The 72,089-nt window shown below is 39.5% G+C and overlaps 2 protein-coding genes across 3 annotated transcripts; one reads left to right on the forward strand and one right to left on the reverse strand.

Moving 5' to 3' along the window:
* Positions 1-9,967: 9,967 nt before the first annotated feature.
* PPP1R3A (protein phosphatase 1 regulatory subunit 3A) lies at positions 9,968-36,438 on the reverse strand. Of its 2 annotated transcripts, XM_086472890.1 has the most exons (5): positions 35,645-36,438; positions 26,357-26,380; positions 14,966-15,042; positions 14,719-14,855; positions 9,968-12,508 (listed from the first exon to the last, which is right to left on the reverse strand). In XM_086472890.1, the coding sequence occupies exons 1-5, from the start codon at positions 36,436-36,438 to the stop codon at positions 9,968-9,970; spliced, it is 3,573 nt and encodes a 1,190-aa protein (XP_086329016.1). The 2 variants fall into 2 exon arrangements, with proteins under 2 accessions (XP_086329016.1, XP_009956373.1); XM_009958071.1 differs by lacking the exon at positions 26,357-26,380 and having other exon boundaries at positions 14,966-15,024.
* A 7,429-nt stretch (positions 36,439-43,867) lies between these two features.
* On the forward strand, positions 43,868-44,719 carry LOC147416388 (uncharacterized). Its single transcript, XM_086462144.1, has one exon. It carries the CDS (start codon positions 43,868-43,870, stop codon positions 44,717-44,719), a length of 852 nt encoding a protein of 283 aa, XP_086318270.1.
* The last annotated feature ends 27,370 nt before the right edge of the window (positions 44,720-72,089 follow it).

The following is a 72,089-nucleotide window of genomic DNA, read 5'->3' on the forward strand; positions in this document are numbered from 1 at the left end:
TGCACTGAGGCTCGATAACGTTAGCCTATATTCAATAAAGGTCTCAGGTGCTTAAAAGAAAAATTAGGTGGAGCTGAGTTGTGTAAAGCCAAAGTCGTAAACCAGTGGCCCATGATGGCTTTTCACTGTAAGGCACCGTCCATGGTATGCCCCAAGTTATGGTCTTCTGGTCAACCCCATCAGAAGACCTGACATATCACTGATGTTTCTTCCTCTCAGTGATCCTGAAGAAGGAAAGCAGATGTGCAGAGGAGTGTTGGGGAAACCCAGTCATCCCCAGCCAGGAGTTCAGAGCAGGAAGCTCTTTGGCAGTAAGACTCTCCAGGGTATTGGCATCTCTTCCCCACTATGTACACTTGGCCATGGCTTCTATTTAATTCCGGATTTATTTAGACTCACCATATGACTTTCTGTTCAAAAGAGAGGTGAGTCCACAGTCAGTGAGTTTCTGAGATGTCATTCTGAAATAGCTCATTTTCCATTGCATTGGACAGCGAGCACAGAAGACTTACTCAGGACTCTGGGTTGCAATCCCAGCTGGTGGGCACCTAAGCCCTCCACTGGGTCAAGATGTGTAGACTGTAAAGAAAACTTGCTTACAACAATATGACTGGTTTAAATGTCCCACAGAACAAATAAACATGAAATTTGTGATGCCTAGTGCATAGCAAAAAATGTAGCTTTGTATCCACACAATAGAAGATGGTTTAGCACTGGTTTATTTAAAATACAATTAATGAGACTACAGTTGTCATGATTCTAATTTATAATCAATATTTATTGAATGTGTAAGTTCTTGATTTCTGTAGAATTAAAAGGAAAGTACATGGCAAGTCATGCTGTTGTTGCTTTACGCAGTATCTGACAACACACTTTTGAAAAATCTCAGTTTCCTTCTCACTTGACACGTCTACACTAAAAGATGATGTACAGCTACAGGTGTAAGTCTGTCCAGATCAGCTTGTCTAAAAGGTCGCAGCTGTGGTTGCTAGTGTTGAGTTTCTTGCACTGTGCGCCTTGCAATGTTTGATAATTTCAAGATAATAATAGCTTATTTAAACATTTCCTTATACCAAATTACATGTCATGTAATGAATAAAACAGTGCATTACTGTTCATGCAGTTTACTGTGCACATTAGCATGAGTGGGTGTGCACGAAATGTGGAAACAGAGTCCCAGCAAAGCGGGCTGTTAGCAAGTCCTTGCTGCACAATCCAAACACTGCTTAAAGCAGCCTGCCCACCTCACCTGTAAAGCTAAAAAAGGCATTGCCTTTGCCCCCAGGAACCCATCCTTCATTAATTTGCTTTCTACTACTGATGATTTTGTTATTATTGATATACGAGGAGGGAAATGAAAAGGCTTATCTGTTTGTGTCCTTTCCTGGAATGTGGCATGTCTTAGAGAACAGTGATGTGTTGGCCACAAGCTCAACCTGAACTTAGAAGAAGATAATTCTCCTATTTCTGAATCTCTTGCCTACTATGGAACAATGCAGACACATGCTTGCTTGCTTTTTCTCTCTCTTTTCCAGCTCTCTCTTCCTGGCTTGTCAGCCTGACCTTGGTACCGGGGAAGATTATGGAGCGGTTCATCTTGAGTATGCTCACATGGCATGTACAGGACAACCAAGGACTCAAGCCCAGACAGCATGGGTTCATGAAAGGGCAGGTCCTGCTTAACCAACCTGATCTCCTTCTATAACCAAGTGACCTGCCTAGTTGATGAGGGAAAGGCTGTAGATGTCATCTACCTGGACTTTAGTAAAGCCTTTGACACCTCCCACAGCATTCTCCTAGGAAGGCTGGCAGCTCATGGCCTAGACAGGCACACTCTAAGCTGGGTAAAAAACTGGTTGGATGGCCGAGCACAAAGAGTGGTGGTGAATGAAGTTAAATCCAATTGGTGGCCGGTCACAAGTGGTGTCCCCCAGGGCTCAGTATTGGGACCAGTATGTTCAATGACTTTATCAATGATCTGGATGAGGGAATCAAGTGCTCCCTCGGTAAGTTTGCAAATGACACCAGGTTGGGCAGGAGTGTTGATCTGCTCAAGGGTAGGAAGGCTCTGCAGAGGGGTCTGGACAGGCTGGATTGATGGGCCAAGGTCAATTGTACGAGGTTTAATAAGGCCAAGTGCCGGGTCCTGCTCTTGGGTCACAACAACCTGAAGCAGATCTACAGGCTTGGGGATGAGTGGCTGGAAAGCTGCCCAGAGGAAAAGGACCTAGGGGTGCTGGTTGACAGCTGGCTGAACATGAGCCAGCAGTGTGCCCAGGTGGCCAAGGAGGCCAACAGCATCCTGGCCTGTATCAGAAATAGTGTGGCCAGCAGGAGTAGGGAGGTGATGGTGCCCCTGTACTCAGCACTGGTGAGACCACACCTCGAACACTGTGTTCGGTTTTGGGCCCCTCACTACAACAAAGACATTGAGGTGCTGGAAAGGGTACAGAGGTGGGCAATGAAGCCAGTGAAGGGTCTGGAGAACAGGTCTTATGAGGAGCCACTGAGGGAACTGGGGTTGTTTTGTCTGGAGAAGAGAAGGCTGAGGGGAGACCTTATCGCTCTCTACAACTACCTGAGAGGAGGTTGTAGTGAGGTGGGGTCAGTCTCTTCTCCCAAGGGACAAGTGATAGGACAAGAGGAAATGGCGTCAAGTTGTGCCAGAGGAGGTTTAGATTGGACATCAGGAAAAAATTCATTACTGAAAGAGTGGTCAAACATTGGAATAGGCTTCCCAGGGAAGTGGTGGAGTCACTGTCTCTGGAGGTGTTCAAAAAATGTACTGTTGTAGCACTTTGGGGAATGGTTTAGTGGGCAGGGTGGTGTCGGGTTGACAGTTGGACTTGATGATCTTAAAGGTCTTTTCCAAACTAATGATTCTATGAATCCTTTCTTCCCTCTGTTTTGTAAGTTTTATTAGTAATTCTGCTGTAATTCTACAAAAATACTGCATTATATAAAAGGATTAGACACTAAAATTACATCACAAAAGGGTTCTAGTTAGTATTTAGAAGGTACTTTTATTAGGCAAATGCTTTGTTGTGGATAAACCAGTAGGTTACCAATCATCATTTCTCTTTCACACATAACCTCTTATAAAAGCATGACTTCTGTCCCCCATAACATGAAATTATGATGGGTTCAAGTCAAGTGCCCCTGTGACTGCTAAATCATTTCCAATCGGTTTGCCTAATTCTGAGGATGATCAAGGCGTTGGTTAGTGTGTCTAGCTGCACCAAGCCATTCAACAGCCTAGATGATTCAAGGAGGTAAGGAACCTACACAAGAGGCCTCCTACCCTTGTCATCTATCAGTCATGGATCCTGGTTCATCCACAACACAGAGGGATGGACAGGCATGTAGGTTGTATGAAGAAATAAGGTGTTTCTGAGAAGCTTAATTGGGACTTGCCCCCAAACAGGTCAGTGTTGTTGCTTTTAAAGAGTTCAGGCTGATCCTAATTGTCCATGATTGCCCTGGGAGTAGAGTATTCCTCCCTAATAAAGGGGCCTTAATTAGTAAGCTGGCTCTTTCACTGTCTATCCCTTAGCAATTCTCATTCCCCCTTCAGAGACACTGGGGAATTATGGCAGTATGGCGTTGTCTTCTGTCCTCCCCTGGAGAAGGCTGTGCCAGGAGCATAAGCAGTTGACACACTCAGCCCCAGAAAGATCTCCCCGTGGAAAGGAGAAGAAATTTCCACATAAATACAACCAGTATAGTGGCTCACATGAATGTATGTGTCCTATGATCTCCCTGCCGTCACACATATGTGAGGCATGCTCATCCTCCTGCAGCCATGCGTAATAAAAAGAAATTAAAGAAACTCCTCGGTGGCTCTGAACTATACTGGATAACAAAGGGATTGCGGGAGCTTAACTATTTGTAGGTAGTTTTATATTTCTGCATTAATAACCACAGGCTGACATGCACTCTTCTCTTTTCCTGATGCATATGGCTTCATGTCACTGAGGACCGACCTGCATAAATGGCCACAAGGTAGGTTCATGGCTCCAGCTGGAGGCTGTCCCTCCATGGAGGGCTATAGCATCCTGAGAAGGAGCCTGTGTTTCTGGTCCTCAGAGCTATGGTCTAATCTTGAATCATCAAATATTAAGGTCAAGGGCAAGATATTCTCCACTAGAATTCCATTAAGTGGTAATTGATAAGTTACAAAAAGAAGTTAGCATATACTTTAATTTGTACTACTTTATATAGCTAATACTGTATTTGTGTTATCTGTCCAACCTACTCACAGCTTATTAAACTTTCACATCTCTAGAGAAGGCTGTTCAGAAACTTTCCAATTAGCCATTCTGTTTATTATTTCTTCTCCATTCACCCATGAAATCTAGTTCTCACCTTTCCACCCACTTGTCCTAATGCCACCCACACACATATGCAGACACATATCTTGTATGTACCACCAAGTCATACATACCTCACTCGCTAAATGACTCAGCTCACCTGGGTCATGCCTGCTCAGAATGCAGAAATTATCAGTTCCCTTCAACTTACCCACCCTGTTTCACAAACATTGTCCTCACTCAGCCATATGTAGTTTTCATCAAAAAAATCTTCCCTGATACCCAAAGAAGACCAGAGCTCTGGATTACCACCTCAACTCTGAATTCTCAGCAGCATCAAGACCTCCTAGATCAGCAAAGCATCCTGAGTCCCATCATTATCCATGTACCTCAATGGTCTCCTTCGCAGACAGTGCTCTCAGAAGAGCTACAAGTCTTAGAAAAGACTTCACAAAAGGACATGGTTGCCTGAAGTAGGACTGTGCTGAGATTTAAGCACCTAAATGGTCTAATAGAGAAATCCACAAATTTCACCTATCTTTAGACATTTTACCAGTTCAGTTCCTTCATCCAGTCTATGTAACTGAGCAGAGCAATCCTGGCTGTGCTTGATCAGGAAGGGCCTGACCGTAAAGTGCAGTTACAAGATCAAGCTCTTCAAAACACACAGTGGGCTCAACCACTGGAGATGTTACCCCTTTTCCTGTGATTCCCTCATGGCTAGAACAATTCTCCAGTCGTGGTTCATGAGGCACTGGTGTAGGCCTGGAAGAGCGACTTTATAGACTAAGGAAGAAGTTGACCTCACTGAGGAGATGTGAAGGTCTTGGTGCCAGTTTTGTATTTTATCTAACTAGAATTTCACATAGAATGCACAAGATGTTCTTGGAACAGGGATTATATCCAAACATCCCCTCTTAGATCAATGTTTCAATCTATGCTTTAAGGGGTTAAAATTTTCTTTTCTCCAGTACCAAAACTCTGGGATTGTTTTCTGCAAAATGTTCTGTTTCTGAAAGCAGCAGCTTACGTACCTCAGTGCACAAGAGGGCTGCAGGATATGAAACTTGATCTGGTAAAAAAACAAGTCCCTGTGACCCAGCATTAAGTATCTAATCCCTCTGACAGGGCAAGGGTATAAGACCCAACTCTGCCATCAGGGTTTGCTATTAGATAACTTTGACAGCTCCCTATTTAACACATAGTCTATTTTGATTCTCATTCATAGGTTCAATGACTAGAGAGCTTTGGTGTTTTATTCAGGGGTGTAGATACCACTAGGCACCTAAAATTTAGTATAGTGACTCTGAATATTACCATATTAACCTTAATTTAAGGATCTAGTTCATACTCTATCCTCCTTATTTTTCATTTCCAATATTAAATAGGCCTTTAAAGGCTGTAGTTTGTTTCTATGACCTATCTATTGTTCAGCCAAAAAGCAGCAAGCAATTAGCAACAACAAATATTTGGGGTATTAATTATGTAGCTTGTTCTCACTGTGTCCTAGCAAGGTATCTGGATACAGAACTTCATCTGACTCCTCTCCCCGCTGCCCTTAATATAGAATTAAGTAAATGCAACAGGTTATACACACCACAATATGAAAATCATTTGTTACATGTACAGTTCAGATAATAGCCATGGGACGTACCTCCTATGGTATGGGGTGTATATACCTTATATACCTGTTGTAATGCAAGCAAGCCTTTTTCTACTATATTATTTTTAATCTTTCTATTATATCAGACGAATCTTTCATGACCACGGGCCTGCCACATAGTATCATACCTTCCTTCTGTTGCACTGCCTGAAGAAATAACTAGAAACTACTAGTAATGAAAGTATTAACTAGAAATACGTTACTGAGGCCTAGTAGGCAAGCTAAATATGAATCACTGCAAAAACACAACACATCACCTGTTCCCTCAAATAAGTAAAAGCCAAATATTTTGCCATTGTTATAAAGGTGTTGCTTCCATACTACAAACAAAAGTAAGAGGATTTTTAAAAGGTAGCTTATCAAATGATAAATAAAAAAGATAAAATTACTTGCTTTGTTGTTTTAAGTACATAAGTACTTAAAAATTCAGGCACCTGTGTTCACAGATCAGTCTAGAGTCCTGTTTTGCAATCGTAAGGTACGATATGCTGACTAAATATCTTAAATGTAGAACATAAAATACAATTCCAAATCTGAGAAATGTTAACAGTATTCCACTTGTATATAGATGAAATATGCTTATTTTAACATTCAAATATTTACCCTAAATTCCAGCTCTGATGACTGTACATGTTGAAATGGCAGACCCAAATGTTTAACCTGTTGGGCACAGGAATACAGCTGTTCAAAGCTAGCTTTCTGTAGAGACTGAAGTAATTTAGCTAAATGTTAGCTGATATTTAGCAACTGGTTTAAATATATTATGGCACACACTAAAAACCCACTAATTTTTAATGAATGTCTCTATTAATAGATCCTCTCTATTTATCCCCTGCATTCTTTTTGCAGGTCATATTGACTCTCCTGGGCTCTCTGTAACATTTTTCTGCTGTCCTCCAGAGACATTCAATCCAATGACATTCTTCCACTCATAGTCCTGGGCCCATCAATTATCACTGACCCCTTTTCTTACTGTCCAATCAGTTGAGCTGAATTTTTGACAACCGACCAAATATTTTGGGTTGAAATAAATGAGAGAAACCACTTTCAACTTGTACATTACATGCAGAGGACCACCACTCAAAGGTTCCCCTGACTCCAGGATGTCATGGTTCCCAGGTAAAAGAGCAAAAGATTCCCCAAAATACACCAAATCCTTGGCGTCCCTAGGATTCAATTAAAAACACAACCAGGCTTTCCTACTTCCATGGTGGCTAAACTGCTCAGCTCTGATTGCAATAAGGCCTGTGTCCAAGATTATTAGTTATTTAGCTATCTCAGATGCTTAAGCATTTGGACTATGTCTGATTTAGATCTCTCTAAAAAATAGACATTACATGTCTCTTTTAGGACCAAAGCTCTGGGAGAAGAAAACTCTGCTGGGCCGTGAACTGCAAATAAAAGTCATTACCCTCAAACGGAAAGCAAAGTAGCTATTACTTTGAGCAGAGAACCACTTTCAGCTTAACTCAGTTGAGAATGTAGGAATGCACCTATGCACAGAGGTACTTCCAAACCTTGGGGACCAGAACCATCCTGACAACTAAAGTAGTCCGATGGTTAAAGTACATCCTGTTGGATGGAAGGCCCAGGTTTGGTGAAGCTGAAGATATTCAAATACGGATTCGAATCCTGTGGTTTAGTGAATAGAGCATTTACCTAACAGGACAGGAACTTGGGTTTTGGTCCTTGCTCTGAATTTTATGAATTTTGCTTTAAACAGTTTTAGGGTAAATTAGATTGAAGAAGGCTTTGAACTGGGAAATTAATCTAAAGAGTCTTCGTTCTGGCATGGTGGTTTTAACTATTAGACTAAAACATGTCTTATGTGCTTGTTCTCTCTTACCCCAGGACTCTAGTAGTTGACTGCACAGCGACAGTTTCAGGAGGACAGATGCAGAGTGTTTTCTTCACCTTTTCAGCCCTCTCAACTGAGGACGTTTATTCTGTCAGAATATATTAGACAATACTTGAGAGCTTCCACTGTACTGGAAAGCGAAGCAATACCTGATGCTTTTATCCCAGTGAGGCTGAAATTCTAAACCACTTAGACCAGGGGCTTATCACACTGCAGAGTGAACAACCAAAAGTAAGGGAATGTCATGCTTTTTTAAAAAGTGCCTTCAAACACCAGGAAAAGGCTAGATTCTTTCAGCATTTGTCATCTCCAGGTAAAGAAGGGTTTGCGATCATTATTTTGGACTTAGATTCAACCTCAATCCTGCTTTAAGTCTAAGCCTAAGCTTTTTATTGGATCTAACTCCTAATGCCTATTGAAATAATTTCTTAATGTTCTTAATGTTCTCAATGAACATTTTGCTGCTATATACCTTTGACACAGCCTTCTGTGTTGCTCCTTAATGCCTCTAGCCTATCACTGTAACTTGTTCATGGGTTGCTGCCAAAAGTTTCCAAAGTATCCAGCTGTCAGCACACACATCAGCAATAGATCACCCCCACACTTGCTCACCCCACTGAATGCACCACTCCCACAAATACTCCAAAATTTCACCCCGCTGAAGGACAGGAATGCTAAGGTGCCTCCTGTAGCAGAGTCTCCTAACATCCTGAAACATGTGACTAAGTTTTAAATGGACTTTAAAAGATGTATTTCAGAGCTAAGCTAACAACTAAATAACTTCACTATTATGTAGCTTCAGTCATATATTGCAACCAAGCCTTTCACAGTCAATGTGGCATTTCACAGTGGCAGTAAGGAGAGAGAAACAAACACAGCTTAAAACTAACTCTTTTTCCTTCTTAAATTCTAGGGCTCCAGTAACATTATGTAGACTCAGTGCTTCTTTTAAGATACTACCTATGATGGCACTTGTGAACATCATCTGGAAAATGGCTGAAGCACAACATAATCTGTCCATCTTTTTCTTTCTTTGGGCATGACTCTATATGGGAGACACACGATGTTGGAGCAGCAGAGCCGCTAGCATGCCCACCCCACAGGACTCCTGCTGCGTGGGGTCAATCTGGGCTCTCCTTAGGGCAGCTACCAGGCTTTTCTGCCTCACCCAAACCACACAAGCAGCCTCACTGAATGCCAGGGATATGCCCTGTGTTTTCTCTTGGTGTTTGATTAGCTCTAGGTAACAAGCCATGTTAAAAAGCAGTAAACCTAATTCAGACACGCTCAACATAGTTGTAGCACTCCTTTGTAAAATTTATTTAATGCTTTGTAGATATGCTTAAGCAACACTGATGGGTGAACAAATGTCATTCAAAGGCTTCATCTGGAATAACAGTTCAGTGAAATTCTTAGTCTTGTTACAGAGTACTCATTTACAAAACCCAAAAGCATTTGTGCACGTGAGCGAATGGTAAGAGGCCTGTGGCTGTGGCCTTCAACCTCTTCAGGGTGGAAACACACATCTACTCTGCTATGCAGTTACATCCCAAAAGTTACAAGATGTTACTGAAGTCAAAGCCTTTACATTTTTTGAACAGGGGTACCACTGGGGATCTAAGGCAAAACAATGAAATAAAAATTTGGAAAAAAATATTAACCTATCAATAGCAGATTATTAACTGCAATGTCAGTACCAAAATACTGACTTAGTTTTTGTATTGTTCCTTGTGCTGTTAAGTACTACACAAAATCTTAGAAAAAAACTCCCCCCAAAATATGAAGCTTTACTGCAAAAGAAATTAATGCAAGAAAACGATGGGGTTTAGTACTAAAGAGATACGAAGCATTGCTTCTTCATACCCTGCTAAGGAGCAACAGCTGTACTTAATTTTAACTTGACGTGCTTCAGAACTCCTATTTATATAGGTATTTAATGATCCAAATATAATGGTCCTATATAGTATAATTACTTATATGAAGGCTCAACTTCATATGTAATCTTTTAAAAAAGATGCTTCAGTGGAAAACTTGCTTTGGTTCTAACAATGAATAAGCTCTTTAACAGTGACAATCTTCGGAGGGGTTGGAGACTATTGACTATGGATCTTGAACACAGTTGACAATCAAACAATGTTATTCCTTCTTGACAGACTCCTTGTTTCTTCCTCCTTCACAGTACAGCCAATACAAGGAGAACAGGTAGAGTGCAAGACAAACCATCAAATCATAGTGGTAGAGTGTTGCAGCAAATAAAAGAAAGAAGAAGAAATAAAAGATTTTGCAAGCAATATGTTTCAAACCTGGAGACTCACCAGGTAGCTTAAGTGCTTCACTCTTCTGGTTAGAAATATCTGCAGAATCAGAAATGTGCTGGCTTTCCTTCTGTGAGTTATCAAGCCAGTTTAGTGTTTTCCCCTCAGTTATTAAATGGTGAGATTGAGAGCCTGTCCCTCCAACTTCTTTGGTAGGCTTACTAATTAAACCCTCTGGCATCGATGACTTCTCTTGTTTGAACCCTGTTTGTTGGAAACATTGACCTATATTCCTTTCTCTTCCTTCTCTAGAAATTGCTATGTCTGAAGTGGAAGGTACTCCTACTTTTTCAGCTTCAGGAGGGAGGCTTTTATTAATACGTGTCACTTCATTCGGTAGACTTAAATTGTACCCTGACTCAGCAGCAACCTTATCAATGACTTCGAATTCAAAGTGTCTATACAGATGCCCCATACCTCCTGCCACAGTGGACACTTCTGAAGATGCCTCCAAAGAGCTTTTATAATGGTAACTGGGCACAGTATTTGTACCAGAAGGTGGCATTTTTGTTTCAGCTTTAGCATGTAAATAGGAAAGTGTACCAACACGGCTTTCTTCCCTACAGAGCTCTGCTGCCTTCTCACTGTATAGATGCTTCTGGGTGCTTGGGGAACGTTTAGGTACTTCTGGATATAAATCCTGCTTCAAACCTTCTTCCTTTCCTGTAGCAGAAGCCTTTCCTGCTTCTACAGGTAAAATATTGCCAATGTCTGATTGTGCTTTGGCACACTTTTCCCTGATACTGCATATAGACATCGTTTCTTCTTGCAGCGTTTCATGTACACGTGCATTATAAATACCTAAAACTGATTCCTTTTCAAATTCAGTGTCATATAATACACCCACTGTGTTGAGTTGACAAAGAGCATAATGTGAACCATCATTTCTCCCTTCATGTGTATCAAACGCTGTTTCCTTTTCCTCTGTGGGCCTGTCACTTATTGCAGTCTCTTGAGGTAGCTTAGCAATTACTGCTTTTTCACTGGCAGACATTTTTTCTGGAGCACTTTCTGATGCTGTTTTAATTATATAAGCTGTACCTGCCTCTGCTTCCTCTGTAATACCCTGCTCAGAGACAGAAGACTTTTCACAACTCTCTGCCTCCTGGCAGGTAAACAACTCCTTTGTGGAAGCCGTGCTCTGAGGTCCTGTGTTCTCCCTAGCTCCCCACCGAACCTCACTACCTGTTTCTTGCCACCTCTGCTCCACGGGGCTTGCTTCGCCTTCCTTTCCTATCAGTCTTCCTTTATTTGTGCTGTCTGACTTTCCTCTGTCTTTTAACCTTGTGAATCCTCTGTGTTCCCAAGTGTCTCCAGCTCTTCTTTCATCCCCTGGAGAGGATGCTAGAGGATCTGCCTGTGCAGGCCTGGGTGCTTGCTTGTTGTCTTCAGCTGACGGAGGCGTTGTGTTCAACGCTTTGGCAGTGTGTTTTCTATGTGATTTGAAAGGCTTGGGTGCTTCCTCCTCGCCGATTAGTGCTAAGTCTGCTACTTCGATGACTTTCTTCTCCTTCCCTGCATCAGTGTTATAGTTCTTTCCTGACATTTCACCAACTCCTTTTTTTTGCGTATATTGGCTTTTCGTGGAATCTATTGAGACGTCAGCATGTGCAAAAGTGTCGGCGTATAAATCTCCTCTTAAATGTACCTGAACTTTGCTTTCAATCATCTTGATTTTTCCTTCACTTTTGTCAGCATCTGACAACAATGAATCCAGAGTTTGGTGAGACGTTTGCGGCGCCTGGTGCTCCGGAGCTGGATTAGCATTGCCATCCAGCGTACCTGCTATGCATGCATTTAATTGCATGGATTCATCATGCTCTGGAGAAATGGTTTCTGGTCTCGTTTCACAGGCCCCTTTCAAAGTATCAGCAGCATCCTCACTGATGAATAATCTCTCCATCATCTTACTTCCCAAGGCACTATCTGTTTCACCTTTTGAAATATCTGTGTGGCTCTCTCCTTGTCGACTTGAGACAGTAGCTGTAATATCAATAGACTCATTCTGCTTTGTCCCAGGAAAATATTTTTCCAATAAAAGGCTTTCACTGGTACCAGTACGTTCCAAAAACTGCTCACCACTGTTTACCAAGCCAGCAGCAACTTCCGTCCCTGATGGCTGACTATTATAATCTCTTAAGGAATACTTAACTTTATCTTTTAATTCTCCTCCTATCTCTTGTGAAGTGTTTTCAGATGAGGAACTGATAGGCATAGGGTGCAAGTCACTGCTGCTTTCTATACAGGCTAGCTTTTTCTCCAATCTTTCAGTGTCACTTGGAGAATTAACTGGTTCTGTTGTGTATAAATTCCTTTCATCTCTGGAAGAGGTACCTCTAGCTCCTGTGAAGTGCTGATTTAGCTGAAACAATAGAATAGAAAAGAATGATCAAAAAGTGCTTTGCAAAAATATGCCAAATGAAGGAGGCAGTATTTTGTTATGGAAAGTTTTGTTTTCAGTAACAAAGCTTTTATGGAAACGTGTTCCAAACCATTTGCAAAATTTGCATTGTATGTATTTTTTAACATAGGTAATGAGCTTTACGGTGGTGCTGAAATAAAACAGCATTCAGAACCCTCTCTCTTTATTCATGAGTTCAGTAAGCTGCTAGTGCATTTTATACAAATTAAATCTGAAGAGAATATTCCCTTAAAGGGAGGCTAATTCATTCTCTATACATTCGGTTCTAGGTTTGGCAAGAGAGAGGTGAGGGGTGAGGGGGGAGGATTGGCGCTTAAATGAGGGCATTGATACAGTACATCAAAGCCTGGTAATGTACAGTATTGTCCAGTAAAACAAAGACACATTTCACACTGACAAATACTGTAAGGATTATCTGTGCTTCATTTCTCTCAGGGACCATTTTACAGGCTTCAAACCAGACTGTTTTTAGACAATCTGGTAAGACATGGGTTGGAAATGAGATTAGCGAAGTAAAAAGCCAGGAACTAATCACTCTCCCTCCTAGCTCCCAAGTATCATATTGTATTATTCAGCTATGCCTGCTTGTCATTGCACTCTCTTCTCACTTTAGCATAGTCACACTGATAGCACTAGCTGATCAATTAGAGGCTAGCTTCTTGGGCACCCCTTTATGCATTTGCACTTGCTGTAGATACCCCCATTACAGTTTCTCTTATTAATATGTTTTCTGCAAAGCCTCTGCAAACTATTAATAGTAAAACGTCACTCAAAGAAAAGTGAAGGAGCTAATGTCTCTGCAAATTCTGTTTTAATGACCCTCTGCCAACCAGTGCTCAAGTGTATTTGAGTTCTTCGGTGATGCCAACTGTCAGGATTTAACAGTGAGATGCCTGTGTTTTTTTTCCCCTCCTCATAACTGACATTTGCATGATCTCAATAATTATATGCAAATCTTACGATTTCCCCTTCTTCTCACATAAGGCTCATGTTACTTGTCAACTGCACAGCTGTCTTGTGAGCCAATGCCTGTGCGTTTCAAAGATTTGGTTGTATTTCCATCTATTATAAGCCTTCATTGTTTAATTCATTAAAGAGCGCATAGTGCAAATTAACATCTAAATTATAGCTCCCCCTTCATTTATTGTATGGACAATCCTGGCAATTGATAAACAAACGGTTATATTTGATCCTGCTTTTTGTAACAGGGTGGACTGAGAACAACAAGGGATTTTAGAGGTCCTACTTTTTATGTTTTACCATTAAAAAAAAAGGAGACATTGACTTTCAGGCAGTGAAACGTCCCACAATAGGCAACAATTTTCAACTTTTTTTTGGCAAAAGACAAGAAAATTTATATTCAAATAAGAGGAATTTATTCTCTCTCTATCAATAAGAAAAAAAAGAGAATGGTTCTCATCTTCCTCTCCTGTCTGATTCAGCATTCACATTTTCACAGGTGATAGCTATTATAATCTATGATTATGAATCTATGCACCCAAATGATATGAGCTGAGAACAGACACTGAGAATAATAGATTGCTGTATGTGTCTCATTTATTGCCATTTTTTCTTTCATACTGAAAAATGCAAGCCAAACCACACACACACATGCACACACACAAATCCAAATTGAATGTTCACTGAGTGTGAAATTTATTATAAAAAATTTAATGTCAAATACTGATATAGAAAAATCTGCTAATATAAATGTATATATTTATTTTGCTTATATAGCATGTTACGCAGTTATCCTTTGAAAAACCCCAAAAGCAAACATACCATAAATATAAGAATTTTACCAAATACAGAGCATTTATTTAAGAATATTTCCATCCTAGAAAATAGGAGGGGAGATTTTTGAAATGCTACTCTTCTAATTCCTTCAAACTGTCATTTAGAGCCTCTGGTAAAGAAGTAAAAGGGAGAAGTCATCAATTTAAGACCAGAAAAAGTTGATGCACTATACTGAAATCAAAGCACCTTCTATTGTTGAATCAGTTAGAGATTCAACAAAAGTACAGACCAAGGCTTTACATTTGTAAATTAGTACATCAGTCAGCTCTGTTAAAAGGGGGCATTTCACCAGCTTTGAAGCGTAAATGGATTCAAATCATTTAATACTGTAGATATAATTGTATAACACTTACCAGCAACTCTAATTCTTTTTCATCATCTTCGTGATCACCCTGGTTGTATTCTGCATTTTTATCTTTTATATTTTCATTAGCTGGTTTGGTGTCTTTGTCTTCTGCTTGTGAATAAACAATCTCTGGGATGTTTGTGTCTGAAGAGTTAACAAAAACATACTTGAATAATTTCCATGAGGTTGTTTGTTACACTATTTTTTAATTAACATGTGCAGTAAGGAAGAACTAATTAAACCGGGTGTTGTACCTGAGGTCCTTGAATTATTCCATGTGTCATCGTCAGACGTTGCCAATATTTCTTCTTTGCTGTTAAACAAAAATAAACTTCCTGTGTTAGTCTGCAAGAATTATTGTTCTAATTCTTCTTAGACTCTGATATGAAGACCACTAGTTAATTACACAAAATTTTGAATGCTGTTCGAAATTCTGAAAATAACAGCTTTATAAAATGTACCTTTTTTTGAGTGACCTGATATTAAGTCTTGGTCAAAGAAAGAATTGGCCAAGAAAATGAAAATGTGTTGACCTTCAGATTACATTGCAAAGCTGATGGGTTTTCCCAGGCCTTTTCTGAGAAAGCAGCACAAAGGTGATTAGATGGGTCAGTGACAGGAGAGTGTAACTTTGGGGTCAGGCAAGGGTCTGGAAGGATATATGTGTTCAGGAGACCAGGCCTCTCTCTTGCTTATATTTTTCAAATATTTGTATGTATACAGAGGTGGCTGGAAAATGACATCTTTGTTACCTGAAATAAATCAAAAGATTCTCTTCGCGTGTATACAGCATAAATCCTGTTGCTAAGCTATGCCTGGCTGGCAGGAAGAATTCTGCTTCCCTGCAGCTGGTGCAATTTTTGCTGTTGCTTTGCTGGCTGTGAAAACAAAGGTCAGATCCAACACAACAAACACCTACAGAAAGATGCTGAGTGCCTGCAGTCCTCATCAATATCAATGCAAAGTGATAGCAGTTTGAATTGTGTGCTTATAGGGGTGTAACCTTTAGTGGAAAAGGAAAAAAAATGTAAAAAGAATGTCACTTACGTAAAATGTAAATTATTATATCGCTCCTAATGTCTTCTCTATGAGGAGCAATTTTTTTTCTGTGGGTCTTAATTTATGCGTTTTTCAACCAGTAGTCCACCTCTGTTACTGAAAATTACTTTCTAATTTTCAAATATTAATCTTTTCCCCTTCTATTTTCTCCTAGCGTCTTTCATTTTAATTGATATAACATTAACTCTGCCACCTAAATGCTTAATTCAGAAGGAGGATGCTAAATTTATACTCCCTTACAAGAACCTAGACATCAACTGTCACCAACTTTTTAAAATCCAGCTTTTACAAGGATTGCCAGACTAAAGCAGACAGATGATCCTGCCAGTCTGATCTCTGACACTGGCCGCCATCAGATACTTCAGGGAAAGATGTAAAGTTCTTGTAGGACAATACTTGCAGTAATTTGCACTGCCCTATTAAATTTCCTCTTGGCCTTTTGTTGTTAGAAGCTAGCCTTGAAGCACAAGATTTAACGCTCAACGGTTCTTTTTCACCATTAATTGCAATAATGCTGAATATTCTTGCTATCCATACGAACGTCGTGTCACTCTTGAATTCTGGCACATGCATAGCCTCCGCTCATTTCTCACTCTCCTACTCACACCAAGTTGTACTTTCCCCTGCCAGCAGTTGCTATAATCTGCATTTCATCCTGAAAAGGCTGACAGAGACAGGCCCTTATTTTCAGTAGATTTATGGGGGTTTTAAGGCAAATCATTACTGCTTATTATTTATACATCATTATTCTTTTTTTTTTTTACTGATCAAATGCTTGTCATAGTGTTATATCCTGTTCCCAGTTTTCTTCTGCCCTTTTGCATCTTTTTCATCCACCTCTTTCCATAAGCTTAGACATGGTGTAGCTTGGGGCTTAACCACGAGACAGATGCATTAAACCATTTAGGTTCTAACAGGGTGTATGCAGAAGTCCGGAATTAGGAGCCAAGACATGACTAACACATACACTGAGTCAGGCACCCTAAAATAATGATCCTAAAAACCACACGGGCACAGCAGGGAACCTACTACTGCTATAAAGCAGGGGAAAAAAGTGTCTCAAAGCTTTTCTTTGAATGTAGCTGGCTACCTGCAGCTTTCAGCCATGTGGATGCAACTCTGCGGAAGCAGGGATAGCGTCCTTTACTGTTAGAAGGGGCCCTGGTCTACTTCTTAAAGGAATGGACTTTGACATATTTTTTTTCTGTCAAGAAGCATTCCCAGTAGAAGGGGAGATATTGATGCCAATATCTAATGTAATAGTCTGTTGGCAGCCAGAGCTCACATTCAAGATGCAGTGGCACTTTCAGCTTTTATCACACCCTGATGAGATTAAAACTCACACTTCACACACATCCAAAAAGTACCCAAACTAACAGGACGCAGACTGTTTTAGTAGAAACTGGAGGGCAGATTTGCCTATCGCTTTTGAAGTTGGATGGACAGATGGGACCCTTACTTTTTAGCTTACTCTTCATTCCTTGGAGAAAAGAGAAACTGGATTCTGACTCCTGTTCCCTGTGTTCCCTGTGTTGGTTTTGGTTTTGATTACAAACATTTCAGTGTAAATATAGACACAGTCTTTGAATAAGGATGTTAAGGAGGAGTACCTATTTTCTGAACCTTTAAATTAACAAGTATAAAGTGCTTCAAGCTGGATGCTTATGGGCATGCGCCAGGATGGGGTTTATCTTATGTAGCCTTAGTTTTCTAAGCACCTGTGCTCTGGCAGTAGAGTACATCACCCGTATTATCAGCAGTGAGAGATTAACACTTCCAAAGGGAGATTCGTACCCTCTGTCATGGACATCACGAGTAAGATAGGATGACATATCCTTCGAAGGAGCTTCTCTGCCTCTGGAAGAGACTGACCATAAAGGGAATCTACAGTGAATGCCTTAGGCTGGAACCTTAAGTTTTAGATACCTGAAATTAGCTGAGTGAATCTCACCTTGTAACTAAATTCAAACTGGAACGTAGCTACTGAGTTTTAGTGGCCGGGGCTGTAATACACAGTGTTGTGAGCTGACCCCCTCAGTTCTACTGTTGTGATTAGAGTTGAATTTGTCCTTAAGTCTTGTTCTAGTAGCATCTGGACCTCTGGTCCACAAATTTATTTTCATAACTGCAACATAGGTAATGATAATGGAGCCTCACCGCCTGGATCCACACTGCAGGGCTTTTAACATGACTTCTTGCATGTTGCACTGAATTTTGTAAACGTTACTGGTTTATAGCCCATTATTTGTGCACACCTGTCCTGCAAATAGCTGAGTACAGGCAAAGTCAATGCAACGGCTATTTTCCTTATTTTACTTCTATATCAGAAATATCTGTCCTCACATGATTATTCTAGTGGGAAATCTAAAATTAACCTAAATTGAGGGTATTGATCTTGCGGTCTTTGAGGATCACAAAGAGGATAAAGCAACAATCATTTAACAGCACTACTTCAATATAAGATGTGAGATGAAGATGCTGAGACTACAGGTGCATACAACTACAGAACAATCTCAAACATGTATGTACACCCTAAAGACTGAAATACTTCCCAAAAGCCAACAAACTGCTTCATCAAACAGTGACAATTGGAAAGTATTTGTCTAGTTAGTAAGTTTTTGGACTTCTTTTCTCCATTTTTCTCTGAAAAGTTCCTAGCTCATAATCAGAATTCCATAAGCAGATTTTTAAATTATAATATTAATTAAGCTTTTGGTTTATAAATTAATTACCTCACTGTGTTGTGGAGGGTGGTCTAAATGTGCCTACACTGGGTAGTGAGAGACAGAAAATTTACGTTCCAATTTTCTGTTTGAAAAATTTTTATTTTTAAGTGATGCAGGCATTCTGACAACAATACGAGCTAGAAAAATTCATGATACCAGCTGATGCCGTTCCCTCCAACATAAGTACCTGTATACCTGTAGAAGCTCAGTTGCTTTTTCTCCTTCAGCTGAATGGGGCACATCTTCATAAAGTACATCAGGAACTTAAGAATTTCTACCAGCTTCAAAAAAAACCCTTATGCTTATATGATTCCTTCTTGATGGAATTATCATTCACTTGGACTGAGTGATAAAAAGAAAGCAGGCATGAAAACAGGTTATCACTATAATTTTGCATTCAGAAAGAACAAATGGGAAGTTCAGGGACTAGTTAGTAGGACTGAGAGGACTGTAAATTTGATGGACGTTATGCAAGGAGTTCAGAAGTCCCAAAGTTATGTGGAATTGCCATCCCAAACAGAGAAAAAAAATGTTAAACTTGAACCCAAAAGATGTGAGGAGTAGATAGACAATGTATAAGTGATGAGAAAAAAAAAAAAAAATTAGCCAATAAACAATATTTCTTTGACTTCAGAAAGGGTTGGGATAAAGTAAGCCATGATTTGGAATTAGTCTTTTTAAGTTAAATAGGGATTATTTAGAAGTGAGGTTTGATCAGATTTCAGATAATCTATGTATAACTCCATAATCAAAAGACTTCTCTTAAACTTTTCTACCACAGTACTAGTAGTAGGGTAGAATCTTATAGGAACACAGATCATATAGGTCATAAATGATAGGAACAGATATTTAGAAAATAATACTATTTCATCCAGTCTGGGAGCAGAACTTGGTGTTTAAATATGCTCCAATCAAGAGGAGCAGATAATCTCCAACCCAAAATACTGAGAGACCCAACAGAGGAAATCACACATTGGCTTAAAATCTTTGCTATTCAAATATATGAAATAGGTCCTGATACTACTGTAACAGTATCAGAAGAGTAGGAGAAGTAGTAGCTATATTTAGAAAAAGAAGTAGTGTCAGGTGTCTTCAAAAGTTTTCACAATAGATTTAGAACTAAACTTAAATGAGAGAATAAATACAGATAAATGGAAAACGGCATAAAAATGACAAACTCACCTGATAATATCTGTCTTTGATAAGATTACTATATTTCCCTTGTCTAAAAATCAGTTATCTAATCTATCTGGACTTTATTAAAGCATTTTTTGTGCAGCCACATGGGAAATTTATTAATTAAACTGGAGATGAGGGAGATGAATACAAAAGCTGGGCGGTGGGAGAAAGGCTTGGTGCCAAGCAGGGCCCCGTGAGCTGGGCTGCACGGAGCTGGCAGACATCGCCAGGGAATTGGAGAGGACTGGTCGTGTAATCAGACTTACTCAGTCATGTTATTACAGACCAAGGCACCAAAAGTCAAAGTTAAATTAAATCCATCACAGATAGGAGAGACATCACCAACACAAAGGAGGATTGAAAGAAATGTGTGGCCTGGAGGACCAGAAAAATAGATAAGGGATGAAATTCAAAATTATGAAGTGCCAGGTCGTACATTTAGGGACTAGACAGAGTTTCTGACACAAAATGAGGGCTCAGAAATTGGAAGAAACAGGCAAACAAGAAAAATCTCTGTTTCTTTTTTGGCAGAAAACATTTCCAAGCCTCTGGTGTGAGATGGTCATGGCGACAAGGCAAACAGAGTTCTGCAGTAATGTGTCAGAGGAGGTATTCCTAGTGATGAAAGATTTCAAAAAAATATTCATGTTGTGGCATCAGGCACTAGTAAGAACTCCTCTGGAACATTTGTATACAATGTTCAAGAAAGAGTAATTCAAACTGGAAAAGGTGCAGAAGAGGACTACAAGAAGACTGGCAGGATGAAAAAATCTATATTAATCAAGGAGGCAAATTGGGTATTTCTGTTTTTAGCCTGGCAGAATAAGTCTGAGAGGAGAAACAAATGCCCTCTCTTAATATAGCAAAGGGGTAAATACTGAGAACGCAGAAAAGATATTAAGCAGCAAGACTCTCTTAATTAATACCAAGACTTCACAAAAAAATTGTTGTGGAAACTTAAAAGAAGATCTGTAAGCATTAGAAAAGAATATCCTGTAATTTTTCAGTGCACGTACCAGGCACAAGAAACTGAGAAGGTCTCAGTATGGAAGTATGGATATATTTTTGTGAACAGGATTATGCAACACATTTCCCAAGGGATAAGACTTTACAGTCCCATAGTCCCAGTCCAGCCCTATTTCAAATGCTCCTATGCAGCTATATGCCCTGAGAGTTATGCTTTCAGGAGCACACATTTCAATGTGGAACAGCAGGTGCTTTGGTCTGGTCTGAAATAGGTTTGGGATCATAGCCAGGACCTACTAATCTCTTCATAATGGGTGAGATTATTATAGCTTGTCGTGGTTTTAACTCACAAACCAATATTTGGCAGAAGTTGTGTCTGCACGTTTGTGTAACTTGCAGCACTGTTCACTTTGTTCTCTGTTATATCCACTTATGCTAGATCTTAATACCTAAATCACAAGATATTTATTTCACAAAATGTGGGAAAAGGCTGAAATTCTTGGAGTATAGAATATCGAAAGATGAAAATGTACCTGTAAAACTCTTGAAATTAATGCAATCTGAACAATTTTATACTATCTCGTATTTAAAAGAAAATGTGGTAATATATTCTTTAGTCTGAAATTTAAAGAGGTATGGGAACGTTAAAGTATTTAAAGACTATATTTCTCAATATTTAGTAAAAACACCTAAGAGGGAAAAAGGTTTTCAATAGAATTTTATTTAAAAATCCAGACAGGATTAGGCTTTCACAGAATCTTTCATGCTTCTGTTTTTTACTTCAAGGTGGATTCAAAATCAAAGCCATCCTCTTTTACCCTGAAGTTGAGGTGAAGGTAAAATGTCCTCATGAAAGGAGCTGGCAAGATTGAAGTTGCTAACCAAACACTAATTCTGTTTTAATTTCAGGTCAGATTTCTAAACCTAAGAAAAGCCTAGTACAGCAGCAACCTTCAATACAACTAGTGCTTTTGGATCTAGTGCCAAAAACAGCCAGCCCTGCTGCAGAATGATGCCACTGGGATTTAGACAATATACGAGATCCTTGAAAAGAATTAGTTAAATGTGTCAGCAATGTTTTACTGAGAGGCAGAAGAGCAAAAAGTGAATTTGTGCAGGTAAGTGCTCAGGCATCAGCTGTCACTGGAGCCAAGCAGGAATCCTGCCCAGAACTCGAACCCCATGGAGCTGAGGAGAGGAGAAACACAAGCGGAGGGAAAGGCTGGCCATTTGGTTTGGTTATTTTTGTATCACTAGCAGCAGATGTGATGTCAAAAGGAAGTAGAGAATGGAATAGCTACATTTATTTAAGAAAGTCCAAGCAATAACAAAAATTATTTAAAAAATTTCGTGTGCACATTGGAAGCAGAAAGCCTGTAAAATGTTTGGAGGAGCTGGGTTAAAAGAACATTGATGAAAGACTGAATACAGGATTTTCCACGTGTAATTCTGAACTTCAGTAGTATCGTATACAATGTCATTCAAAACCCACGAATATAGAGTAAAAATAAATTTCTAAGGAAGAAGGAATTTTGGAAAGCAGTGGGGAAGACTATGTATGTATAAAGTTCCAAACAGAGCTTTAAAGTTCTATTAAATTGTTTGTAAGACACAGCAGAGTAAGAATTAACACATGTTTTTTACTAACATAACCATTCCTGAACAGTCAGCTTACTGGAAAATTTCATTTAAAATACTGCTTTATTTATACTGGTCTTAAAATACCAGTGAGTCAGGGGAGAAAATATCAACAAAACCAATTCATAGAGAGAAGAAAATGCGAGAAGGAGAAAAAAGCTGGTACAATAAAAAAAAAGTTAAAAACATAAGCTTGATTCTCCTCTAGTCATTGTGGTGAGACTACCACTGAAGAAACATCCCACCCACCCTCTGGGATCGAGATCCAAAGCATGTCCTGGCCTCTCTGTACGACAACTCACAAAAGGGGTTCGGGAGCTGCCAAGGATGTCGGTGTGTGATTCTCCAAAGTGCAAACTTGACTTCTCTTGCGATGGGGTCTCTGTAGTTAATTCTATTCTATCTCCCTCAATGAATATATGAACTAAATATATAACAAGTAAAGATAAACTCATTCCTTGCTTCCATAAGGCTCAGTCCAAAACTTAATATAGGGACAAGTCTCCTACTGATTTACACTGATGCCCGTGTTATCAGCTGTTGAAGTTATAGTCTTATAATACAGCCACTCCACAATTCCTTATCGCACATGGTTCCAGCACCCTATAAATATTAGTCTCAAGCCCTGGTGCTGCCAGAGAATTCACAGCCTAGTTCAAGAAGCGGAGGTACAACCTTGGCTTGAAGCCACCTTTGTGCTTCCTGGGGCCTTCCCTCACTGTGCCTCAGCACAAGCCAGGGTCTATAAGGTGGCATGGAGATGACGAGGAGGCTAAGGGTTATCTGTCTGTGCACTGGCATGAGAGGGCATGTATCTTATTTCTCTGGAGAATTTCTAACATGGGAGACTATGCTTGCTGGAAGTATGTCAAACAACCTCCTCACCAAGCAATGCTTGACCTCTTATTTCTGGGCGCTTGAAAACTGAGAGGCTACAAAATGTCTGCAGCAAAGCCGCATGCAGTGGGACCTCTTTATGTGCAACCACCTATGTGCTGTGGGAAGAAGCCATTAAGTAAGTGCATAGCTTCCCAGGAGCAGACAGGTGCCACGCACAGAGGCTCCAGTGCCCAGCAATGCCTGGCAGCCAGGCTGGTGGGCAGAAGGGTCTGGCCTCATCCAGAGGTCTACCCGCAAGTTGTACCTACCCAGCCTTTGAATGTCCTGCAGCTAAAGAAGAGAAAGAGCCTCAATAAAGCTTAGGAGCAAAATCATCATTATTGCAGGAATTGGTGCTTATTTCTGATTAGTTTACCTGCACATTTTGTCTAAACGAAGGCAGAATATTATTTTTATGAACGGTGTGCTCTCATTTGGAATTGACACTAATGAATGCAAGGCCCTTTCCCCCTCTTGTTTGTACCATCAAATTAATTAGCTCTATTGTGACATCAGTATTTTTCTCAAGCCGTTCAAGGCTTGAGCATTTTCTTTTCTTTTTCTAAAGGGCATCTTCTGTGCCCTTTATCTACCATAAGAATCATGCATCACTTGTATTTTTCACAACTAATGCTGTTTATTATAAAAACTGATTGTGATGTGAAGATTGTTATACTGTGTGGCAAATTGCCCAAACAATTACTGTAAATGCATGAGCCATAAACTGTACTGCCAAGGACACTGGTAGGTTAGCTCCTATAAAAGAAACAATTAGAGTCTGAGGTGAAAATAATAGAGATGAGATGACAGTTATTGAAAAGGCAGAACATCCAGTTTAATGTTGTAAATACAGGTTTGTGGATTACACTGATGGTTTTAAAGTGTTCATGGCTTATTGAATGGAACAGAATATTACATACTTTAGAATGGGGCCATAATTATTATTCCTTTTTAATTGTGATGTCTGATGCATTTGTGAGCAGTTGTTGAGAACATCCTCACATTATACTGATTCTAGTTCTAAATTATCATCCTGCTCCAAGGGTTTTTTTTTTTATTATTTTACTTTTTTAGCATTTTGTTGTTCAGGGTCTGTTCTGAGCAAAGTATTTTCTCTTGAGGAACTTAGAGTGCTTAGAGGGTTACAGCAATAATTATTTCAGTTTCAGCCTACACACTTCACTGCTTTAAATCATCATTAGAAGTTTCATCCCTCAGCAACTCCTGCTGAGACAGTCTTAAACTCCTAGAAACCATTAGATAAGAATAGCCTATCTTTATAACAATTTGTATATAAAGGTATTGATAAGAATTTGCTAGAAATTAAGAGAATACATTTTTTCTTAGGAATCATCTAAATACAGAATAAGGCTTTTTATGATTGCTAAAGAATTTCAATCATTCAAACCAGATTTGCAGCATATGAAGACTAGGGTGCACAAAGAAAGATGTGCACCCTACAAGAAGACATGTTGTGATAGACTATGGTAGATATGAAGAAAATACAGGAAAACTGACATTACTGCATGAGAAAATTAAACAGTCCTCTGCTCTTTAAGATAAGACATAGGGATAAAAATGAATGAAATAAAATTCAAGTATTAGACACCCAGGGGAGCACTAAACAACTGGACACAGAATTATGACTGTCCAAGAAGGCAGAGGGGCTGGGCACGTAAAACCAGAACTGGTGAGTCTGCCCAGGGTTTGCGAGGAGAAGATGAAGTGAGCTGCAGAGCAAAGACAGCAACCAGCAAAAGGCAGTGTCAGCGCTGCAGCATGTGTGAACTCTGAAGTACCAAATCCATTAGTAAGGGGGGAAAAAAAAAAAAGCAGTAAAGTGGCTTTGAAAGAAAGTTGAAAGAAAACTAAGTACTCAGCTGTACCACCTTTCAGGGAAATGCTCTAAGTCATTTTCAGGCTTTTACATGCTGTTAAGAGAAGCTGATCTTAATGCTAGGTAAGGGCATCACAGCTGTGTTGGAAACTGATGGCGCCAGGCTGAAGTTCAGGGAGGTGTTGGGGAGCAGAGCTCGGGAGGTGGCTGGGCTGTGGGCCTGGGCAGCTGGCTGTGTCCTCAGGCTGAAATAACTGCCTCCTAAGAAAACTTGAGGGAGTGTCCTAGGAACTGGACCTTAGGAAGCGCAGAAACCAACAGCTGCACGAACTACAGACAAACCAAACTGCAAAGAGCAGTGTGAGCGCAATGTGGAGCATTGCTGCTTGTGCTGACAACAAAGCAGAGGGTGACTGAAGTTCAGCGAGCACCATTCCTCAGTTTTGGACTCCTAACACACACACCTGAATTTCTACTTTCCAGCTGGCTTTACCTGAAAATATGGCCAATTCCTGCCTAAGAGCATTTCGCCTTAAATGATCCCTCCTTCTGGAGATGTCATGTTATGTGTGCCTGAACCACCATGTTGCGATTACATGTCATGTGTGGCAGTATCATTGCCTTCTGTTTATATGTTTAATTTTTTCAGGAGGTATTTAAAAAATAGAAGCATAAAAGAAAAATAATTTAATCAGTGCAGAAAGCAATAATTTAAATTACACTGTTAGATTCCAACTGATTGAGATCACACAGGAAAAGATTCAGAAATTAAAGCAAAAATTGCAAAGAAAAACAACAGCCATAAACAAACAGCTGTGTGAACATTAAGTAGAAATTACTAAATCATATTTTAAAATATTATGTCTTTACAAGTGATCTTATTAGAATGATACTGTACATAAAATCAGAGCCCTTATTACAAATCTAGGCAAGACTGATTTTGTTATATGACCTTCAACTACCAGCAGTGTTAGAGAAGGCTCAATCTAGTTCCTAGTAAATAGGTGTCACCAAACAAACAGGACTGACACTAATTAGCTCCCTTGTTGATAGTCAGGACACAGAGAACAGAGGCAGGGAGATGGAGTGACCCACTCATCATTACAGCAGTAGGTGAGGAAATTTGCACACTGGCATAGCCATGGAGGCTTTGACTGCAGCTACCAGTTTGAAACTACGCTGTGAACAGAAGACTGCATTGTCAGGAGAGTCAGTGTAGCAACCTTCACAAGCATTTTGCATGAAAATAGAGCCACAAAGAACCTCTACTTAAATGTTTGAACTCTGAGGAAGATAATATTAGTCTGTGGTACTTCCCCACCTTGAGGAAATACCCTTTAGTATTGGTCATCTCATCTGACACCACAAGAGAAGAAAAGGTAGGCCTGCAAAAAGACAATAAAGGACTGTCAGTAGCTTCTAAACAAGGAGAAATCGGAAAGGAAGTTTGGAAAGCGAAGTGGAAAAAGATGCTCAGAACAAGCTGTATATAGTATGATGATTAATAGTATCGTGGGGGACAATTGATCAAGAGAGCAGCTGTAAGGGAATTTGAGTGTTTTTTCTGAAAAGATAATTCCCAGTAGGGTTCAGGCAATGTTTGTAATAAACCTATTTTTATTAAGATTATTGGATTGGTGCTATCCAGGGGATTACATTTTCCAATTACTAATATTTTCATTTTTCAGTCTTAGTTTATGATTGAAGCAGGGACATAGGTGGCACAGAACAAAATGCATTGGCCTGGTTTGGGATGAGAATAATCATAGCCTCAAAGCAAACAGAGTCCCAAGAAATTAGTCTTTATTTTCTAGCTCATTAAAAAAGACCTTGAGTTTTAATGGCAAAACATTCATACAGTGGTGGGTTGTTTTTTGGTTTTTTTTTTAAATATAGATGTATATCTGTCCATTTGAAGATTTTAGTGCCATACAGCCTGAACCAGGAGCCCAACACCAATTTGGTGCCAGGCTTAAGCCTTTAATATAGTCCTGTCTATCTCCAAATCTCGTGACTATAGGTATGAAGACTGCAGAAAAGCCCATGCATAGTAAGTCAGTTATACCTCCAATTAAGCTACAGCAGTTATGAACAGGAAGATTGCAACATTTTTCACATCTATTTATAACTCTGTCATGATTGTTGTACCTTCTTGTAATATCCACATAACAATGTTGAAAAGAAACCAGTTCAGAAGTCTTGTTACACAGCTGGTTTATATGTGGGTTGGTCAGAACATCGTGTAAATCTTTTGACAGAATGGGCTAACTGCTTCAGAAACAGATAATTTCTTTAGGAAAGATTCCCCTGGACAGGGTTAGATCTATTAACAGCTCCATTGTGAATTAGTAATGCAGGATCTTACTATTGGGGTGCCAACCTCCAGGGCCTATCTCCAGGGCCAAGCTGTTGAAAGCGAGGGAAAGGTGAGTCAGGAGTCAAGTTTCCTGAGGGCTAGGCTTGGCCTAAGGTCAGAAGATATGCTCTTAGGTTTCTATTTTGTCTGGAAGTGGCATGTTCAAATATCAAAACGTTGTTGTAGAAAGGAGATGGGGGTAGAGCCCCTCTTTTCTTCCCTTGCTTCTTTCTCCCACTGTTTTAAAAGGTAGAAGGAGACAAAAGCAAGTGCCATCAACAAGTCTTCCATCTGTTTCAGGTTGCGTCTCAGGTTGTGTTTAGATACACTTGAGAGGAAAAAGACCTTAGCCTATGGGGCACCTGGTCTTTCCCTGGATCTCAGATCTTTTCCCTGGTATAGAAGGAGCAGTGACCAGAGGAGAGACATTTCCTAGAGGCTGACTGCAGTATGCTGAGGCACGTATACAAGAAAGTGACAGATGCCTTAGAGAGACTGTAGATAGATAGATGGCAGTCAGGTGAGACTGACACACAGAAACCACCCCTGGGGAGGAGAACAGAATGGGAGACCACAAGAAGCCTTAGCAAGTCATTCTTAAGAAAGGACAACTATGATCTAAATCTTGGAAAGAAATTGTAAATTCCATAAATGTTTCAAGCGGATAAAATTTTTCAGGTGTTACCATGACAAGAACAGACTTTTATGACCTTTTTTTCTCCACACCTTGTCTTACTACCACACAGCAAGAAGGCAGCTGTGTGATAGGTATCAATATTTCTGGAATATAACCTAAGAGATACTGGTGCAAATACACTAGGGTAAAACTAGAGACAGAAAGACTGACAACTCCCCAACCCTCTACTAGGACATGAAGTGAGCCAGGCTTGAACGCCTCATGCTTATCATCCAGCAGCCATAAACCTCATTGCAGGGACAATAATTATGCATCAAAGCAAAATGTAAGCGCAAATCCACTTGGTGCACCTAAGCACGAGGTAAGAAAAACCTGCCAGCTTTACCTAGTTCACATTCAATTATGTAGCTCAGTGCTCTTCTGTGCTCTTTAGGACTGCTATTAGTAACCAGCAGTAATAAATCTTTGGGCTTAGCGTCAGTGTGTCAGCTGGTTCCGCAGATCAGGAGGAGAGTGGAGAGACAGTCAGAAAACCAAGCCCCCCATTATGCTTTGGCATATCAACTAATATTTTCTTGTGTGTCACTGAAAGCCTAGGGATCAAATAGCCACTTCTAACGTGCTCCCACGGCATTTAAAAGGTCTCATCTCTTCCTTTGCCCTAAGGCAGGGGCTGCATTTGACTTGCAAAGTATTTGTTTGGACTATTTTTCCTACCCTTCATAACTGAGAAGATAATCCACATTTTACCTTAAAACCATGATGGACGATTGGTTCTCTGGACTTACACTGTAGCTGAATCAATTGCTTCAATTTCAGAGCTGCAGTGCTGTGACTGGATCATGGCTTAAAGTTCATAATCAGAATAAACAGCTCAAATGACACTGCTAGTGAATGCACTGATTAAATATGACTCCAGTGCTCTCAGTTAATGTTTCACTGACTTTAAACATCTTTTCAAGAGTAACATTTAGCCAAGTCAAAGTGAATGTAATGGAACAATTTTTTTTCCAACTGAACATTTACAAACTGCAATACCTGAAGAATGGACAGAAGACAGAGTATTTAAATAGTCATTAACAGCATGGTTCAATTTGCAAACCCACTATCTCCCTAAACAAGAGAGTCACTGAACAGTGGAATACAGGAGTTCATTTAGCAATATATTTCTATTTGTCCAAAGGTCCTTAATCAGTGATCTGAAAGAGCATAGAAATAAGCTCCGGTCCTCTAAATATTAACATTCAAGTATAGTTTTACATATGCAGAGTTCTACAAAGTTCAGTGAGACTCCTGATGTTCATTAAATTATTTATTGTGCCTATTGCAGGATCAAGCCAATTGCTGCATTAAAGAGTTCTAAGAGTCAGTTGTAATAGTTTTACAGCACTGGCATATTTAAATAAGCTGATGAAATTGTAGCAACTGCAAAAAGAAATCTTACAAGTGTAAAGCCAAGCAATGCATGTATAATTACCAATACTTACTTATCATATGGTTGAGAAATTATACTCAGATTACAAAGCATCCGTTTTATATGGTTTTATGCAAAGAAGTGAAAAAGCTTTATAGCAACCAATATTTCCCATACAAATTTCTGTTCTGTAATGTTGGTGAGAGCAGTTTGTAAGGTAGATCATGGAAATGACTGAGAAACCACTGATACTAATAAGATCCAGAGTAAATACTATGCTAAGATTGCCAGTAAAGCAACATGCTATTTTCATATGTTGTTACTTAAAAGTTAAGAAGCTTCTTTTAATATTTCCAGTGCAATAAATGGTTGGCACATGGGTAGCACAGTTCACAATCACCAAAAGCAAAAAGAACCCTAGTTTTTCAGTCTTCAGGTACTCTCCAATTAGGAGACCACAAGTATGGTTAGCAGGTGTCTATTTGCTCTGTGCATGCCATTCTCATCCATAACTTCCATCTATTTCTTCAGCATTTCTGTGATAGCATTCAAAGCCTTCTGCCATTAACTGTCTTTAGGGTCTTTAACATATTTCATAGTTCAAATAGTAAGTATGCCCAGATTTTGAAATACTATGATTAGACAGACAGAAAAAAGACCATTGAGTGTAGTCCCTGGCCAAGTAGGATTTGGTCAAGTACCATGTTTTTCAAGTGGTTTATCTTAGCTTATTTTAAATGACATTGGAGAGTAAGGTTGCAGCAGTTTCCTTAAAAGATAACTCTAGAGTCACTATTACGAAGCATTCCTAACACTCAGTCTCAGTTCCACAGCTTGCTTTTACCCCACTTGTCTGAAAAATATTTTAGATCACGTTAAATAACTACGCTGTGTCCCCGATAATCACAGTCTTCAAGTACCTGGAGAAGTCTTATTTTGGTGCTAGTGCTACCTACTTCTACAACTGGCAAAGACTGGCAATGACCAGGAGACAAGGGAAGGCCTGGGGATACTAGGTCAGATTGAACAGCAGAGGAGTGCTGCTTTTAGCTGGCTCTCTGTGAATGGATGACTTCTTTAGCAGCTGCTCTCCTGGTAAAAACAGTGACTGCAGTCAGTTCCTAATAATAGCAATAAACTTTAGTCAAATCCCATATCTGTATGCTGATCAAGGTGTAACTTGTGACTTGAGATGCCAGAAACAACCTTGAGATTAAATAGCAGTACACAAAGAAGACGTGTGTTTTAACACCTCTTCTGCTCTCCTTTTCCCTTTCTGATTATTATGTGCAATAATCAAAAGGACAAGGATTAAAAGGGAACATAATTTGAATGACATATTTTAAATGAACCATCTGGGAATAATACAGTTGTTCCTCATAGCAAACTACATGCAAAGCTATTTCCAAATATCTTCCTCAAAAGTCCTTGATTTTTTTAATCACATCACGGGTTTGTGCAAAAGGGCAAGAGGAGCTGATGCAGAATTGCATTTCTTGGAACAGCTTAGGCACTGGTCTGTCATCTGCCTGGGGAAGGCTGACAGCACAGTGCAGTCCTGCCAGGCTGGATCTTCAGCAGCTTACTTCCTTTGTCTTCCACCAGAAAGGGGATGAGAGAGTAGCTGAAGATGGGAGAGTACTCATGAACAGAAGAAATTTTCTCACTGCCCATTTCTTTAAGACCATTCAGTATTTATGCTGCTGAAGCTGGCATTGGTGGGCCACAGTCCCAGTGTGTTTAATCTCTTCCTTCTCATTGCTCATTGTACATAGAGCAACTCTTGTATGAAATCGCCCTATTTCATGTTCTGTTTTAAAGTGGCATCATGGAGGGAAGTGAATTGATAGACTACCACTCAAAGAAAGGTAGAATCTGGCAATCACGAAAGAAAGCACAGGACCAACATCAGTTCAGTGATACACTCGTGGGCTCAGAGAGCTAAGAGAGGGATAACGCTAACAGTTACGATAAAAATACTAGCCTCCTCCTTCCTTGTCAGAGGACAGGAGTCCAAATATGCATTTTACTCTTTTGTAAAACAATTTTCATGCTTATCAGTCATTTTCCTTGTGCTCTTGCTCCCATTGCTCTCTTGACAGATGGCAAACCAGGACCAAGGACAGAAATGGGGTGCAGCCTCATCAGTGACAGGGGAAATGGTTTGCAGGTCGTTATCACTGCGCCATGCAGCATGATCTACAGGAGTTTGCCTCATGCAACACAAAACCAGTCCCTGTCTGATCAGACCGATGCAGGAGCCTGGGGTCCACAACAAAATCTTGTGGTCCAAACCTGAGGACCAGGAGAAATTTGTGTTCAGTATCATTATCCATGTCCCAAAAGCACGAGAGTCAAACAGAGAAAAGAGTGGAGCTGATACAATTCATTTACATTTTTCTGAATGGTTAGATATATGTATATATGATAGAAATCAGGGCTATTTACTGACAGAAACTTTCTCTTTTCCAGTGACAGCCTTAAAATTTTAGGAGTTGATTTCTTTCCCCAACGTATGTTTACGAGTACATACATAAGTTAAATGCACACTTTCAGATAGACTAAGCCATAAATAAATTAATAAAAACATTATTCTTTCAAACTGTATTTTGTGCCTATAAAACACTTCAAGATTTTTGAAAAACACAAAAATTGTTAAAAATTATGTTGGAAAGAATTTCTGCTTGGAAAAACAGTTAGAAGCAAATACTTCATGAAACTTTAAGAGAAGACTATTTGTTCGTGCCTAGACATAGAAGCAAAACTAAATGAAACATGGAACGAACAGGCAGGATTTTAAGTCATCCGGTTCTGAATATCCAAATCAAGACAGTTTTCGGCTTAATTATTCCATGCAGTTTTGCTTTCCACTATCATTTTTTTCAGGTGCAACTTCTGAGGGTTAAGTCAATTTTTATTTTATTTCTTAATAATGGTGTCAGAAGCCACCCCATTGCCCTCATTCACACAACTCTGTCCTGGCTCATATTCTTAAGGGTAACATGATACAGTCATATTGTATTTCCTCAGTAACTTCCTCTGAAAGTGCATATTATTCCTTTCACTTAACTAACGCAACTAATCCTCACTAATGACATTTAATGAGCCACACAAGTATGCCCTAGAGTGGATCACACTCTCTGCTTAAGAAACATAATTCTTTAACAGTCCTATTTTTTAACTGCACATTTTAAGAGAAAGTATAAATATCTCAGAGCCAAAATTTTTTTTTAAAAAAAGTTATAACAGGTTTCTAAATTTGAAATAAGGGCCTAAATAAGTGTCCTGTTAAAATATCCTTCTATTCAGATTGCTATACAGAAATCTTTGATTTAAGGTGTCCAGCTTGTGGGCATGGATAGCAATATTCCTTCCCTGCATATTTATTGTGCAAACCATAGGTAAAATTGTTATTACTTCTGTGTATATCTGTTTGCATTGCTGGAGCTCCTAAGACAAGCTAGTTATGGGCCAGGACCCCCACTTTGCTGCATGTTCTATAAACATGCAGCACAGCATATATAAATGCTGCAGAGTTCATCATCTGAGCATAAAACAAGAGGTGAGAGAGAAACAGGCTGGTGGAGGAGACCAGAAAACAGGCAGCACTGTTCAACGTGACATGAAGGAGTCATAGCATATCAGCAGCCTCACTTTGCCAATTTTGGGGGGGTTTGTTTTTCTTGCGCTTTTTCCTATACATCAAAGCAAAGGAGTTTTAATGAGGGTCTGAAGGAGAATAATGAGGTACTTTTGCAGATGTCTGCAGGGTGTTTCTCCTCACTCAAAGGGGCAACATGTACAAAGACACTTTGAAAAACAAGTGAGCGGTGGAGGTTGGCATCTTAGCTTTTTCGAAACGAAAGCCCTGATGCTGACCTCATTTACACTGGTGAAAGCTGTAACTCCTGTGAAGTCAATGAAGTCCCTGTAGCATAAAATTGGTCCGGGATTACAATCTGCCAGAACTGTCTTTCAGAAGCCTTGGCGACCACTGAAACCATATTCCAAAAATACTTTCAGCTCATTTTTGCATTTATTGTAAGGTCTCTTTACATCCTTCTGCCACTAAGGAGGGTCATGAAAGCGCATATTAGTTAACTGTTTGCAAAAAATCTGTAACTGAACTTAATGTAAACAAGAATCTGACCACTTTGGTTTTAGTATTGCAGATACACATGTGTGTATGTGTATATATGAACAAATATGCACATATATGTATATATACATATGTATACACACAGACACACACATATATATATATTCCTCTGCAGCCAGATATGGAGGGAGACAACTTTACATTCTGATTAGACAAGGTAATTTTATGTTAAGCAGTAGACATGTTATCTCCTTTCCCATTTTTTAAAATACCTCTCTGTCTGACTTACTTATAATTAATTTAACATATACATGTAAAAGAGAATCCCCCAGAACCAATGCTTCTACAACTTGTGCTAAAACTAGGCATGTCGCAGGAGACTTCAGGGAATTAAACTCTTAGTAGTCATTCGACTTTAGATGCCAAATTGTATCTAATTTTTCAGGACAGTCCTGAAAGCATCTGGAAGCCCAGGGATCACTAAATTAAGACTCAGCTCTCTGTGTCCATCATCTGCTCCATGTGAGCTACCTGAACTCAGGCTGAAGGCATACTGCCTGCCTATGCCTGTGGTATTTGATATCACAGCCCTTCTGCAGCAGATCTCAGGCTAACTTATTTACCAAGGATAGGTCGTGTGACACTTCTTGAAGGACAGAAACAACATACAGAATGAGGCACAAATGTCAGGATCTGACCACATGGCAGGTAAAGGCATCGTTCCCTTTGCTCTGACGTACTGGGATGTTCCCCCATGGAAGCGTCATCCTGGTAGCCCCAGAGCTGACCCAAGGGGCACTTACCAGGACATCTTTGTGGACTGGCTATGAACTGGACCTCGGGTTAGCTGTGGGGCTGCTCTTCATCATCGTGTTGATGCAGGCACTAAGCTATATTGTGCACCTCTGCTCACAGGGCTGACGTGCCATCAGGGCTGGCAGAGGGTTTCAGCACAGCGAGTTTGGGTTTTGGGAAGGGAGTTTCTGCACAGGTGAAGCCCTAGCTGCTTCCCTTCTCCTTAAGCTCCCACCACTGCTGCAGTTTTCTTCCCCCTTCCCCACCATTTCAGTTCGGTGGAAGAGCACCAGGGAAATCAAACAGCACTGCCTTACTTGGAAAGAGTATAGGAACTAAAAACTCAACACAAATTCAGTTCTGGGATCTAAGTATTGCAAAGGACACTGCAGGTAAAATATAGATTTGGTTCTGCAGAACTCCAACTGATTTATAGCAAATTTGGTGAGCAAAAAATTGAGAATCAGGTTTTCACAGGCAACCTTTTTTTGCTTACAGAAATAAGTTAAAAACAGAGTGGGAAGCCAAAAGATACTATTCCTGAGTGTTTCTCTTTATGTGGGGTTAAGTTATAACCACGGTCACTTTACTCTATAATAACATAGTACTGGCCTACATTTAATTAGAATAATATATAAGACAAATTCTATATATCTTTTTTCTTTAATACATTACCAATTCTGCCTTAAAAATTATTATTCATTTCACCGTTTGTGAAACAGAAACATCAGCCAGTGACAGGAAAAAGGAATTATTACCCTGATATACAACTTGCAGAATAGCCCAACAACTTCCAGAAAAGTTTGTACCAGCTATTCTAATTGCAATCCTTTCCTGAGTTACCAGCTTCCTGAACCACCAGTGCCATTTCTGGTTTAATAATTGCATGTAGAGAATGAACCATGAAATAAATCTTGTGAAAACCCAGGATTTGTTTTGCTTTTAAATTTTTGTTGACTTACCAAGGAAGTGGATGTAAAGTGTTTTAACTGTACAGCTACCTCAGTCTGGAGCAAAGCTCTTACTGATGTCAGCTCAATTTATATCCTATAGAGATCAAAATTGGTACACAGCCCATAATTCATAGACCCTTGCACTAATTTTCAAATGAGTGGCATGCATGCCTTATATTACAACTATGATCCTAACCAATCTATCTGCAGAAAACTACTGGCTGATATATACAAGAGCTTTACTGAAAATAAGTCTTAGTCTAATTTATCATTTAAAAAAATAATAAAAAACAGAACAAAACAGCATGGGCAGTCTTAGCTCTAGCAAGCACACCCAGAAAGTTAGAATTAGCCATCTATATTGTAAATTATGAAAAGTTAAGGTGTAACCTCACCTGCTTTGTGTTGTCTTTAAGCAGCCTTTAAGATGTCTATCAGTAACCTCTTTGTGTGGTTTATTATCCAACTTGGCCACAGTTTCTTTCTTGTGACAAATCAGTGTGTAATTTTTGTCATCGTTGTTTGCCCAGAAGGTACCAACCGATGTCTCATAGCGTATACAGAACTCCACCTTAGCTCCATCTTTCTGGTAAGGAGGCACCAAAGAAATCTTGAAGCAGAACTGATCGGTTTCACTACCACAAGAATTAGGCATGAACTCTGCAAGGATGTCATAATAACTGAGCCAGTTATTCAGTGTCATTCGAACATACACCAGTTTTTCAAAGGATACATTGAGGACTCGTATAATGCCATTCATACAGGTAATGCCAGGCAGGAACACGATTGACTCCAGCAGCACTTTCTGCTCTCGTACTTTTTGCAAAAGTTCTTCTTGCGAAGCAGGTAACGTAAACAGTTGAGAGAAAAAATACTCCTCCTGAGGGAAAACTTCATCTTCTATGTCATTGTTTTGTCCTGTATTTGGAACTTCCCAGGTATCAAACTCTTTAACGGACACAAGATCAAACCCAAATGCATCAGCAAATGAAACTTTCCTTGCAACGGTGGTGGGGGTATCTGCCTCCTCTTCCTCTGAAGAAGCAGAATTCCGCCTTCGAGGAAGTGGAGAGAAACGATGTTTAATGTCAGGTTTAACATCTTCATCCTCTGAAGAGAAATCATTTACAGTGGGAACTTCTAATAAGTTAGCCCTGCTAACCCGACTAGGTTCTTCAAAAGACTCCATTGGGCTCTCCGATATAAACTGAAAGAGAACTGTACAACTAGTAGCAGCTGATATTTGAGACACTGTGATTTAAAACAAGGATTAATGTTGCAGTTGACATTGCAAAAGGGAGTCAGGCCTATTAATAGATGCTATGGTGTGTCAGCTATGTTGGCCTGTTCTCCATCTGACAGTATTAGGTGTTATAATTTCAACAGTACATTTCAAATATTGCATTGTTAAACTGCACAAATGAGCTGGTTTTAGATGGTCAACTTATGTTGCACAACAAATTCATTACATTGCACAAATGAAGATCTATTCATCTCTGATTAGGAAGTACACTTCCTCAGGTAAATAGTTTCTATATTGAAAACTATTCCTGTATATATTTTCAAGGCCATTTTTTCACAATGTTTTCAGATATAAAAGTGCGATGTCACATTCTGCCCCAGCTTTACACTATGTTAACTCAGCGGGCCAGATCCTGGGACTATGTCAGCATTTTCTAGGTAATGATTAGCCATCACAACATCAATGAACCAGGAATGCTATAAAACATTGAAGTGAGTATGCCGGAGATGAACTTGTAATGCACAATTGTAAATATGACTGAATTCACCACTAATTAGATTATGAAACCATCTAGTGCTAGACTGCATTTAGCGTCATCCAGCCAAACGGAGAGAAAAGCAACTTGCAGAATTAACTTGTGCAGCCAACCCTGAAACACAAACCCTGTGCCACACAGCTATAAACAAGAGGAAGAAACACAGTGCACTTTTTAAAGGTTTTTCAACCTTTGTGCAGGACATGATATAAAATGAAACTGTGGCTTCTCAATCAAGTTAATCAGCTAGCATTTGGCTTTTACTTTTATGGCACTCCAAGCATGGAAAGACGCAGTCTTTATGGAACAAAGATCATGAACTCAAACTGTCACCTTTTTCCTTCATATTATTTGACCTCTTCTGTTTCCCCCATGTCTGTCTCAAAGGGTAAGCCTACACTATCATCTAATGCCGCAGTACGAGTTAAGACTTGCTTAGAATTAGCTATGTCAGAGACTGACAGCATTAGTGGCATCCTCATGGATCTCAGCACAGGCTAGAAACTTAATTCTTCATTCACACTTTTAAATGGCTCAGGTCTTGCAGGCACCTTTGAATCCTTCTCCCTGTTGTTACACTGCCACTGGTAACTTTAAAGCTGACTTGTGTATGTCTATTACCACACAACAAGGTAAACCAGATCTTACCATGATGATGAGGCATCCGCCCACACCATGAGAGCATCACCAGGTCTTTCCAACGTTTCTTTATCTTAACCTCTCAATAGCCATCTGACCTGCTATTGTAAAACCATTCATACTTCCGTAGCACCACCATACTTTGAGACAACGGCATGTAAGAGAGATTTATAAAATAGCTTTCTACCACAAACTACATAACCCTACCACAGCCAATAAACTTCTGGGATATTACTGATTTTGAACCAGTACTGTACAATGCTGTATTTTTCAACAAAGGCCAACAGTAAAAGCATTCAAGATTTCATGTTTAAAGATAGATGGGAGTGATACCCAGCCACGTATTTATGAATGTCTATGAAAGGAGTGAGATCTCCAGAGCTTCCCCCACAGAATAGTCCAAAGGTTCTCTGACTCAGTGGGATGCCAGGAGCACCACTTGTGCCTGCTCCCGCTTACTGCTCTGCACATACCTGCAGAGCTAATTTGCTGCATGCATGTTTTGGCATTGTATCGCGTGAATTAGGTAGTTTGGGAAATGAAACTTCTTGCTCTAATGGCAATCAATTTCTTCTGTCAACATAATCTAAGAAAATATTACTGTAGCAATTATTGAAACAAGGAGAACTTACTTATGACACTGTTACCCTCATAGTTACACCTCTTTCTGTGAAAAGCCATTTCCCCTTTTTCATTCTGCCTGTTTCATTACAAAAAGCTGCACAGACAAATGCAAATGGGAAGGTAGCTTCCCTAGTGGACTCTGGCAGGTCATGGAGGTAAGAGGTGCAGGAAGGAGGAGGGCAGCCCACCGACTGCACTCAGGGGAACGAAGGGTGTATCTCAGACCAAGGAGCGCTTTGGGAATGGGTTCATTTCTAGTTGAAAATGGAAGGAGAAAAGCAGAAAAAGAAATCCCATGGAAACTAGTGTTGCTGCTAGACTGTATGAAAACAGATTAAAATTCAGTTAAAGAGGGGTTTGATTATTTTTTATTGTAATTTTTGTTTTCTTAATGATTGCTGAAACAAAACAGTGCTCCGTCTTGGCCCAGTCCAGCACCAGTTCAGTCAAGGAGAACCTTTCCATTTGCTTTAGCAGGTACTAGCTTAGATATTCTGCCCAAGCCATCCCACAGATCACTACATGCCATGACAAGGGCGATGTTCTGAAAACATATATTCAAAAAGATGTATTAAAATATTAATTTTTTAGACCAAGCAATATCAGTGACTTTAATTGACTCAGATTATTCTATGCACCTCTAACTGTCTTGCCATTCACCAAGTTAAAATCCTTTACTTCCATCCTGGATGTAAAGAAACATAGGAGCTAGCAAACAAAGGGTTATTTAGCAGTTTAGCCTAAGTGCTACCACTGAGTGACAAAGTCTTCAGTCTTGCACCATTGTCTAGAGGGAAGCAGCATGTACTTAGTAAGGTCAGTTAAAATAAGAAACAGAAAAATGTTGTATAAAGAAATAAACAATATGAAAGAGGGAAAAGATTCTGCCTTCGCACAAAAAAGAAATACCCGTGGTTATAAGAGTGGAGACCAACAAGCATAGCTGAGAACAGAGGAAGGCCACACTCTTGCAGAAAGCAATTTCCTATCCATAAACTTCATCTTCTTCAGCACAGAGGGGTAGAGGTTTATGTCTGTTCTCTGCCTGATTTAGGACTTGCCTCGACATTTTATACTAGGTTAAATTTCTCATAGCAGTGCAAGTATTGTGTCAAAAGTGTGCATAGAGTTACAAAAAGCAAGCATCGTTATATGTATATAAGAATTGCATTAATGTTGTGAAAATATTGTAATAAAAAATAATATTGTTTGTTCTCTGCATCTTGCAAAACTGTGCCAAAAAATACCTAAATGAGACAACGGAGTAACTATTCCCTTTCCGACTGTAACAGTAACAGATAATTTTAGAACACTTTAATGGGGGGACAACTCTAGTCACTTTTCTAAAGCCTCATCTTCCTTGCTCTTTTTGAACCCCAAAAATTCAAACGTTGAATCAAGACAAATGGTTTCCAGGTGTTCTTAGACACTGTTTAAGTGACAGTGGAAATAAAAGGTACAATTGAGGAAGACTGTGTGGAAAATAAGACAGGTCTATATGGGATACCTTCTCTATTGAACAGCATAGTAAACATTCGAGGGAAGAACATCACAGAGTTAGCAGGCTTGGGACTTAAATAAACACACAGCAGAGCAACAAAAGCAATAGCCAAATACACCTTTAATTAAAAAACACTCACACCTGCCAATGGCTTTGGCATACTTATTATTAGCACTGGCCAGCTGATCTTTCTTGGCCTTAACTGGAAGGAGGGAGAATATACCTTTCTGTGTCAACTGAAAAACAATTACTTCTTAAGCATGGACTAAAGGTGAGCAGTACAAAATCTGGTTCCACTTGGCTTCCTAACAGTGTATTCCCTAGTGCCCTAGAAAACTGCACTTCTTCAGCTGAGAGTATGAGATGTATTACTAACTTCACTGCTATTAGAAAAAATCTATTAGGATAAGGCATAAAACCATTTTTTTCTTGCAGAGAACACTATTCTAACTGGCTGTTAAATGGTCAAAAGTGCTGAACAAGAGGTAGAAGAAAGATTTTAAAGGTTATATCCTTTAGAAAAAAACATCGCTGGCATATTACGAGAGGTATTTTGAAACAGCAATTTGTTCTTAAAGAATATAGAGCTAAGGAAGAAAGCACAGCATTTCACTTAAGGCAGATATTCTCTCTAAATTCCATATGAATTAAGTTAGATATCAGTAATAAAGACTGAGTGAGGACAAAAAGCTGCCCTCAATTGTTTTCTACTTTTACTTACAGATTGTATGCCCTGCCAGAATTTTTTTACGAAACTTTTTCCTATGACAGCAACCAGTCTACCCTGTGACCAGGAGTAGAAACCAGCTCACTTTAAAATTTGTGCTGTTTTCACAGTGCCAAGTGGAAAAATTGCAGTCTGTAAATACAAAAAAAAAAAGGAAACATTAGTATTTTTGTAATATTGATACAATTATAGCTAAGTCACTGAGAAAGCTCTCTTTAACCTACACTGATGACAGACAGTCAAACACTGACAGAGGAAAAAACAGTCTTTGCACAGTGAAAATTCAGGACAGATTACATTACTGTAACAGAATTTCCAAACACTCTGGTTTCCCCATTCATCTTTTCAAGAACTTTTAATTTATTGACAAATCAAAATGAAAAGCAATTTAACTGGTCAGGCTCATAAAGCTAGCCCCTTCTTTGTTGTGGTGCTTTGTGGGAAATCTCAAATTTCTAACCATCCAATGTTTTAGGAGCATTGTAGAAATGTAGCTACTTTAATAAGGAATGTGCAGATATTGGAAGAAGAATCTGCTTCCCTAAGTTGGAAGTATATTCTTACTGTATAGTAGGAGTAGGCAGCATGCTTTCCCTGCCACTGAGTCTTCTTTTCAGATAAAACAGGACATTGAGCCAGTGAAGCTGTTCTCCTTCTAATGTAAAAGCTTTGCAGACATTTCAGGCAGTGTCAAGAAGATTCTCACAAAGAATGATGATAAAACAGGGAAATTGCCTTACATTTTTAGAAGGAACCTTGATTTGGGGAAAGAGAGATTTTCACCCTTTCACCTTTAAAGATAGGACTCAGAGTAAAACAAAAGTTAATTCCAGAAATAATGTGGAGAAAGGAAGAACAAACAAGATGCCCAGAAGTATGGGATGAATATTTTCCTTGAGGGCATATATGAAAAAAAAAAGATATTTATCTCAGAGATCAGGGCTTTCAGCCCTTCCAAATGTAACTCTTTTGCTTATCTCTTTATCTTTCACTCCCTGTAGAATCTTCCTTTACTTACTAAAAAGACTACTCATCTGTTGAAGTATGGAGCCCTTTCCTGCACATTTTTTCTTCTTGCTTAGGATTTGAGTTCAAGTTTTGTACTTTCAACTTTTGGGCCTTTACTACATTTAAATTTCTGAACTCTTCAGAAATTGGCTCCTTTTAATAACTTCAGTTTTGTCAGTGTCTGAAAATCTGCCCTTAAAATTCAAAACTTTAATAAGATGATTTTGCTTACTCATGATTTAATTTGGGTATTTGTAGACACTCAAAGAGTAGTTTCTGTGCCTAGTCCTTCTTTAAAATCCTCTGCATTTACAAGGTCGGTACTAAAATAGCAGAACATGTGGCTGATCTTGTGTTTCTTTGTTGGAGACACGGGGGAAGGAATATATAGTCCTTTTCACAGTAAGTGGCATTTGTTCTCCAGTCTGCAACTGCAGTGTTCCATGAAAACAAAAACCTCAGTAGAAATATCCTAATAAACTATAGCAAATCTGGCATTTTGAATAGAAATCAAACTTTTAATGTTGTTATAGCAGGAACACCTTTAGGCACGACCTGCTTACAGTTGCTTTAACAGAAATGGGATGATTTGTAGTAAATAAAGTGCCAGATCACACACTTCGAAGCTAATCTCAACAATTTCTGCTATGATGTGGCAACTGTTCAGCTGCAACTAAGAGAGGAGGAGAACAAACTAGGTAAATTAGTCATCAGAAGGTTATTAAAAGCCACCAGTACCAGAAAGATTATGGCAACTTTGGGATATGCCGGGCAGAGAGTTTCTGATAGGGATAGAGCAGGTCAAATGAATGCCTTCAAAAGAAGTCATTGGTGAGACTTCAGACCCAGGAAAAATTCGTAGCTCATCATGTCATCACCAGAATTTCTGAACAGCCAAGGCTGTTACAATACCAGGTACATCCGATTCACAATGGTTAGTGGAAAAGTCCTCTATTAAATCTTGCAAGCAAGTAGGTGATAATTCTACTCTGACACATAAATGCTGGATAACTAACAACCTACCCACGTGAACTATAGCATTACATTATGCATCTTTATTCTTGATCTAAAAACATTGTGGTTACCAACTGAAATGCAGGCTGGTGGATTTGAAAGCCTGAGAAAAGGCTTGCAAGTGTCCAATCAAAATGCTCACCTGGAATGTTAACTTCAAGATCAGAGGGAAAGAGATCAGTTTAATGGGTGCCCTAGTCCCTCTCTCCCTTAATCTCTCTTTCTTTGCCAAAATTAGTATCTGAAGGAAGCAACCAAGGGTTATTTCCAGAATCCATCAGGGCCTGAACAACATCAACTTCAGCCTCATAAGATTGAATACTTGAGGCTGTTGTTGCCTTCAAAGATCGATCTCCTTTGGAAATACATATTTTGAACATCAAAAGTGATCCAAAAGAAGGCAATACAGCTTCTTTCAAAGCTTCTACCATTTTGTTTTGCTTTGCTTTAGAACATATTTAAACATTTAATTACCTTCGTAGACTAATCACATGAGTATCTTGTCCTTAACAGTGTCAGACCTCAGAAGGCTTAGGGAAATGTCAAAGTTCAAGTGACAGTTCATGCTTTGAGGTTCCCAGAGCACAGCACTCACTTGCTCTAAGAGGTACTTGCTCCCTCAAGTGGTTTCCTGGGTCAACAGGACCGGTCACATGCATACTCAGCATGAAAACTAGTTTCACAATTGGGATCACAGAGTTAAAAAGAAAAATGGGGAGCAATTTGTGGGATTTTTTTTGGTGTTTTAACTCAGTTTCAGCAAGGACAGATAACCTGCAGCTACAAAATTTGATAGCAAGTTTCATTTCTTTTAGCGTGTAAAACAAATGTTTATTGTACTAAATACAACATGTTTGACTAAGTGTAGAACACAGGAACCAACATGTTGGGTTCAATTTGTTCTGCATATCACTGGAGGGTCTAATCCTTTCCCAACTCTATCTACCCGCCATCAATTTTTCATTAATCATTATGTTTCAATAGGTAACACTGAAGGGTGTTTTCTCAGATTGTAATGAAGTGAGAAGCTAACGTCATGGTCTGTTTATCTTCATACTTAACAGAGCATAATTATTTTGTATTTTTTTTTTCATTCAACTAGAACTTGCACCTTGACTTCTGTAAACATAGGTAGTTCAGTTTTCATTGTTAAGGATGTTGACTTAACAGAGTATAAAATAGGAATCTGGGTATGTGAGAGCAGCACATTTAAAGTCCAACTTTCATTTCTCCTGCTGGTTATATCCAGAGGACGAATTATTTAACAGACTACTTGCAGAAAAATATCAGGACGCTTAAAATAAATGCTAGACTTTGTGCTGCTATAATGAGCGAAGACTTTTCTGAAAACAATGAAGGAAGTCTAGACATCTGTACAGTAGGAGGAGAAGAAGAAGAAAAACTGGTTCACAGGATTCCACCCCAAATTCCCAGATCTCACATACATGCCAAAACCAGTTTTTCTGTGACTGTGGATGAAGCAAGATTTCTGGAAAAACCACCCCTGTCTTACATAGCCTTAATTGCAAAGGCAATTCTTTCCTCCCCTACAAATAAACTGAATTTAGCTGCTATCTACAAATATATTGAAGACAATTTTCCTTTCTACAAGAACAAAGGTCGAGGCTGGAGGAACAGTGTAAGGCACAACCTTTCACTAAATGATTGTTTCATCAAGGTGGGAAGATGTGAGGATGGCAAAGGAAACTACTGGAGTATCCACCCATCAAACTTAAATGACTTTGTTCATGGGGACTTCAGGCAACATCGAAGGTCACGAAAGCGTGGGCGTCAAAAGGAGCTAGAGCATTGCCTTATTGTGAATTATTTCATGCCATGGGGACACTACCCTTCCTACCCAGCACCGAATTGGCTTTACCAAACACATTATTTTCTGGATCCTCTGTGGAAAATGCTGTATGCTGACAGACTGCAGTTTGTGCATGAATACCAAAAATGGAATGTAAATGGTGATTTAATCATGGAGAAGTTTTCACCTCTGCTACAGACTGATGAACCACACAGCATTTCTGTGGACTGGTTTTATGGATCTCCTGCTACTTCAGCCATGCAGCAGAATATTTTCCTAAATATTCAACAGGCTTTCCATAATTCCCTTTTCTTCTCTTCTCAAAAGCAGCAGCAAAGTGAAGCATTCAGGCACATCTGTAAGTACTAGAAGGTATTTGAGTGCAGTGACTTCGCAGGCAGCTTGAGACTCTGTCAAGACACAATATATTAATATATATTGCACAGTGTTGAACATCTGTATACGTTTAGAGACTGCAGAAGAGCTTACTTATGTAAGCCACTGATTACCAACGATCATTACTTATGTGTATTAGCTCTGAAATGGTTACAGTGAATACTGTTTTTAATAATTCTACTAGTCAATGGCCATGCATAGATTACTTAATATAAAGGTAAATCCATTAGCACTGACTGCCAAATAAAATTGTTTTTAAATTGTTCTGTATTAATCATAATACTGTATACTACTGCTCTGTTAGATTCAAATTAATACACATGTATGTGTATTTATAACTATATATTCAAACATGTACACCCATATATTTACTATTATATTGAGCAGGAAGCATTAATATATTTTTCCTCTGTCAGTTGCAAATATCTTTGAAATGCTACTTGTCACCTCCCATACTGCTGGAAATCCTAAGAAAGTTATTCTTTTACTTATATAATTTTTTACATTGGTTAGGACTCACTTGGCACTATTAATTCTGATGCGTTTTATTGATCCAAAAATTGCTGTACATCTATGTATCTTTAGCAGTTAAGTGGATACTTGCTTCTGTTTGAATAAATGTTCAGACGAATAAGTATTCCAAGTGAAATAGGATATCAATATTATCTTTAATATGTTTTTGAGTTTGTCTCTGGCTCTTAAATGCACGGCCACATGTTAATTAACCTACTTAAAAGATTAGTTACTGACATCATGACCAATTACGAGCTTACTCATTAGTTGGGTGTAATATATTTAAGAAATATTCATCTTTCAGATAATGTTACCTATGCAAAATTGCTTAAGGTTATATCTATACTTTTAGTTTACATAGTCATATGCATGTACATGGTTGCTTACATAGCTATAGAATATATCATGATATAAAGTACTCACTTAAATATACTTTTTAAAGGTGTGTGTGTATCTATCCAGAAACCTCATTGTAACAGGAATTTTTAATCAGGAAAGTGTAGTGAGCATTACAGTGAAAACACCCAGCTTTTGCTAAGCTATAAACTTTCAGAAAAACTTGCTTTGAAATATTTGGTCTCTGAAAACGTAAATTTTAGTAGTAAAGCCCTAAAGACTCTACTGTGCCTTAGTCACAAATAGCCCTAGCATGTGGACAAAACTCGGGACTCTGGCAAAGGTGGGGGAAGGTGGAGTTCAGGGGCTGGCCGGTGGGGAGACCAGGCTGGGGAAACGATGGACATAACTAGGGTTGGGAGAAGTAGCACAGACATGCTAAGCAAGGAGCTATGAGAAGCCCAAGGAATGCAAACTGCAAATGTCAGGCAATTACAGTCAGATGAGAATGAAAGCTAGGGATAAGAAGAGTCAGGAGAGGTTTGAGGATTAACAGGTGGGAAAAGTCTCTGCCTGCTATAGTTTAGAATGCCTAGGAAGGAATTTAATACTCACAGTCCTTTAGTTGTCAGCAATTTACTTTAGAATTACACAAGACAAAAACTTACTCCTGTTTGTTCTCACTGGCTCCATTAGCTTACTTGGCAAAAGTTTGTGAAGTGCACCTGAGGATATCCCTAGAAGGACACAGTGCCATTTAACTTCATCTTCCCTGCTAAATAAGAGTTGGAGGAGGGGAGTAAGTGTATAACATGACACTTTGCTTGAGCTAAGGTGACCTATCACTTAGCACAACATCCTTTAAGCCTGGAGTAACCATTTCAGTTTGCTCTGGAAAAAGAATTGCATTTTACCAGATCAGTGACGGTGGTGGAAATGTGGCATGTATCAAACCACATGCATGCTTCCAGATCTTTATCCCAGTTTCCTGCAAGAATGCAGTAAGAGGAACTCACATGCAGGAGGAGACATTCTTCTGCTCAGATGCTCATATTTTATTTGAAGACCACTTTGAAATAGTTTTCATACCACTAGTAGTACACATTCCATAGCCTGAGAACTCCTATCTTAGATATTTTCAGCCTGATTATGCAGCTGTCAGTATGTTTTCTTTTGGTTTTTTTTTCAGTGTGATTTAACTTTTTGGTTGTTTGTATAGCACCTGCATGCCACAGTGGAGGAGGATTCTTTTCATGTAATGAGCAACCATCTATTTTGTCCTCATCATTCAGTAGGTATTCATAACTTTCTCACTGTGCATAGTTCAAACACTGCTCTGAAGACAAAATTACCGGATCACTATTTCATTATTATCCTTGAAAGCCATAATATAATTTACTTTCAAAATATCCTGAGAGATGAAGAATGTCTTGAAACACAGGCTTAAAAAGACAGAGGTCAAGAGTACACGCTCACTTTGGACACCCCATTTGTGAAATCATCGTGTAGCATTTTCTGCGCTGAAAGCCCAGATCCCATTGCCCCGGCTTTCAGCACTGAGTGTTCAGAACATTTGCAATTATCCTGAGCAACAAGGAAACCATTGACCATCTGCAAAAAATTTTATTTCAATACTTATCCAGAAATACTGCAGCAGGTGAAAGAGAGGAATCCATCTCTTTAAGGCAAACTTCAATTGATAATATAGACAAAACTTTTTCTTCCTGTAATCCCCATGTGAGTTTGCTAAATACCTCCCAACTTCTGCAAAAAACCCCAGCATTTCTTCATTACATGCTTCTAAGTAATCTACAAAACAGGTCCAATTTGGATATTAAATAAGGCAGGAGGAAATAGACTTTTTCATATAATTAAAGGCAATATTGTAATGCCTTCAACTGAGCTAAGGGCCAAGTTAGGAATGCACAATTTAGACAAGATGCTGTTTTCCTCCCCTAGCTTCTGAAAGCTTGACATTGAAATCTTAGTAATGTTTTTCATCACAGCTGAAGGGGTAGAGTTAGTATGTCATTTTGCGATGAAAATGTCAAAAAGCCAATTTGCAAACAACCTGAAGTAAAAATTTAAAAGTAATAAGAAAAAAATCATGTTATGTATTTTACCTGAATTCCAAATCTCCAAATCCACTTAGCATATAAAAATAAATAATTTTATGATCTTGAAATATCATCCTACAATTAGAGAGGACATTAAATTTCTGATACAGGAAATTACCATTTAATGAGAAGACAGAAACGTTCTTGAAAATTAAATGGATGAATTACATGCTTGTGCAGGAATGTCTGAGGCAGTACATGTGGTGCAAGAGACTCTTAGAAGTAAAAACAGTTACAAATGCTGAATTACAGAAAATGTGCCATGAATACAATATCAAAAAACTGCATGTTGACAACTTCAGCATTTTCCAGCTGAAATGCATTACCGAAGTTGATAAAAATGTCAGGAAGTCAGAATCTCAGCATTTTGACCATTGTCACCTCTGTCGTGCCCATAAATAAGACAGAGGTCATCTTTTTACAGCAGATCTACTTTGGGAATACACAGATGAAATGCCAGCATATGACATAAATAGCTGGAATGGAGGTCACGTATGCTCTTATAAATAAATACTGCCAATTGCTCTCCTCTTCTTTTTGCACTAAAGAAAATGACTTCTGCATAATGAAATTATGTTTGAACCATACATTTGCTAACACTTTCAAATAAACTGTATCTTAATGATGAGCAGTAAGAGAACTAGGCCTGAACATGAGAACCTTTTATTAACACTTTACAGATAATAATTTTAAGCCAGATAATAACATTGCCTTTGCAGTTGACCTTCACCAGTTTATACAAATATTTATTCTAAAAGTTCAATAAAATGCCTCAGCCTACAAAGCCCAGAAAGTTAGTATACAGTTTAATTTCTGATACATTTGCTGCCTGGCACAACTGCTGACTTTGGAACTTGTCTTCTTTCATATTGAAAATAACCACTGTCCAGGGTGTCACGGTTTGAGGCTGGGCCGGCCACTAACGAATGACAGACAGTCTCTACTAACCCCTCTCCCCTCCCAAAAGGGAAAAGGAAAGAGAACAAGAGAGAGAGATTTTATGATTTGGAAAAGAAAACTAAAACAGCTTTAATGAAACAATAACAATAAAAGAAAAGATAATAATAAGCATAAGGAAATAATTAAATATATACAATATGTACAAATATATACAAAACCAATACCAAACCCAACTCCCCCCACCCTGATGACAATACGTCACCACACTACAGGGCTGGCATTGGGGCAGTCCCAGGCTGGACTCAGCAGCAGACAGGGATGGGATGCAGGAGCTGGACTCAGGCACTGGATTCAGGGATGCACAGATCAGGATCGACAACAGAAGAACAGACAGAGTCCTCCTCAGATGTTGGCCATCGAAGAAGAGAGGAAGAGAGTGAGACCCTGGTGATCTCTTAGCTTTATACTGAATATGACGTATATGGGATGGAATACTCTGTTTGTCAGGTTTGGGTCACCTGTCCGGTTCGCTCCTCCCTGCAGGTGCGACCCTTTTCACTCCCAGCACCCCAACACGGAGTACAAGATTTAGCAGTGACCTTGGTCACTATAAGAACAAGTATAAGCAAGGGCCTCTCTGCATCCCATTCCTTGGTACGAACTATAAACATCAGGCCTTATCACTGCTCAAAGCAGTCACTGTCTGGAAAAACAGGCTGCTGTTTCAGAAAATGCCATTAGTTAGAGGAGACTTAACCAAAAAGTTAAAGCACTAAAACAGAATTAGTTCTGATTTAGCCCAAACCAGGACACCAGGGGCACAAACAAAAGCTTTGTAGAAAAAGAAGCCTCCAAGCTGTATAGCCACTCAAACTTATGCACACTAATTTATGCTCACCCAACAGTTCTCAATTTCTTGTACTCCCTGCAATAGGTCATGGAAACAACTCTCCCTTTTGGAGGAAGTAGAGCACAAATACCTCTTCCAGTGTGGTGAGGCTTGTGGACATGGATGCACGAGGATACACCAAGTTTGGTCTGTAGTGACACTGTGAGGGAAAAAAAAGAAAAAAGGAAACACTGAAAACCTTTTTGAGAGTCGATGTAATCAGAAATGAGATTATGAAAATTTATTTCTATCATAAGACCATACTGTACTAATTTTCCTGTGCGCCCAACAGATTTCTCAGCACAATCTCTAGTAGACTCGACTCAAGCTGATAGCTCAGCAAGTGAAGTCTCAGTTAAAGGACTTGCTCCTACAAAGTTCTTGTCTCCAGATAGAGCTGTCAGCTATTCAAAAACCCTTTGGAGCTTAGAATTTTTATTTAACTATTTTGACATCCATTTTAGTACTGCGTTTTCAGCCCATAGAGCTTACCTACTTGTGTCCTTTGAAGACAGTGTGTGGTTTACACTACACTTGTGAAGTGTTAGTACATCTAAGGTCTGGTATGTCTAGAGCTGAGAATGAACATCTGATCAGGTAGGAACAAGACAAAATGTCAGGCCTGCTGGATTTTTAAATGGCTGCCTCTCTCCAAGTGAAGGAGTAGAAACATAATGGGGAAATCCTCAGCACCAGGAAAAATCATCAGATAAATTTGAGCTTGTAGTGAAAAACAGACTGAGAATAGGCTTCTTTTAGAGAGTATTGGTTTTGTTATGGGGAAGGAGACATTTGCCTTTTTAAGCAGTTAGTTGCAACAGAACAGCTTTCCTACTTTAATTAGCAAGAAAAAAGACATTAACTTGCCTGCTGGGAAAGTTTTCATGCTTCCATGCTGTCTAAACGGGTGTAAGAGAAAGCTTTAGTAAAGATACGACACAATAAAGCCAGAATTACAAGGAAAAAAAAAGGAAAACCCTATGTATCAGTTAGTATATAATTACATTTGCAACAAGAGAGGGAAGGGAAGAGAGGGCCACCTAACTTGTAACAGAAGCAGCAGCTCTTGACTGTCATGCAGGACTGAGACATCGAAGACTCCTGACCCTCAGCACTCTCTCCCCGTGCAGGCCTTCCCTAGGAAAGCCCAGCTCTCCATGCTCAGGAGAGCACAGCTCCACTTCCAAATAGCTACTCTAGGGACACACCAGAATTTTGCACATGAAAAATAGCAATTTCACCCTAAATAAACTGATTTAACATGTAATTCAAGTGGTTTGCCGTTGTAGAAGCTACTTCCATGAAAAGCCTAAAAGGAAATAATTAGTGTTACCACACTCTGCTCCAAGCAATTAAAATATTCCAATCTTCTAGTGTTGATGTTGACAGATACATATGTGTTTCTGTACTGTAAATAGATTACTCAGCCATATGTGCTCAGATCAGAATTATTAATAACATAATATGAAATTCAATATTTAAAATAAGCTTTTAAAAATAAAAATATATAATTAGAATACTGTAATGTTTCGAAATCCAACAAATTATAAAAAGTCTAGATAACAATTCAGAAAAAGGCAGTATCTCTATAGCCTGAGATACACAGCTCCACTATAGGAGAAAAAACTATTATCCTTCTTTGCTCCCCTTCCATAAAAATTCTGAAGCTGTGGATCACAATCCAGTCTGTTCAAGGCTTATGGAATTATTTAGTAATTCTAATACATAAGCAACATGCTGAGGTTCCTCGTATGACAGTAATATATGTAAACACTAAGAACAATAAAAATATCTAAATAATTAAGTAAAGCAGCCACTAAATGCAATTAAAACAGCATATATTCCACTCTTCTCAACCTAGATACAGATTCCACAAATTAAATTAATTTTCTTTCTAACTTTCAACTTTCTAAGAATATTTTCATGGCTATCCTTATGTGGAAAACCAGTAAGTAAAATTACTGAAATAAGAAGTTGTAAAGGAAAACCACTGTAATCAGAGATTGTTCCAAATTTGGAGACTGTAGAAGGAGTTTGAGAAAAGTCTGCCAATACTGTGAAATGCATTTTGTCTGATAATAACTTCTAAAAAAGGTCATGAAAGTATTTTTACAGAAAACATACATAAACTGAACTTCGTAATCCAGAAGAGTTTACAGTGTTAAGAAAGAAACATTGCACATGAACTGAACTATTAGTACATTTTCAGTACAAGACATTTTTTAAACAGCTCAGTAGTAAATGGTTGAAACTGTTTATCTAATACAGAAATGTTCACAGACATTTGCAGTATGTCTCTGTGTATGTCTGGGTGTGCACATAAGCACCTGTGCATATTTATGAACGCTCAAAATCTCATCCTTAAATGGTTTATAACTTTGCAACAAGTTGAATAACTTCATGTAAGAAAAACAGCTGGTGTAAAAAGCAAATTAACTATGCTCCAGTATTAATAGCCAGCATGTTTGCTGCCTTCACTGCTCCTCATATTCATGACAGAGAAGCTAGACATGTGGAGAAAATTATCCCATTATGTTTGTAGTACTATCTCAAAGATGAGATTAAAAACTGTAATTCTGTTTAATCCCTGTAGCCTGTGACACAAGCAAAGAAAAAAGGTAATGAGAATATAACTCGCAAAGCAGAAGTAAAAATACTGTCATAAAGGATGCTCCATGAGTTAAAGCCTCTAGATGTACATCTGACTGCTGCAGACGGAGAAATCATTGTATAAAACATCAAGCACTGGATTCGCAGAACAATTCTGAAATGCAAAGCAACAAATTAAACAGCACACAGCAAGAGTCAGAATCAATCAGGACAAAATTTATGTCATGCTTGAAAGCCATACTAGAATTCATCCAGCAATGCTTCAGTTAGTAGATCTTTTGTTAATTGAGATACGACAATACATACCAAAATTTAGTAAGAAATGGCAGATGTGCTACTAGCCGATAATTACTTTGCAAATCTGAATCAAATAATAGCTTTCTAACAATTAGAGTAATCATAGTAATTTTAAGGGTGGAGAGAACAAGGATGATATCAAGTTTGTGATATAAAAAACTGGAATTAATACTTGAATAATCTCCATCATTAATCAAGAAATAAATCCATCTTGCAAGTGGATTTCTTGAGAGCAGTTAATAACTGCCATCACACTTTCCTGAGCCTGCAATCCAAATATAGATAGAAGAATGACTGATATTAGTTGTCTGAAAGTGACAATTCCCTTCTGAATATCACCAGAACATGTGACCTGTATAATATGAAGTTTTGAAGTTAAATGATCTTATAAGGAAATAATTCAGCAGCCAGCTTGATGACTACTGTGCATCACAAGCATAGACATTTAAGTAAACCTGCTGTACCTTAAAACTGAAAAAAATAGTGTTATTTTTTGGTGTGTATTTAATTAAGTTAAAAATAAAAACTTGGTTTCTACCGATTTCAAAGCATTTGACTGTATTCTTAGTACAAATCCAGAAGATTTGAACCTCAGTTTAGAGGAAGAAGCACCACCCAACAGGTCATGGCATATTTTCCAGGCATGCTGATCTTCCTGCTGAAGTTGTTCCCCTCCGCATTGCAAAGCTACGCAACACACAGACAGTAAGAGCTTAACTAGGTAGTGTATGTTCCTCCAGCCCAGCAGCAAGGGGCAGCTTCCTGCAAGGAGGGAAATCTGAAAGGCAGCCCCTGATGCAGCACATCCTTCACTATTTACTCCAAAAACACAGCAGGTCAGGGGCTGGAGAAGGGATCTTCCTCTGCCTCTCAAAGGAGTTTCATAAACATAGTCACAAAGGAGAGTCTCACTCATTCTTGTCCTTGCTCCAATTCTCTTTCCTCTTTGATTGTTTCACACTACAGTCAAAATGGACTGTATTCACGACAACTTTTTGGTCTTCTGGGGATCCGACTTGTGAATGTCGAGATTGCCAGTAACACTGTAGTTAAGAAAAGAATCTAAGCAACAGAAAATTAAAAAAAAAAAACAAAATAAAAAAACAACACACACACTTTAGTTGTGATAACTCTGAGAATAGAAACTGGAATTCCATTTGTCAAATATATAGTATATTTTTTTTTGTTTCCTTAATAACCTGATCCTTAACTCATGGAAGTCAGCTCTGATTTTTGTGCTGATGTGAATGACTGTGAAGGGCAGTAGAGAACAGGCCCAATGTACTACAGTGAATACACCGTTTTACAGATGTTTACATTCAAAACATGTCTAAATGCATTTCTCGAATTCATTGCCAATGTGCAGTCTGACAAACTCCACCGAGTCAGACTGTTTGTACATCTGGAGTACCAAACATTTCAAACAATTAGCCAGGGGAAAATGTATGAATGTGAAAGTTAAGCCCTATCTCTCAGTGACCAGAAGACATCTATTCATATAGAACCAGAACAGATGAATGAAACTCTGCTAGAAAAAACAAGGTGCTTGCTAAACCTTTGGAATTAACAAAGTAATCTGTTTGCAAACAAAAGAAAGACAAGTTTCCAAGAGCCAACACGCCAGGCCAATGAATTGTTTCCTAGAACGGCAGTTTGATGTATGCATGTGAAAAGCAACTGGAAAGGCTAATTTTTCTAGCTGTACTTCAATAGAATTCTCTCACTTGAAAGATCAAAGAACTATGGCCTACCATGGCCAGTGGATGTTGCTGTGAATTTATGCTGTGATTTAAATAGTAGCTTACAAGGGACAAATACCAAAAGAAGAAACAAAATTTTAATTCTACTGGAAAACAGAACTCTGATTTTTAAAAGCAATTTTTTTTTTTTTTTTCTCTGAAAACCATTACAGAAGCTAAAATTACCCATTTGATTGCAGGATGGCAAATGTCTCTATAGTATACCTAAGACATCCACATTAGGGATTGACCCTTCCAGGTAAAGTACATATGCAAACCTATTGCGAATTAATGGTGTCCAGGATTTTACTGAAGAGTATATGTCCATGATGACAAAAAGTCTGGCCTCCATGGCTATGTGAGAGAAGACATCAGTTTCAAATATACTTTTATAAATTTTTATGTTCTGTGACTTACAAGACAAGACAGACTAAATGAAGGGTTTGCTGTACCTGCTATGTAGAACTTTGTATTTTCTTAACTGTGTGGCAGAGACCTATTCATCATATTCAATATACCTGGCTTTTCGGCAAATATATGATCTGACACTTGAGACAAGCCATCTCCATTTTCCTAAAAGTGCCCAGATCACCATTTTGAATAAAAGAAGGATTAAAAATTATTTAGCCCTGGTTCAGTACAGATCATCTCACAGATGTTTATTGTCCCAGCCTCTTGGAGATACTTCAGATCTAGCCAGAACCTTGGAATAGCACTGAACGACACTGATTGATTGGAGGAGTCAAAAGAAAAAATGTCATGAGGGAAAGAGAAGTAAGGACAGCATGTGCATGGAAAGCTGGTAATAAAAGAAATGCTCCCACGTTCGTAGAATGGAAGCCTGTGAGGGCTGAGGTTGATGTGACTTTCCAGGGATGCTGTACCGAAGAGAGGCAGAGGACAGCATGTTCCTCAGTAAAGTTTCCCTGTATTTTACCTCATCAGCTGCCTTAGCATCTTTCTGGCCATTTGTGGCATTTTCCTGTGCCATGGCAGGACTCCAGTCCTGGTCACAGTGCATCCTTTCCCTGGCAGCTACCTGCCCACAAAGAGGCCCTGGGGAAGGAGGAAAGCCCTTCCTCCTTCCTCTTTCTTCTGTGTCCTTTGAATTGTTGTCTTTGAGAATTTCTCTTCACTTTGGACATGGATTCAGAAGCCTCCATGAGCTTCTATTTTTTTTCTTTTTTAATATTTTGCAGTTATCACACAGGTGTACAGTATGGTCAGTGTAGGGGAAATTGATGGAAGCAAGAACAGGATTTCTTACAAACAAGCTTTTATACAGATGGAGCCACTGCACTGCCCCTGTGGCAGGGACGGGGACCTTACTCAGTGGGGTGAAGAGGGATAGGCTCTGGCAGAAAGTCTATCCATTCCCAAATCAGCGAACTTGCTCACCCTGGCTTGTCAGAGACTCCAGCTGCCTCTCAAAAATATTGTTCAGTCAGAAGGACAGGAGAAAAGAGAAGAGTAGCAGTGACCAGGCACAAGCAGGAGCTGAGCTACTGCATTGTCACAAAGTTTCATCACTACTTTGGGTCCATCATGTCAACAGTGTGAGTCAGGGAACTGGGGACAGTGTTCAGAAGTACCAGCTCAGAAAAGTGATCTGCAACTCTAAAGGAAAAGCTATATATTAGATAACGTCACAGCCTGTCAGACCTGTGACCTTTAATTAAAGCATGTGCAATCGTGCTCTTCAGTTCTCTCAGCAGTGATACTCAGCTCAAAATGAGGTATTTTCAGAGGCAGAAAGATGGTTGGCAATGGATCTGAAGGGAGGGTGCTAGGTCAATCTTTCTGAGGTCCCAGTTGGGTCTGAGTGAATCAATAGCAGCACCCTGGTATCCACTATTGTGCCTGATATCAGTCTTCTTCATAGAGGCAAGTGACACAATCCTGACACAAGAGACTGAGATAGGAGACATAATCCTTTTGCACATTGACCACTTCTGAAACAAGATACTGGCTGATGCTGGCAGTCTGTGTCAACAACAGTCTAACTAACTGCTCAAACACGACGAGTCCTTAGCTTTCTCTGACAACTTCTTCATACCCTTCATCTCAGTAGAGCTTTGTACTTTAGTGAAGACTTTGCACTGTTGTTTTCTTAGCAACTTCCTTCAAAACATTTGAGTGGCTACCTCTTAACTCCATGAATTCCTCATCTCTACTTTTACAAAGCTTAAAGGAGCTTAAAGATGCTCACAGGGCTCTCACTGGAAGCACAAATGTAGATAGAACATGCAGATATGAGCCAGCACTTAATGAGATGTAACTTCTAGCCACCATGACGATGGAGTAGTAAAGAGTTCAGGTAAACAGACCAGCAGGTCAAGACAGGACAAGAGTTTACAGTGAATACCAACCTCAGAAATCATCAGTACTAGTTAACTTACCATAAGATGAAATCTCCAATGACTCCAATGGAGTAAAACTACCAGAGTAACCTGCTAGCTACAACACTGCAGCTACACTGCATGGATGCAGATCTGTTTAAACAGATGCAATTCATACTGCTTGGGTGAACTATACATGTAGATAAGTGGGTCAGTACTGGGACTGGTACTATTCAATATATTCATCAATGACCTGGACGAGGGAACAGAATGCACTATCAGCAAGTTTGCTGATGATACAAGACTGGGAGGAGTGGCTGACACACCAGAAGGCTGTGCTGCCATTTATCGAGACACAGACAGGCTGGAGAGCTGGGCAGGGAGAAATTTAATGAAATACAACAAGGACAAGTGCAGAGTCTTGCATCTGGGAAAGAACAACCCCATGTTAGCAGCTGGGGTGGGGACTGAGCTGTTAGAGAGTAGTGTAGGGGAAAGGGACCTGAGGGTCCTGTGGACAGCAGGATGACCATAAGCCAGCAATGTGCCCTCGTGGCCAAGAAGGCCAATGGCATCCTGGGGTGTATTAGAAGGAGTATGGACAGTAGGTCGAGAGAGGTTCTCCTCCCCCTCTACTCTGCCCTGGTGAGACCGCATCTGGAATATTGTGTCCCGTTCTGGGCCCCTCAGTTCAGGAAGGACAGGGAACTGCTTGAAAGAGTCCAGTGCAGAGCCACAGAGATGATTGAGTGGAGCATCTCCCTTATGATGAAAGGCTGAGGGAGCTGGCTCTCTTTAGCTTGGAGGAGACTGAGGGGTGACCTCATCAATGTTTATAAATACATAAAGGGCACGTGTCAGGAGGATGGAGCCAGGCTCTTCTTGGTGATGGCCAGTGACAGGACAAGGGGCAACGGGCGCAAGCTGGAGCATAGGAGGTTCCATATTAACATAAGGAAAAACTTTTTCACCGTGAAGGTGACAGAGCACTAGAAGAGGCTGCCCAGAGAGGTTGTGGAGATTCCTACTCTGGAGACATTCAAAACCCGCCTGGATGCATTCCTGTGTGATACTCTAGGTGGTCCTGCTCTGGCAGGGGGGTTGGAGTAGCTGATCTTTCGAGGTCTCTTCCAACCCCTAACATTCTGTGATTCTGTGATAACCTCCTTTCCCCCAGACTTTCATAGTGTCAGTGTTCCCATTCCATCGAACGCTGGTCACTTGGTTAGATCTGCCAGCAAGGGTTATCATCATTGCAGTCGTGGTTTTCTTTCGTGACATGGTTATTAAGTTTTGGAAATAACTGAAACTCCCATGTCACTGGAAGTTCACTAATGGGGTACCAAGGTGTGATTCCAACCTAAGATGAGAGGCACTCTGTCCCACTACCACCATGAACCATGCAGCCCCTGGATTTGGCTTTTTTCATGTATTTACTGTAAGAATTATCTTGCCAAAAAAAGTGCTTATCAGTCTTGCATTAAAGGCTAATGCTGTTGTGAGAGAATTTGAGAAGAGCATTATCAACACCTTTACCAAAAGCTATGCACCTTCCTGCAAAATGTAGTATGTCCTAAAATGCTTTCCTGATGCTCCTGTTTGTGGACGAGTTAAGTACATGTTGATTTAGGGATACATTTTCTACATACTTACCACCCATCTTTGTCATTTGCATGTCTAATCTTATGTGCAATGCACTGTTAATTTACACCGTATTGTTCCCATGGAATATAATTTGTATGCACATAAAATATCAATGTAATATCTAGAGATGAAATCCAATGGAAACAGTTTACTGTGAAATCCAGTCTTTTGTTCCCTCATTTTTCCACTTCACTGACTGTTGCTTTTTCAAAGTACTCCTAGAGCTCTCCTGCGCAGCCCTTCATTATGCTGCATTATTGCTTTATTTGGAAAACAAAACTAAAAAGTATTTTTATACAACCTAATTTCCCATAATTGTTGGGATGATGTTAAGACAGTTTTTTCAGGAGAGAAAATGCTAATCAATTTTTTTTTAAAAATAGATTGAAATTCCCCATAAATTGGTGCCAGAGTGCAAATGCTACTCAACCGGGAATGGAGAGGGAGTGAAGAGAAATATATGCCAAGTCTCGCTTTAATACAAAGGATGTGAGATACGTTTTATTTGAATCAAATGCTATTTAGCAACTTAAGCATCTGGAGCACATCTGATAACTTGGGTAAAATCTATCGATTTCTCTATTGATTTTTCTAATATGCCTTCTCTATGAGGGAGCTGTAACTGAAAGTAGCAGGTGACTCAACTCTAAGTAGTGTGGAGATGTTCAGATACTCAAGATGGGTCATTGCTGAGTTCCAGAATACGACGAGTCCTTGGCTTCCACTTGGAGGCAATATACAGCATTGCTATCTTTCTCTCTTGGCTTGTAGTGTTTGAATTTTTTTCGATAGGAATCTTTTTACGCATTTTTCCATTGCTATGAACATTAATATGCTCATATGATTATTCTTTGCTCATAAACTAGATGTACACATGGATTGAGATAGTATATAGCCTTTACACTACTATACATTAACCTTAACCTTAGAATCAGGCATATAGAGCCTTTTTCTTCAGTCCCAAAACCGACTCCTATGGTGAAATGATACACAGGAGCATACATAACACCTGTGGACTTATGGTCAATTTATTTCCAGGAATAACTCTGAAACTCTGCAATGTTTGTCTCTGGGCAGTTTTATATAAGCAAAGGATAGCAGGAAATTCTTGCACTCTTGAAAACATTAGAACTTCTGCTGTTGCCTTCAATGTGGTCAGAATTTCCTGAGCACAAACAAAATTTGCTGCTGAACTCACAGCAAGTTTTACTTTGTACTGTTGGATTTAGCCTTACAGAACTGTTTTCTTAAAATTAGATCATAGTCACAAAGTATGGCTCAGAAGCAAATGAATTTTTTTTTTTTTTGAAAAAAAAGAACAAAAAAGCCTAAAAAATCCAGGAAAGGAAGCCTTGAATTACACTTAACATTCCAAATATTTACACACAGCAAGTAACACTTGAAATGTACTTTCAGCAGTAGGAACCCAGACTTTAAGTTTCAAGTCTAAAGGTCCAAGAATGGAGTATGTAATAAAGAGCATTCAGAGCCCCCACAGTCCTTTAACCAGGGCATGCAGAAAAGCCCACAGGATTTTCTGCATGCCCTAACTGTGAAGACAGGGTTGATACCGCTCCTCAGACACTGATTGCCACAAAGGAAGGGGAAGAGCTGGGCCAAGTAGGTCAATGGCAGCACTATGAGAAGGTTTTGCTACTCTTTGTACAGATGTGTCATGAAATTAGCGGTCACTCTTCTTTCCTCAGCAAGCACTATGCTTACTCCTAGTTTCTCTGTTGGACTTTATTCAGACATTGTTTATCGCAATAAATGGAGTGGAAAGAAACAGCCCAAATTACACCAACTCTCTGAATCAGGCTCAGGGCTTCCAGATGAAACACTTGGGAGGTGGCAGACAACTGATTCACCTCGAGACTCTTCCAATTCCAGAAGTCAAAATTTACCCTGGGATTTCTTCTGTCTTCTCTAGTTTTATAACATTTTAGAAGCAATTCCTGAACTCTGCCACAATGTTAACAGAAAAGCTGCACCCGGTGATTCTAAAAGACGCACCCTGAGAATATATAGCCTGCAAAAAACTAGACTGTGTATTTCGCAAAAAGAAAAGTAGACAAAGGAGACGGCTCCAGCCCGCTGCACCCCAGGCATCACGGGCTGCCCCCCTAACCTCCACTCGAAACCGCGACTGCTGGCGGCGGATCGCCTGTGCGCGGAGCGGTGCGTAACCGCGGGGCTGCGCAACGGCCCCACCTGCGCTCCGACCGCAGCGGAAGCAAAGCCGCAATCCGGCTGCAGGCGCCCAGCGCATCTGCTGCTCTGGCACCGGCAAGCCCCGCGCTTCGGGGTTTTGTGTAATTCTACATGAGAAAAAAATAAATAAAGAATGTTCTTGTTACGCGCTATTGAATCCCGGAATCGTTCCCTGTGCGTCTCGCACAGCCTCATCCTGGAAACACCACGTCCTTGCGCCGCTGCGTGAGTGCGGCGAGGAGTAATTAAACACCGGGACCGGTCCGGGGAGGGGGGGCCGCCCCCGCCCGCCGCCCGGCTCCGCCGTGAGCCACGCGGTGGCACCAAAGCGCCGCTGTTCCGCGCGCCCCGCTGCGCGCCCCGCTGAGCGCCCCGGGCGGAGCACAGCGCTGCGGCCCGGGCGGGCCGGCTGTGGGCGCCGCAAAGGCGCGGGGTGGGGCAGGGGCACCGCGGCCGCGGATCGCGTGCGCTCTTGTGCGCGGAGGGTGGGGGAGCAGCCGCAGGGCGGTGCGGAGCGGTGCGGGGCGGAGCGGTGCGGGGCGGAGCGGTGGCCAGGCCGCCGCGCGGGCAGGCACAGCCCTGGCCTGTCAGCGGGGCAGCAGCAGGTCTCCGGCTGAAGCGGAGCCGCCCGAAGGGCGTCGTGGCTGAGGGGTATCGGGCGGTCGGGTGGGGCGGGAGTATTTACCGATGCCAAGGTCCGGGTGTCAGCGTTTGCAGGGTTTCCCTCGCACCTTTTTAGCTCTTCTCTGCCCTTGTAAGACTTGTTACTCTTGGCACGTGGAAACAGGACAGCAAGTCAACTGTGTCCACCAAAAGAGCCACCGCCCTCCTCCTCCTCCCGGTGCTGCTCTGTCCTCTATGGTGGCAGTGCCAGCAGAGCTCATGCCACCACAACCAGTGTACAAACAAGCACATGCGCTTTTAAGGACTGCTTTTAAACTGCCTTTTCGTCTGCCCTGGTTTTTTATGCTAGGTTCACTGACCATAATGGTGTCTACAACCCAAAAGCTCAGTCTTGCTCTATGTGGGTGCCACTTCATGCTTCATGGCTGCACAGAGTCCCAGTGTAAGGAAAAACATTCAAGCACGGCCATATCTCAGTGACTGTATGCGCTGTTTTGCTGGTGTTACATCTATAACTTACGAGTCTCAATCAGGCCCTGACTCCTCTGAGCCAAATGCTGGACAAACAAAGCGTTACCCAGTGCCCACTGAAGGCAGTGGAGGTTGGACGGGCCCCATGGGGAGTGTTCCTAGCCCAGAGAGCTTACAAGTCCAAAAAGACAAAACAAACAATGACAGACATAACAGGCGTGCAGGCAGCTGCCTTGGCCCTGACCCTGCAATTTTTTCTGGTCTGGTTTAACCCTGTTTGAGAGGGTGCATGATCTGGACTCTTATTTTAAATGCAAATCTTGCCTGCTTACTAATCCAAGGAAGCTGAATATACTTTCTTTAATGTATTCTTAGTTGAGCCTTTAAAAGCAATATCAGTATTAAATATGTTTTCATATATTTAAACCATCAACAGAAAATAATCAATAAAGTACCTGGTTTTCTGCATCTAATTTGCTTCTTTTAAAAATTATATTCGCCCTTTTCTCTCTCCACTATTTTTTTTTCCTCAGCCCTTCTTATTTTGTATTATTCCCAGCTTTATGCACCATTTCCTATTTCAGGTTTTTATCTCGTGTGTTTATCTTTACTCATGTGTATTCCCACCAGGTATCAATGAAACTATTCACATGCTTAATTAAACACAGACAAAATTTTGTAACATTATTATTTCGCTTTTTATGCAACTGTTAATCCCTAAATATTCTTTTCCTTAGCTCTTTCCATCTTACCTGTCTTTTGAGTTAGGCTCTAAGGCACTGGTTTCAGAGCTACTTCATTTCAGCCCTTTACCTTTTCTGTGGGATTTTTATGTCCCCAATCTCCAGCCACACTGACCATCCCTGGAATACAAAAGTCTGTTTCTTGTCCCTGAAACTTCATTTCAAGCAAGGTCCAGCTAACCTGGCCCAGTCCAGCTTTCCACCTTGCCCTGCCCCAGGTCCTGCCACTGAACTTCCAGCAGAAGCACCCTGGACTTCCTCATCACTTTGCCCACCAAGACAGCCTTAGCCAGATCGCCTTGTCCCTGCAGGTCCCTGCCTTCCCCCTGCCTCCAGAGCTTCACAGCATCCCCAAAGACTGATCTTCCCCCTGCACAATCAACCACCTTCCCTGCTGAGGAGATATCTCCTGTCTGGACAGTCGTTTGCTATGCAAGCTCCATGCAAATAATGCTTGTCTCCCTGTCCTCACTGATTCACACTGGTTGTTACAGATTTACAGGAATGAGAGGTCCTCTAGGATGAGAGGAGAGCAAGGGATGAAAGGGAAGTAGGGAGGGAAAAGAAATGGAGGTGACAGGAGAGGAATTGGATGGAAAATTCCTGAAGGTTTTAACCCTCCCTCAGCTCCCCTCCCAGCTTGAACTCTAAACCGATCTAACTTTATTTGATTGTAAATATATAAACCATAAAAGTGTCATACCTTTCCCCTTTTTATTTAGTCAAATTCTAAATGTCAATAAATTTGCCAAGCCTGATTTCAGAAAATTGTTCAGGTTAGCCTCCGTGCGCGTTCAGCACTCCTACCTGCAGTTCTGTGTCCTCAGAGCAGTGAGACGGTCATAGGGAAGAAACCTTCAGGTTAGTCTTCACATTTTGAGCACCTGAGGTCTTTTTTTTTCCTCCTTGATGATACTGTCTCCAGGAGGAACTCTAGTTGCTGTTCTTTTCTTGGGAGTAGCATTTTGTGGTTCAGTGGACATCACGTACATCTCAGCTGACAAAGTAACTCCTTCTTCATGTGTCATTTTAAGAAAATGTAAGGCAGCCAGTGATAACTCCTTTTGTGCTTATGTATTTGCCTGATTTTTGAGTATGTTGCTAAACTGAAAGTATCAACATGGTTTGGAAGGGGTATTTGATATACCTGTGTGCTTCTTATTAAAGATCTACCATCCAGTTAAGAAAGCTTCATATGAACGTGTTGCTGCTTAAAATGAAGCCGCCTTTCCCTGGACCTTGATGATTTCTCTGCAGATGACATGACAGTGGGACATAAAACTCTCACTACCCCCTCTCCTCAGGCACATTCTTTACTTTACAGAGCACCAGGTTGTTTTTTTCAAATGTTCCTTGGAGGTATTCAGGATCGCTACCTTCAAACTTGAACTTCAAAGTCGAGCAGTATGTCTAGTGCCCATCTTCTCAGCATATTTTTCAAGGACAAATTATAAACATTTCAAGGAAAGTGCACTTATTACAAGTTTGTTTGCCAAGTACTTCTGCCTCCCTTCCAAGTTACAGCTATGTCAGAGCATCTGGTTTACAAACAGGTTCCTCCCCTTGACTGGTACATGGATGGCGGGGCACAGAGGCTTATCGCTAATGAAGGAGTTTCCCGGATGAAAGGGGAAAATGCCGTGGGAGTCACTTGACAGACTCTCCCTTGTCACAGAATATGTAGGTATGTTGTAGTTGCTAGGCAGATGAATGAAGTGATGTGCAGGAGGAGTGATTTCCCCGAGTTCTTCCAGAGCCTGATCTAAAATACCCTCAAGTCAATAGATTCCTGTTGATTTCTATGGACCTTCCACTGGGGTTTCAGGTAATTATTTATTCTAATCATAAGACACTGCCTACCCCGGTTTATCTTCTTTACAGGAGTCTGAGGTCATCTGAAATTCCTGAATATTTGCAACTTAGCTTACAAAAAAATGTTTATTAAGGAGATAGATATCAGTCTAAAATATTTTGTTCAGAAAGTAATGCTGACCTCAGTCTCTTTTTTACTTATAGCTAGGCCAAATGTGACTTACATAAAGGATAAGTTATTTTAACTTGATGGCCGGGTCAACCCCAATTTCAAGAGAACATAAATCTGGCCTAAAGCCATGTGCTTCTTGTGCATCACACTCCACACTGAGATCTACCATTACACAGACTCAAATACAGACTGCCTACACATTTCTTTTTCTTCTTTTTTTTCTTCCTGTCATAGATTGCATAGCAGAATTAAGAACTTTCAAACACCCCTCTGTAGATTTGTGGGAACTCAGGAAGAAGCTTCACCGATAAATGTTAGCCTGATCAGAACATTTACTACATATGACAGAACTGCTATTGCTGCATTCTCCCATGGCTGTAATCCTAAATCATATTTTCCTGTCTTTTACAGCAGATTTTAAGAATAATTCTCCTGTTTTCAGGGGATTTCACCCTAATTTATAGTGTCACGTCAAATGTGGACATAGCTCAAAAAAAAGTTAAGTCTTTTCTAGGCAACAGTGCTGGTAGAATTTTTCAGAAATCTCTTCTTTTTTTCCATTCCTGTTAAAGAACTTCACTCTTTCTGTGAGTCCATTTAAGTGCTGATTATAATAACCTATATAATACAGCATAATTTGCATACCTTGTCTTTATATAATTTCATTATACAATGAAATATGTATATTTCAATTATATGATTTCATTCATGTTTTCATAGCTCTGTGTGAGATTGATGCCTGATCCTGTGCCATACTGTACATTGTCTTTCCCTTCCTTTGTTACAAGGAAGGAACACTGATTCATGAAGTAGTAATGATAATCCCGATGTCAGAATTATCTGTCTAAATCAGTGGAACTGAATTTTCAATATCATGGAAAATATCCAACATTTTTGCTGTCTCATTTATCAAAAAGGTGAACTGTGCTTGCTCATTTGTGTAAGTTTTTATTTGCACATACCCTAGACAAACTATCAGATGTATTATTCCCACTCAGTGCCTTTTAGCCTGGTTCTTTTGTGAACTCGATGGGTCTGTCCCTATCTTTTGCACATGTATGCAGGACAGAAGGGCAAAAGGAGCCTTCCTTCGATCCTATAAATCCCTTGCAAAGGCCAAGGCAATGACAAATACAGTATTTGCAGAAAACAGAAGGGTTCTTTCAGTGTGGCTCTGACTGCACAGCACCTCAGCTTCTGGTTACACCACCGCTACCATGTCAGCTTAAGGCTCTGGTCCATGTGGGAGCTAACCCTGCACAACATACACACTCGCTTGAGCTCTGGATCTAGTTTGCAGCATCCAGCTGGACACAAGCCCATGAAGTTGACTGTTTTCATGATGATAGTATCTAATACAGTATCTGCATATAATTCTGACCAAGTACTCAGAAATTTGAACAATCATCTTTGTTATTCTAAGTCCAAAATTTTAAAAAAGCAGAGAAATAATAATGCTGCACCACTAAGGCATAATGAGAAGTGGAGCAAAGAAGTAGTTGGCCACATTTGATAGCAACAATGGTTAAGTCTTTCATAAAGACCCTGATCAGAATGGAAGTGGCATGCTACTAGAAAAACCACCTGATTCTCAATTTTGTGTTTATTGTTAGCTTTTCATTTCATCAGTGGGGAAACCAGTGCAAGGAGTACCTGAAAACAGGATCTGCCATCTCTCTGGGCAGAAGCAGTATTTAACTTTTTCAAGCACAGATCATTCTATGGGCTACCTAATCCGGTGCCCTTCCTCTGAGGATGTGCAGGAAACGCCCTTTCAGCTGCCCTTCAGCTCCAGTAAAAGAATCTTCTCTGTTTATTCTGTTGTGTTTTTCATTATGAAGCTTATGTATTGTCTTCTTTTCTTGTTCTTGTACATGAAATGCTGAATTATTGGTCATGGTTCTGTGTGACCTGATTCTGATGTTATTAGTCTAGCTGCTATATTTTTGTTACACAGTATTTCAGGTACATCCCTCTTTTGGAAAAGTACATTTCTTTTGTGAAAGAACTTCTATTGTGTGCCTGTTTTTCACAATATATATGTATGGTGCCTGCTGAAAATGATTGTCTGCTGTATACATAAAAATAAGGTGTTTTAATCATGATGTGCCCATCATTCCTGCTGGCCAATGTACAGCAAAATTTTTAAAAATGTTTTAAAAAAAAGAAGCACTGGTATTCCTGGCAATTTTCTATTCAAGGAGGTAAAAAAACAAATCCCAGTCTTATTCAATACTGCCTATTGGAAAAAAGAAAATCCAAGTGTGTACTATTGTCTGCTCTGTTTTCTGAAGCTCGTCAAATGTAGACTGTTTCATATCAATGGCAGGAATGAAATGTCAGAATTAAAAGCCTTCCAAATTTTCCTGGATCTCAGCAGCCAAAACATAGAGGCATCTTGAGCTGACCTCCACTGATGAAGAGGAGCAAAAGGAAGGAGGAAGTCTACAATTAAAAGAAGCCAGAACCCGAGTGATGATGTGATTTACAAATAGTAACCACAGCTTCCAGAAACGAACAGGAAATGTCTGTGATCCGATGAATTTCGGCATGGTATTTTCCACCTCTGAACCACTAAAAAGTTTTCAAAAGTCCCGATTAGACTAAAATGGGAGGAAAGGGATTTGTTTCCCTCAGTAAGGTTACTTATTCCACACAAGCCGATTTTGACTTGCGATGAGGGCCCTCATTGCCTTAGGAATGTAAGAGGTTAATTCAAGCTGTCTTGATATCAGATAATGATTACGTGATTTATGACCTCTGTCATAAAGCATCCAAGAGATCAAAGACCGAAATAATGTTGGTTCATTTTATGCTGATTTTGTTCAATGCTAGTAACAGATGGGACTTGGTTTTTTGCTTGCTAGAAGTCCATTCTTTTTGTTGCTCTAAGTGTAGTAAGCTGTTTGTTGCTTAATATGTGTCATTTTCACCATTTATCCTTGAATTTGCCTCATGTCTTCCACTCATAACATACTCATGAAAATGGACATTTGGTATCATGAAGGCAATTCCTGAATTTTCTAAAACCAGTGATAAAAAAATATATATTTTAGATTTGGGGCACAGGACAGTCTTGCATTAAAATTTCATTTTAAAATGTATTTTTATTTATACCTTTTTGAAATCAGTGGTGCACTACTAATTGGTTTTCCTGCAGAGTCCTCTACAAAAATTTTGTTAAGTGGCAGACATGTTATATTGCTCTTCAGTTTGGTTCATTTAATACTGCAAACTTTTCTGTTGTAATAGTACAGGTATTTTTTTCTGCAGGGAGCGTATGAAAAGTATCATCAATACGGAAATTCAAGGAGTTTAAGTAAGAATAAACTAATTACCCAAGTTGGAATTTTGACAAGACATGAAAATCAATATCACCTTTTCCATATACAAGTGCAATGAGAATAAGTCACAGGGTAAGTGCTCAGGACTTTACTGTCTATATGTCATTGGAAAGAGATGGCACTTTCAGCATCAGAGTGTCTTTTGGCAGTGGACATAGGATTGGATCAATACTGACACAAGAGCAGTAATGTCACCTGCCAGGATCTTTACAGCTTGCCTGGTAAAAAAAAAAAAAAAAAAAAAAAAAAAAAGATGTTGGTTAAAGCACAGGAACAGCTCTCAGAAGGCTTTTGTTTCATTTCCAGACAAGTCCCAGAATTCCTCTCTGATCTTGGGCACTCTGTCTCTCAATTTGTCCCCTGTATAATGCAAATAATAATAGTTACTAACTTCACAAGATTTCTGAGCAACTCCACTCATTAATTGTTGTCTATGAGATTTTTTCTGCTGGAAAGCAATATGAAAATGCCAAATTTCACTTATACAGTTATTAGTACTTTACACACCGCTGCAGACTTAACAAACTAATTTAATGTTTGTAAAACAAATTCCCAATGGTATGCCTATAGTTTCTCTGGAGGTCTTTTTTTAAAAAAAAATACAGTAGTATGTCCTAAAAGCCTTGTTCAGAGAAAGATATGCTACCAGTAAGGACTCTTCTCATTCCTTAGACTCGTAGGTTTTGAACTGTTACATTTGGAGGCCTCTGTTTTGATGGCTGCAAGGTCCCAAAGCTCAGTATTTCAGCCTGGTCTTTTCATAGACTTGTAGATGATAAAACCAGAAATGCTATTGTATAGAGCAAGCTGTTAGAGCTGCCTACATTAATTTTTTTTTTTTTGAGCTACAAACTGTCTTTTAGAAAAACATTTAAAAATTTCTATTGAGAAAGAATCTGACACAGACCTTAGGAAGTTGCTCACTCCAGTTGGCAAAAATATGCACCCTTATTTCTAGCATGAATTTGTCCAGATTTTCCTACTATTTTACCTCCTTATATTATTGCTAATTTCATGTATTTGCTAGATTTAAGAGTCCATAATCAAACCGGTATAATTCCCCATGGTAACAGCTTAGAGGTTAGGTCCAAATCAATCTTTAGTATTCTCAACTGATAAACTAAGCAGATTGAGCTCTTTGAGTCTTTTACCCTGAAGCATGATTAACAGCCCCCAAGTCATGCTTGTGACTCTTCTCTGAACTTCTTCAACAATATTCCTGAACCATGGACCCCAGAACTGGACAAAATATTCCAGTAATGATTTCATCAGTGCTAAATACAATAACAGTGTAATAACTCTCGACACCTATCTTCATTCATTATTCCTCTGATGCCTATTTATTAAGCTCATATTAGACACTTTGTGCACTGTGTCACATTGGGAAATTATACCCAGACGACTATGAACTCTGATCCCCAAGTCTTTTTGAGAAGCATAGCTTCCCAGAACTGAGGATCCAACTCCCTAATTACAGGCTGAAATGCTAGTTCTTAGGTCTGTAGTTATGTTAAATATATTTGCCATAGTAAGCTCAGTACTGTTCACAAGTGATTTGATTACTCAGCATTGGTGACGACCCTCTGCACTGACTGTTCCTCCAAACACTATGTTGTTTTCAAATGTGGGCACTGACAGCCCAGCTCTGCTGATCCACCTGGGACAATGGTCAATGCCTTACGGTTCAGCTCATAGAGGAAGACTCTTTCAAAGCATGAGAATGGTATAATTCTCAGCCACAACTTGGCAAGCTGCATTTCTGAATCCCACAGAGATGAGTAAGTGAGGTGATCACCTTTCTTCCACCAGTTATAAATCTGGAAGATGCTATTGACCAGAAACTATCCAGACCTGTCAAAATACTTAATACGACATTTTGGTATTGAATGCCATAGTTCAAGAACGAATTGTCTTTCATTTGCTCTACATTAACCTGCCACTGACACTGTATTAATACATTTATTATGAAAGTATACGCAAAGACTGGGTTAAATAGTTTTAAATTATCTTGGCAACCCTAAAAATTCCAATTAAATCTCCTCAAACTGCCTTTTTTTTTTTTTGGCAAAGTAGGCTACATAACATCAGTGCCAGAGCAAATACCAGTCCTCCTGAATCACAGCTATTGGTTAGAACATCTTTTCTTGCCTCTTAGCCAAAGAAATTCATAGTATAGAATCATGGAATCATTCAGGTTGGAAAAGACCTTTGAGATAATTTTAATTGAAAAGTAACTAAAATTTACAGTTCTGTTAAAAAAAAAAATCCTCCTAAGCTGTAGGTTCTGGTTGAAAGAAAAATATTTAGCCAAATAATGTTTTTTTAAGCAAGTCCTGCATAGAATTTTACAGGTATACTGAATAGGTATACCCAGTACCACCTTTAAAGTAAGCAGACTGTAGATAATCTCAAGAATTCACTGACTCACTATCCCTCCAACTACGCTCAAGTAACAATATGTTAGTGAAAAGCATTAAGTAATGAGAAGACAGAGAAATCTTCAGTGCGTAGAAAAGGATATGTTAAATGTACTTGTCGCTAGAAATTCCACATACATGTTATGTTCTTCATTGTGTTTTGTAATCCTGATTTTCCTTGGTGTCATTCAGACTTATTATTTATTTTATATACATACATATATATTATTGTATATATTTGTATCTGTATATAAGTGTGTTGCATATATACATATTGTATATATGCAAATATATTTATTATTGTATTTTGGGGGGGACAAACAATGCTGGTTTTGCAAAAAGCTTTATAGAAGGATGTATTTGCTTGTCTTCAAAAACATGCTCAGAGGATCTTGGAGGGTCTGTCAGAACTAGTTACAGCTTCTTCTTTCTCAGCCTGCCCTGTCCTGTCTTGCTTTGCTCCTCAGCTGAAGTTACAACATAAAATAACTTTGTGAACTCTATATGGTTCTAATTTATGAAGCTGGCTTTGGTCCCTAAGGGACCATATGTCGGCCAGAAATCATCACAATAAAGATACAGTTCATCTTCCCTCTGAATTTCTCAACCTTTCTTTTTCTTAACATGGTTTTTTGGACAAGACAGAAAGCAGTGGGAACCAGCTTCTCTGGTTTTACACCATTTGACAATTCACTTCAGCCGAGGGAATTTTTACACCAGCATCTGTGACCAGATTCCACGTTTCTTTACTGTTCAAAGACTTCAAAACAGCTGGGTCAAGGGGCAGAGAGTCTACCCGAATTTATTTTGCTTAAGCTTGAGGTCTGGTCTTGCTTAGCTAAGAAGATCTCATTACATCATAGCCCATGCAGCTATGCCTTGCAAAGTGTTCCTTGGACAACATGGTGAAAAGCAATTAAGAAAACACAGAGATTGATCAGGCTAGTTCAAATGGAGATTTTTGCACCTAGTACCCAAGTCTTCACTCAAAATTGATACGAGAGAGAGAAAAAAAAAAAAACACGTGCATTTCTTTAATACTCATACAGTTTTAGTTTGTGGGGAACTTCTCTTGCTTTACCAGAGAGGCTGGACCTTTTGTTCCATTGTAGGATTTTCCTCTCCTGCGGTGTTACAGAGAAGTCAAATACAAAATCGACAGTTCTACTGCTACACAGATATTTTGTGGACTACCAAACACTGTAAATTTTACATCTTAGACTACTTTTTAACAAAACAAACCACAAAATACTTGCAAATGTGCTGCCAGTACTTTCATACTTGTGTTTTCACACTTGCTTCAGCGCATTAATGAAAAATCAAGAATAATTACAAGACATAATCCAGCTAAACTTTGAACCCAGAATTCTTCTGTGCTATAATAAAGTAGATACGTGCCACATGAACTAGTGGAACAGTGTTACAGAGTAATAGGATGCATACCCTCAACAGCTATGGCTATGTCTGTTCCCTGGCTACAAATTACTGTTGTCTTCAATTTCTACTGCAAGATCCATTGTAAACTAACTGAAACAGATTTTTTACAGTGCAGGGTACAACAGAGTCCTCAACTTGCAAGTGTTAACTACAATTGAAATAGAAATCTTCAATATTAATAATTATAACATGTTGCCTTCAGTAATATTTCCTTTCTATTTATGGATTCATCTTCCCACATGCAATCCAATACAGCAGTGTTCCTGAATTTTTAAACTGTCTGAAAGAGCAGCCCTAAGGAGTGGTATGGATGGTCCCATTTATTTTCATGGGGTGTTAAGTACCTGGTGATGACAATTCTGACTCAACACTGCTCATAGATTAGAAAGTCAGACCTGGCTATTGAGATCATGGAGCCTTAACACCCAGGCAATGAAATTTTCCTGAATTAATTTTTATTTTAATGATAGTATACTCACAGGAAAATATCCACACTTGCTTTAAAAATTGACTGTGATGGGGAACCCCTGACAGCATGTAAGAAATTATTCCAAAATGGTCTTACTGTCCAGAACAGTCTTATTGTTAAAATGTTCCTCTGTGCTCTAGTCTGAATTTGTCTTACTACAGATGCCATCCTTTGGAATCTTTTCTACATTGTCTGCTACAGTGAAGACCTCTCTATTATCAAAACATATTGGCTTATAGATATGGTGATGTATGTTTTT

Source organism: Leptosomus discolor, chromosome 1 (genome assembly GCF_034619465.1).
Source record: "Leptosomus discolor isolate bLepDis1 chromosome 1, bLepDis1.hap2, whole genome shotgun sequence".
In the NCBI taxonomy this organism is placed as follows: Eukaryota; Metazoa; Chordata; class Aves; order Leptosomiformes; family Leptosomidae; genus Leptosomus; species Leptosomus discolor.

Excerpts from the sequence above, each read along its gene's own strand:
- LOC147416388 (XM_086462144.1), top strand. The coding sequence starts at position 43,868 with ATGAGCGAAGACTTTTCTGAAAACAATGAAGGAAGTCTAGACATCTGT.
- PPP1R3A (XM_086472890.1), bottom strand. The coding sequence starts at position 36,438 with ATGGAGTCTTTTGAAGAACCTAGTCGGGTTAGCAGGGCTAACTTATTA. Across the intron at positions 14,856-14,965 it reads GAATAATTCAAGGACCTCAG|ACACAAACATCCCAGAGATT; the intron begins GTACAACACCCG and ends TTAACTCTTCAG. Across the intron at positions 12,509-14,718 it reads AAAAAGAATTAGAGTTGCTG|CTAAATCAGCACTTCACAGG; the intron begins GTAAGTGTTATA and ends CTATTGTTTCAG.